This window comes from Hyla sarda (genome assembly GCF_029499605.1).
Source record: "Hyla sarda isolate aHylSar1 chromosome 1 unlocalized genomic scaffold, aHylSar1.hap1 SUPER_1_unloc_12, whole genome shotgun sequence".
In the NCBI taxonomy this organism is placed as follows: Eukaryota; Metazoa; Chordata; class Amphibia; order Anura; family Hylidae; genus Hyla; species Hyla sarda.
The window spans coordinates 271,266-343,354 of record NW_026607573.1 but is presented as its reverse complement, the minus strand read 5'-3'; the positions used below and the strand labels follow the sequence as shown (position 1 = coordinate 343,354).

Here is a 72,089-nt window from a genome sequence, read left to right as displayed (position 1 = left end):
GAGATATCTTTATATTATTATATACAATATATTATGTCCCCATCATACAGGAGATATCTTTATATTATTATATACAATATATTATGTCCCCATCATACAGGAGATATCTTTATATTATTATATACAATATATTATGTCACCATCATACAGGAGATATCTTTATATTATTATATACAATATATTATGTCCCCATCATACAGGAGATATCTTTATATTATTATATACAATATATTATGTCCCCATCATACAGGAGATATCTTTATATTATATACAATATATTATGTCACCATCATACAGGAGATATCTTTATATTATTATATACAATATATTATGTCACCATCATACAGGAGATATCTTTATATTATTATATACAATATATTATGTCCCCATCATACAGGAGACATCTTTATATTATTATATACAATATATTATGTCCCCATCATACAGGAGATATCTTTATATTATTATATACAATATATTATGTCACCATCATACAGGAGATATCTTTATATTATTATATACAATATATTATGTCACCATCATACAGGAGATATCTTTATATTATTATATACAATATATTATGTTTCCATCATAAAGTTGAGATGTTTTTACTTTTGGAGACATCAGAGGCTTCAAAGTTCAGCAGCAATTTTAAAAATTTTTACGAAATGTTCAAAATCTGAATTTTTCAGGGACCAGTTCAGTTTTGAAGTGGATTTGAGGGGCCTTCATATTAGAAATACCCCACAAATTACCCCATTATAAAAACTCCACCCCCCCAAAGTATTCAAAATGACATTCAGAAAGTTTGTTAACCCTTTAGGCGTTTCACACGAATAGCAGCAAAGTGAAGGAGAAAATTCAAAATCTCCACTTTTTTAAAATATTTTTATATGTTCTTATAGACGCAGTTTTTGAATTTTTACAAGGGGTAAAAGGAGAGAAAGCCCCCCAAAGTGTGTAACCCAATTTCTCTCGAGTAAGGAAATACCTCATATGTGTATGTAAAGTGCTCTGTGGGTGCAGTAGAGGGCTCAGAAGGGAAGGAGCGACAGTGGGATTTTGAAGAGTGAATTTTGCTGAAATGGTTTTTGGGGGCATTTCACATTTAGGAAGACGCTATGGTGCCAGAACAGAAAAAAAAAACCATATGGCATACTATTTTGGAAACTACATCCCATAACAAGGGGTCCAGTGAGCCTTAACACCCCACAGGTGTTAGATGACTTTTCGTTAGTCGGATGTGTAAATGATTAAAAAAAAAGTCACTAAAATGCTGGGTTTCCCCCCCCCCCCCAAAATTTGTAACCCCATTTCTTCTGAGTATGGAAATACCGTATATGTGGATGTAAAGTGCTCTGCAGGCGCACTACAATGCTCAGAAGAGAAGGAGCGCCATTGATCTTTTGGAGAGAGAATTTGTTTGGAATGGAAGTCGTGGGCCATGTGCGTTTACAAAGCCCCCCGTGGTGCCAGAACAGTGGACCCCCCCACATGTGACCCCATTTTAGAAACTACACCCCTCACAGAATTTATTAAGGGGTGCAGTGAGTATTTACACCCCACTGGCGTTTGACAGACTTTTGAGGCCTAAATTAGGGATTTGAATAGGGGTGTACCCGGATCCAAGAATTACACTTGCCTCCGTTAGCAAAATTACCCTACGGCAGTGTTTCCCAAACAGGGTGCCTCCAGCTGTTGCAGAACTCCCAGCCTGCCAGGACAGTTAGTGGCTGTCCGGCAATACTGGGATTTGTTTTGCAACAGCTGGATGCTCCGTTATGGAAACACTGCCATACAAGACGTTTTTATTGGGGTATATGTATATGTAGTGTATTACCATTTATTTTGTGTAGTGTAGTGTTTTTAGGGTACATTCACACGGGGTTTACAGCGAGTTTCCCGCTAGGAGTTTGAACTGCAGCGGAAAATTTGCAGCATCTCAAACTTGCAGCGAGAAACTCACTGTAAACCCCCGTGTGTATCTACCCTGTACATGGGGGGGGGGGGGGGGGGGGGAGGGAGTAGGGGAAAACCTCCAGCTGTTGCAAAACTACAAGTCCCAGCATGCTCTTTGGCTGTCCGTGCATGCTGGGGGTTGTAGTTATGCAACAGCTGGAGGCACACTGGTTGCAAAACACAGAGTTTGTTACTCAGTGTTTTGCAACCAGTGTGCCTCCAGCTGTTGCAAAACCACATCTCCCAGCATGCTGAGAGTTCTAGTTTGCAACAGCTGGAGGCACAGTAGTTGCGAAACACTGAGTTAGGTAATAAACTCTGTTTCACAACCAGTGTGCCTTCAGCTGTTGCAAAACTACAACTCTCAGCATGCTGTGAAAGCAGAAGGGCATGCTGGGACTTGTAGTTATGCAACAGCTGGAGATACTTTTTCGTAGAAAAAAAATGTGCCTCCAGCTGTGCCTTGTGCTGTTGCATAACAACTACTCCCACCCTGCCCTTTTGCGCATGCTGGGAGTTGTTGCTAAGCAACAGCAGGAGGACAGCCTTACCTGTCCAGCAGTGTCACCTTTCATCACCAGACCCCTCCATTACTGTATAATGTCCCAGCAGTGTCACCTCTCCAGTCATCACCAGACCCATCCATTACTGTATAATGTCCCAGCAGGGTCACCTCTCTAATCATCACCAGACCCCTCCATTACTGTATAATGTCCCAGCAGGGTCACCTCTCTAATCATCACCAGACCCCTCCATTACTGTATAATGTCCCAGCAGTGTCACCTCTCCAGTCATCACCAGACCCCTCCATTATTGTATAATGCCCCAGCAGTGTCACCTCTCCAGTCATCACCAGACCCCTCCATTATTGTATAATGCCCCAGCAGTGTCACCTCTCCAGTCATCACCAGACCCCTCCATTACTGTATATTGTCCAGCAGTGTCACCTCTCCAGTCATCACCAGACCCCTCCATTACTGTACAATGTCCCAGCAGGGTCACCTCTCTAATCATCACCAGACCCCTCCATTACTGTATAATGTCCCAACAGTGTCACCTCTCAAGTCATCACCAGACCCCTCCATTACTGTAAAATGTCCCAGCAGTGTCACCTCTCTAATCATCACCAGACCCCTCCATTACGGTATAATGTCCCAGCAGTGTCACCTCTCCAGTCATCACCAGACCCCTCCATTACTGTATAATGTCCCAACAGTGTCACCTCCCTAATCATCACCAGACCCCTCCATTACTGTATAATGTCCCAGCAGTGTCACCTCTCTAATCATCACCAGACCCCTCCATTACTGTATAATGTCCCAGCAGTGTCTCCTCTCCAGTCATCACCAGACCCCTCCATTATTGTATAATGTCCCAGCAGTGTCACCTCTCCAGTCATCACCAGACCCCTCCATTACTGTATAATGTCCAGCAGTGTCACCTCTCCAGTCATCACCAGACCCCTCCATTACTGTATAATGTCCAGCAGTGTCACCTCTCCAGTCATCACCAGACCCCTCCATTACTGTATAATGTCCCAGCAGGGTCACCTCTCTAATCATCACCAGACCCCTCCATTACTGTATAATGTCCCAGCAGTGTCACCTCTCCAGTCATCACCAGACCCCTCCATTATTGTATAATGCCCCAGCAGTGTCACCTCTCCAGTCATCACCAGACCCCTCCATTACTGTATATTGTCCAGCAGTGTCACCTCTCCAGTCATCACCAGACCCCTCCATTACTGTACAATGTCCCAGCAGGGTCACCTCTCTAATCATCACCAGACCCCTCCATTACTGTATAATGTCCCAACAGTGTCACCTCTCCAGTCATCACCAGACCCCTCCATTACTGTATAATGTCCCAGCAGTGTCACCTCTCTAATCATCACCAGACCCCTCCATTACGGTATAATGTCCCAGCAGTGTCACCTCTCTAATCATCACCAGACCCCTCTATTACTGTATAATGTCCCAGCAGTGTCACCTCTCCAGTCATCACCAGACCCCTCCATTAGTAATAATGTACCCGATATAATAAAAAGAGGGCATCAAAGAGTTTCTCCCACCCCTGCTGCCCTATAAAAAGGCTCTTAGAGGCTACTTCATGGTAGTGTACCTTTTGGTGAGAGACCGTTAACTGCTAGACATGCCTCTACAATGTATTCAAAGACGTTTTGCCCAGTTGACACTTTGAGAAGGGGTTCATTGTCCATGAATAGCCATCTGTAAACCGGGACGGCTATGGGCTACAACCTTATTATAATTCTTTTTAGGATCTGATGACCGTCTGGTTCAAGTATAGAGGTTGTGGAGCGACACACTGCCCTCTGCTGGTGTAATGTACTGGGGAGCTGTCGCATATGACACCCCTAGTGGTGATAGGAGAGACCCTAACAGCTCAGTGATATGTGCAGTACCCCTTAGGGCCCCATATGTTGCCTCACCAGTATTAGTCAGGCCCACACACACAGCATTAATGTCCCAGCAGTGTCACCTCTCTAATCATCACCAGACCCCTCCATTACTGTATAATGTCCCAGCAGTGTCACCTCTCCAGTCATCACCAGACCCCTCCATTACTGTATAATGTCCCAGCAGTGTCACCTCTCCAGTCATCACCAGACCCCTCCATTACTGTATAATGTCCCAGCAGTGTCACCTCTCCAGTCATCACCAGACCCCTCCATTACTGTATAATGTCCCAGCAGTGTCACCTCTCCAGTCATCACCAGACCCATCCATTACTGTATAATGTCCCAGCAGGGTCACCTCTCTAATCATCACCAGACCCCTCCATTACTGTATAATGTCCCAGCAGGGTCACCTCTCCAGTCATCACCAGACCCCTCCATTACTGTATAATGTCCCAGCAGGGTCACCTCTCTAATCATCACCAGACCCCTCCATTACTGTACAATGTCCCAGCAGGGTCACCTCTCTAATCATCACCAGACCCCCTCCATTACTGTATAATGTCCCAACAGTGTCACCTCTCCAGTCATCACCAGACCCCTCCATTACTGTATTATGTCCCAGCAGTGTCACCTCTCCAATCATCACCAGACCCCTCCATTACGGTATAATGTCCCAGCAGTGTCACCTCTCCAGTCATCACCAGACCACCCCCCCATTACTGTATAATGTCCCAGCAGTGTCACCTCTCCAGTCATCACCAGACCTCTCCATTACTGTATGTCCCTCCCAGCAGTGTCACCTCTCCAGTCAGCACCAGACCCCTCCATTACTATATAATGTCCCAGCAGTGTCACCTCTCCAATCATCACCAGACCCCTCCATTACTGTATAATGTCCCAGCAGTGTCACCTCTCCAGTCATCACCAGACCCCTCCATTACTGTATAATGTCCCAGCAGTGTCACCTCTCCCCCTTTGTCTACCTCACTATGGATCTTTTTCCATGAGACGGTCCCGTACGTGATCTTTCGCCATCAGACGGTCCCGTACATGATCTTTCGCCATCAGACGGTCCTGTACATGATCTTTCTCCATCAGACGGTCCCGTACATGATCTTTCTCCATCAGGCGGTCCTGTACATGATCTTTCTCCATCAGACGGTTCTGTACATGATCTTTCTCCATCAGACGGGCCTGTACATGAGCTTTCTCCATCAGACGGTCCCGTACATGATCTTTCTCCATCAGACGGTCCTGGTCCTGTACATGATCTTTCTCCATCAAACGGTCCTGTACATGATCGTTCTCCATCAGACGGTCCTGTACATGATCTTTCTCCATCAGACGGTCCTGTACATGATCTTTCTCCATCAGACGGTCCTGTACATGATCTTTTTCCATCAGACGGTCCTGTACATGATCTTTTTCCATCAGACGGTCCTGTACATGATCTTTCTCCATCAGACGGTCCTGTACATGATCTTTCTCCATCAGACGGTCCCGTACATGATCTTTCTCCATCAGACGGTCCCGTACATGATCTTTCTCCATCAGACGGTCCCGTACATGATCTTTCTCCATCAGACGGTCCTGTACATGATCTTTCCCCATCAGACGGGCCTGTACATGATCTTTCCCCATCAGACGGTCCTGTACATGATCTTTCCCCATCAGACGGTCCTGTACATGATCTTTTTCCATCAGACGGTCCTGTACATGATCTTTCTCCATCAGACGGTCCTGTACATGATCTTTCTCCATCAGACGGTCCTGTACATGATCTTTCTCCATCAGTCGGTCCTGTACATGATCTTTTTCCATCAGACGGTCCTGTACATGATCTTTCTCCATCAGACGGTCCTGTACATGATCTTTCTCCATCAGTCGGTCCTGTACATGATCTTTCCCCATCAGACGGTCCTGTACATGATCTTTCCCCATCAGACGGTCCTGTACATGATCTTTTTCCATCAGACGGTCCTGTACATGATCTTTCTCCATCAGACGGTCCTGTACATGATCTTTTTCCATCAGACGGTCCTGTACATGATCTTTTTCCATCAGACGGTCCTGTACATGATCTTTCTCCATCAGACGGTCCTGTACATGATCTTTCTCCATCAGTCGGTCCTGTACATGATCTTTCCCCATCAGACGGTCCTGTACATGATCTTTCCCCATCAGACGGTCCTGTACATGAGTTTTCTCCATCAGACGGTCCTGTACATGATCTTTCTCCATCAGTCGGTCCTGTACATGATCTTTTTCCATCAGTCGGTCCTGTACATGATCTTTCTCCATCGGACGGTCCCGCACATGATATTTCTCCATTAAGACGGTCCTATACATGATCTTTCTCCATCAGACGGTCCCGTACATGTGATTTCTTCCCAAGCTTCTTGTTGCTGATCTTGTAGCCCTTTCCGGCCTTGTGTAGGTCTACAATCTTGTCCCTGACATCCTTGGATGGCTCTTTAGTTTGGCCGTTATGTGGAATCTGATTGATGGCCTCTGTGGACAGTTGTCTGTTATATAGGTTACTCTCACTATAATAGAGTGCTCCTAATCTCAGCTTGTTATCTTTCACACACCTGGGAGCATGAATTCTTACTGATTGATAGGTTATAACCTATCTGAAATGTGTTGCTTCTAGATTTTTTTTTAAATCCGTTTTAGGATAATTTCGGCCTTTAATGTGGTGCATTTTTTTTTATTGACAAGCCTTTTGGTAGCTGTTACATACGGGTATTTTGTTACAATTTTGGTACCTCAAGCACAGAGATTGGTTAATTTGTTATTCTCTTAATGGGCCGATCTATATGGGCAGTAGATACTTCTTCCATCATGTGGTCAATCAGAACGGCAAATATATTTACCCCCAACTGATGATACCAGGGGCATTAATGAACATCGGGTAGGATCAGACCTCAGGCTGCATTCACATCTCGTTTTTACGTTACGTGTGCCGGATCCGGCTGGGGGAGGGGCAAACTGGGCTCTCACGTACCCCAGCCGGACCAGCGCTGAACTCCATTCACTTTAATGAGCCGACCGGAGTTAAACGGTGACTCCGGTCGGCTCATTTTTGACCCGTATCCAGTTTTGTGACCGGACCTAAAACCGTAGTATACAATTTGGCCCAAGAGATCCTGGGTCTCTTAACCTAAATTGGTACTTTTATTTAAAAATCTTAACCATTCCAGTACTTAGCTGCTGTATGCTCCACAGGAAGTTATGTAGTCTTTTCCAGTCTGACCACAGTGCTCTCTGCTGCCACATCTGTCCGTGTCAGGAACTGTCCAGAGTAGGAGCAAACTTCTCCTGCTCTGGACAGTTCCTGACATGGACAGGGGTGTCAGCAGAGAGCACTGTGGTCAGATTGGAAAGAAATTCACAACTTCCTGTGGAGTATACAGCATCTGATAAGTATTGGAAGGATTAGGATTTATATATAGAAGTAATTTACAAATCTGTTCAACTTTTTGGAACAAGTTGATTTAAAAAAAATGTGTTTTCCACCGGAGTACCCCTTTAAGAGACCTCTATATGCAGAATCTGGTCTTTTTTTTTTCCATATTCAAACCATATCTTTATTTATGGAAATGTCAAACAAGGCAACATTCAGACAATCTTGATCTTATATAATCAATCAATCAATCAAACAGTAGCAGAATGAGTCAATGTCAGGTGAAGTCGTTCGCTACTCTACATAACAATATACTGGTCAGCATCTATAACCTTTCGTATAGACTTCCTCACTGATTAGAGAAGCAGAAGTATTGTAGTTGCCTAGATATAGTCCAAAATAACAACTAAGATTAACTAACCAAAACATAGCGGAAGGGGGGGGGGGGGAGGTAAGGGTAAGGGATGAGTGGGCAGGGAGAAGAGAGGAGATGTGGACAGGTGTGGGTAAGGTTGTGGGGGTTCTTGGAGGGTGGGAGGGGGGGTTAGAGACCGGAATTAATAGGGAAAAGAAGTGGGTCGGGTCACAATTAACAGGGAGAAAAAATAGTGACCACCAACCTGGAGTTCTCTGGTTGTTGCTCCCACCGGGTCTGCCGCCTCTCGTCACCACAGGAAACGCAAGGAAACTTATGGCATAACTCAATTCTAACATGTGGCAGGGGCTATTGGGAATAGGAAAGCGCCTGGTGGGAAAGATGTGGCGTGGAAACTGGTGTCAACCCTCCCTGTACAGTGGTATGTCCAGGAATGCTGACCAAGGTCCCCAGATGACCCCGAATCTGTCGTAGTGTCCCTTGGAATTGGCCATCAATTCCTCCATTCTACAGAGAAAAAGAATCTCCGTATACCAGTCTGTCACAGTCGGGGGTTGTGAGTCTTTCCATCTCCTCGGGATCACAGTGCGAGCAGCTTGTAAAAGAAAATTCGCTAAGATCTTAGAGGGGGTCCGTCTGGTCGAGGGAAGAATGGATAGTAACAGGGCCTTGGGGTTATCTGGGTACTCAATCCCTGTGACAGTTTTAATCCTAGAAACCACCGTCTCCCAGAAACTGGCTAATCGTGGGCAGGACCACCAAATATGTACCATAGTAACTTTATCGGTTCCACACCTCCAGCATAAGTCAGAGGGGTCAGGGTACATCTTGTGTATAACTACAGGCACCCTATACCATCTAGAAAGGATTTTAAAGTTCGTCTCCTGCGACTTGCATGAGATCAACATCTTGTGGCAACTTGTGAATGCCGTCACCCAATCTGAGGGGGCAAAAGTAGTTTGTAGTTCCTCCTCCCAGACCCTGGTATAATTTGGTAAGTTCTGGGCCTTTTCCTCCAAGATAAGATTATAAATAGTTGAAACCGCTCTAGGTATCTGGGTAGAGGAATCACACAGTTTTTCAAAAGGGAGTAGAGGTCTGTTCAGGTGTAATTGACTAATCTCCGTTTCCACAAAATGTTTTAGTTGTAGGTACTGTAGGAGCATTGCAGGGTTGCGGGAACGTAACGGTACTACATCCTCGTAAGGGCGGATCAGGGAACCCTCTAGGAAACTCTTCAGTGGCAGGGAGGGCGGTTCCGAGACTCCCAAGAAGGAAGTGCCTCATTCCCGGGGGAAATCTAGGATTGCCTAGCACTGGTGTCAATGGGCCATCAGGAGTGAACAATTTAGTGCGTCGCAGGTAGCGTCTGAACACCTCTATCAATTCCCTGGTGACCATCGGGGTGTCCTGAGGTAGGGAAGTGCGGGGGGGGGGGGGGGGGGGGGGGGCAGCCAGGGAACAGAGACCATTTGTAAATGTGCCCCTGTGGTTTCAACTTCTACCCACCATTTCGAGGAACGACCGTGGAGGAAGTCCAGGTACCTTGCCAATGAGGCTGCTACATAGTAGGCCTCACAGTCCGGTACAGCCAGGCCACCCACCTGCTTCCTCCGTATGAGAATTTGTTTAGCAATCCTCAACGGTCGTCCCGCCCAAACGAAGGACCGTATGACTCGGGTAAGTCTTTTGAAAAAGGAAAAGGGCAGCGCAATAGGGACGGCCTGGAAAAGGTACAACAATCTCGGCAAAACATTCATTTTTAGTACATTTGCCCTCCCTAACCAGGAGAAGGAACCCTTCGTCCACTTTTCCAGGTCCCTCTCCAGAGTCGCTAGTATTGGTTGGAAGTTTAATGTATAAGTGTCATTTGGGTTAGCGGGGACCTGAACACCTAGGTATTTAATGGATTGAGAAGCCCAACGAAAGTGGTTTGTGGTGCGTGCTGCTGACACCTCATATGTCGATAGGGTAATGTTCATTGCCACACTTTTTGTCATATTGACTTGGTGGTTGCTGAAATAGGAGCACAAGTCTAGGGCGCGCGTGAGTGCAGGGAGGGAGGTGGCAGGTGAGGAAATGTAGAGCAACAGGACGTCCGCGAAGGCCAAGCAGAGGTGATCGCCTCCCCCCACCGGAAATCCGGTAATTTCTGGGTCTTGTCTCAGAGCATTGAGAAGGTGCTCCATGCATAAGACGTATAACAAGGGGGAGAGGGGGCACCCCTGTCTCGTGCCATTCCGGATGGATATTTGAGTGGAAAGGGATCCGTTAATCCATATCTGAGCATGGGGGTCCTTGTATAGGGCTCTAACGCATCCCCGCATCAGGGGGCCCAAACCTATCTGTCCCAAGGAGGCTTCCACGAACCTCCAGCTCACCCGATCAAATGCCTTCTCTGCATCAAGAGAGAGAAGTAGAGATGAGCGAACTTACAGTAAATTCGATTCGTCACGAACTTCTCGGCTCGGCAGTTGATGACTTATCCTGCATAAATTAGTTCAGCCTTCAGGTGCTCCGGTGGGCTGGAAAAGGTGGATACATTCCTAGGAAAGAGTCTCCTAGGACTGTATCCACCTTTTCCAGCACACCGGAGCACCTGAAAGCTGAACTAATTTATGCAGGAAAAGTCATCAACTGCCGAGCCGAGAAGTTCGTGACGAATCGAATTTACTGTAAATTCGCTCATCGAGAGAGAGAAGCATCAGCGGTTGACGCTGAGACAACGCTCTATGGACAATAGAGAATGCTCTCACCGTATTATCTCATGCCTCACGGGAGCGTATAAAACCTGTTTTAACGGGGTGAACCAGAGGCCCAAGGACTGCTGCTAGTCTATCTGCGAACATTTTGGTATCTGTATTAAGGAGCGAGATCGGCCTGTAGCTAGCACATAAATTTGGATCACGCCCTTCTTTGGGGATTACTGTAATATGTGCGTTAAGGGATTCAGTCGGGAAGCCACTATCTGGTGTAACGCTGTTAAAGGATCTGCATAAGATCGGGACCAGTTCTGTTTTAAGAGTCTTGTAAAATTTATTGGTGTACCCGTCCGGTCCAGGGCATGCTCCCTATAACCGCCGCTATTTCTTCCTCCGTAAAATGTGCTTCAAGAGCAGTGATGGTGTCATCTGACAGTCTGGGGAGGGCAGTCCTAGTAATATAGCCTGTAGTGTCATGTCTGAGCATGGGGGTGGGGGATGAGCATGAGGAGGAGGTATATTATAAAGATTAGAGTAATATTGTTCGAAGGCCTTTAGTATATCCTTCGTGAGAAAGCTTCGTCCCCCACCCTCAGTATTGATGGAGGGGATATATAGTGCAGCCCGTTTTTCTCTAAGGGCCCTCGCTAGTAATCTCCCTGGTTTATTGCCCGACTCGTAAAAGGACTTCGAGCATTGTTGTCGGTAACGTTTGTAGGAATCGTTAAGGATCCTACAAAATTCGTGTCGCGTCTTAGTCAACTCTCTGAGAGTGGATTCCTGTAACGTTTGTTTATGTAGAGTCTCAAGTCTGGATAGCGTCTCATATAAGCTTCTCAGTCTCCCCGCTTTCTCGCATTTAAGTCGTGATCCGTGTTTAATCAGCACCCCCCGCAACACGCACTTGAGTGTCTCCCATTGCACAGTCAGGGGAGCCTGGTCAGAACCGTGATGGCCTAAGAAATTCACTATAGTGGTTTTAAGGTCAGTCAAGCAAACCATGTTCAATAGCAGGGTCTCGTTAAGACGCCACCTATAATTGATGGTATTAAGGGAAGGGAGGTGAAGCATGCAAAAGACCGGTGCGTGGTCTGAGAGGTATAGGTTCCCGATCTGCGTGGAGGAAAGACGTGGCAGATAATAGTGTGGTAAGAACACATCGTCAAGTCTACTGTATGTCCCATGTGGACTCGAGTAGTATGTGTAGTCCCTAACATCTGGATGCTGGATGCACCACACGTCGCATAACTGCATCGAATGGAGAAGTTGTCTCAATTTGCTCAGCTGACGGTATGAAACAGTCGAACGACGCGTGGACACATCCAGCAGAGGTTGCAGGGGCAGGTTAAAGTCACCGCTAAGCAGCAACATACCTTGTGTAAATGAGGACAAGTCTTCCAAGACCCGTGTCAGGAATGTGACTTGTGTAGAATTTGGTGAGTAGACAGTCGCCACCATCACCACCTGGTCCAGGACCCTTCCCCGCACAAATAGGTATCTAGCCTCTGGGTCAGTTCTGATCTCAGTCACTGTAAAAGGTACCGAATGGTGGAAGCCGATCGATACCCCCTTCGTTCGAGCATCAGGGTTAGGGCTGTGGACCCAGGTGGGATAGTAACGGCTAAGCTCAGTCGGGAAATGGTGTGTTTTGAAATGAGTCTCCTGTAGACACAGAATTTGGACGTTCAGTTTATGCATGTGGTATAAAGTTTTAGCTCTTTTCTCGGGAATGTTAAAGCCCTGTACATTTAACGTGGCCACTTTGAGGGCTGCCATACTCACGATTTCGCTGACAGAGAACGGAGGAGGCGGTCAGTTGCGTCTGGGTAGCGTTAAACCAGAGAAGTCTCCAGCTAAAATAAAAACAGAAAAATAAGTAACAATAACAGGTGTTGTGTAAAGAAAAAAGCAACAAGTTGTGCAAGGGAAAACTATTTACAGGTAGATACCACTGCGTTCAAGGTGTACTCCGCGTACACCGCCCTAATAGGGGGTTGTGATGATGAGTAACGGGTAGGAAGAAAGAGTAAGACTGTGTAAGAAAAGTCAGTCGACTAAAGAATACTAAGACGGACACTAAGCGACCGCCAACGGCTATGCAGCAGTGAAGGACTAATCCACGTAGTGGATCAGATGTGGAAGTGATTACCGGGGAATGCGGATAAGGAAGTGAGGTCAGGGGTGTTAGTGAAATAGACCAGGTGAGTAAAGTAGAGTTAAAGAGGTAGGAAAGTACGGAGGTACATCATGAGTCCTACAGTGCAACATAGATATAGGGTCCTTAGTATCCTAAGTCAGGTCATCAGGGAAAGCCCTCAATCCTCTGGGGAGGGGCCGTCAGGTCTATGTCTCTTCTGTCGTTGTGGCAACGGCCAATCGGGATGCGGTCGTCTCGCGGCTGATCTCTGGGATGCCCCTTGTAGTGGTAGAGGAGCATAGGGATTTTGCAGGAACGCATTCCATTCCAGTAAGGACATAGATGGTAGACCCAGTGAGTCCAGGAATCGAGGTCTCCAGGCACTTTCAGACTCGCTGTGGTATCCCCGGAAGTCACATGGAGAGCAAAAGGGAAGCCCCAGCGGTACGGCAGTCGCCTCTCTTGTAGTATGCGGAGGAGGAGTCTCAGGAGAGCCCTCTGGCGTAGAGTACGTCCGGACAAATCCCGAAACAGTTGTATCGTGGTGCCGTCAAAGTCCACATCCCCTTTCTGGCGCACCTTCTGCATCAGCTGCTCCTTCAGGGTATATTTATGAATCCTGCAAATGACGTCTCGTGGGCGAATCGGGTCAGTGCTGGGAGCCCTGAGGGCACGGTGTACTCTGTCTATTTCAATGTGAGTTTCTGGCAGTCTGTTCAATATCATATTGAAAATCCCCACCACTGTGAATAAGAGGTCAGGGGTCCTGGTGGCTTCTGGTAAACCCCGCAGTCGCACGTTATTTCGGCGGTTCCGATTCTCGATGTCATCGAGGGGTTCAGAAAGTGCATGATGAGTGGCAGAGTGTTGGCGTATAGTCGACTGCATATCCTGGATGGAGGTTAAGACAGATGATTGAAAGTCCTCCAGGTCAGACACTCTTGTGCTGCGACCGTGGTCCTTCCCCCTGTAGGTGCCAGCGGTGTCAATTTGTGAGAGGGAGAGGAATCAAAGGGCGTCAGGTTCCCTAATGTCTCAGGCAGGGGCAGTACAGGTGCTGGTGTCACTGACTTAGCAGCAGTCCCTTCCATAGCTAGTTCCCCCTCAGAGGAGGAGCGGTGTAGGCCAGGGGATTCTGGGGAGCCCCTGAAGATGGAAGGTATACTTTGTGAGGGCGAGGGGGGTCCCCCAAGAGGTGGTAGCGGAGCTCTGTCATCCGGGGGTTCAAGTGGTTTGTGCCCCCCTGGTCCCTCCTCCCCTCTCCCGGAGTACCTGGCAGTCCAGTGGGCGCCCGCTCAATCCACCCCTCCATAGCAGTAGAGGGGGAGAGCAAGGGCTGTGAGCAGACAGTCAGATGGGGTCCTCTTTGCACTGCCGAGTCCCCTCGCACGTTTTCTCTGCTGCGCACGTGGTCCTCGCGCACGCCGCTCGGGGAGATGCCGGGGAAGCAGCCTCTTCACTTGCGGCAGGTAAGGACGGCCGCCCAGTCTCCTTCTGCACAGGGAGATTCAGCAGCGTCGGCAAATGGCGCTGCCTCGGTCCGGAGTCTGTGCCGGTCACGGTGAGTGCAGTCACCGGCGGCAGGGGGGCGGGCGCACTCTTCTCCTGAGGCGCCCGCGCCATTTTGGAAAGCCCGGCCATCCCGCTCGTTCTTCTTCCAGGGCTAGCAGTGGCGTGAAAAAGGTAGATATGGGGACCTCCGCTTGCTGTGAGGTTCCCAACTTCTTCTTCTGCCATCCTGACCTCCCAATTCGCATGTGAGCCTCTATAATCACCCGGTTTTGGTGCCGACGTAGCGGAGCTCCTCAGTCCTGCGTCCTCTCTCTTACATGGCTAGCCACGCCCCCTCGAATCTGGTCTTTTTTATGGGTTCAGAGTACTTGCTCAGTCGTCCAAGTACATATATGCAATAAGCATCTTAAAGGGGTACTCCGCTGCCCCAGCGTTCGGAACATTTTGCTCTGAACTGGGTGTGATTGCGGGGGTCGTGACGCAACGACCACCCCTCCTCGTGACGTCACGCCACGCTCACTTAATGCATGTCTATGGGAGGGGACGTGGCAGCTGCCACGCCCCCTCCCATAGACTTGCATTGAGGGGGCGTGATGTGACATCACAAGGGGGCGTGGCTGTGATGCCACGACTCCCGCAGCCTGCACTCAGCCTTCGGAAAAAAATGTTCTGGATGCTCGGGAAGTGGAGTACCCCTCTAAAAGGTCCACCAAATAGCACTGGTTGGTGTTTCTGCGGTTAGGGCCCCGGGATTGCAGGGAGGTGGGGAACCTGATAGGCTCCCATCCCACCCCTAGACCTCCTGGGTAAACTTCCTAAAAGGGCACAACACCCTGAAAGAACCTAAAAATACATCACAGACATCTGGCCCTACTATTTACAATTCTTTAACCCCTTCAGGACCACGGGTTTTCTCATTTTTTGCACTTTTGTTTTTCTTTAAATTTTCCACCTACAGACCCATATGAGGGCTTGTTTTTTTTGTTCCACCAATTTTACTTTGTAATTACATCAATCATTTCACCACAAAATCTACAGCGAATCCAGAAAAAAAAAATATTTAAGGGGCAAAATTTAATAAAAAAATTAAAAAAACAGCCATTTTGCAACTTTTGGGGGCTTCCGTTTCGGTAAAAAAAATGTTGGTAAAAATTACGCCTTATCTTTATTCTGCAGGTCCATACGGTCACAAGGATACCCCATTTCTGTAGGTTTTATTTTTATCTACCTAAAAAAAAAAAAAAAAATCATAACTACATGCACCTAAATTAGTACATTTATCTTCTGACCCCTATAACTTTATTTTTCCGAATACGGGGCGGTATGAGGGCTAATTTTTTGCGCCATGAAATGAAGTTTTTATCGGGATAATTTTTGTTTTGATGGGACCTTTTAATCGCTTTTTATAAATCTTTTTTTTAGGGTATGCAAAGTGACCAAAAAATACGCAATTTTGGAATTTTTTTTAACGTATACGACGTTGACCGTTCGGTTTAATTAACATTATATTTTTATTGTTCAGACATTTATGCACGCAACGATACCACATGTTTATTTTTGTTTACATTATTTTTTTATGGGAAAAGGGGGGGCGATTCAAACTTTTATTAGGGAAGGGGTTACCGTATATATTCGATTATAAGCCGAGGCCCCTAATTTTACCCTAAAAACCGAGGAAAAGTTATTGACTCGACTATAAGCCTAGGGTGGGAAATACATCATCCCCCATGTAATCATCCAGACGTCCCTGTGCGTCATCGTCAAGGCAACGTCACTACTCCGGGGCCGGGGCTGAAGCGTGGAGAAGAGGCCCCCCCGGTGAAGATGGACAGCCCGCAACGACTAACCATCCCCACCGGACGGTCCCTGCAGCATAGATGGCCCGGACCAGCTCACCCTAACTTCCCACCGAGCGGAGGTGAGTACAAAACTAAAGGGGGGGGGGGCGGATGATGACGAAGGCCGCAGTGGTCTTCAACCTGCGGACCTTCAGAGGTTTCAAAACTACAACACCCAGCATGCCTGTCCGGGAATGCTGGGAGTTGTAGTTTTGCAACCACTGGAGGTCCGCAGGTTGAAGACCACTGATGAAGGGATTGACAGGTGGAGAGTTCACTCGAGTATAAGCCGAGGGGGGCGTTTTCAGCACGAAAAATCGTGCTGAAAAACTCGGCTTATACTCGAGTATATACGGTAATTCACATTAACTTTTTTTTTTTTTTTACACTATTTTTTAGTCCCCATAGGAGACTATTACATATAATCTTCTGAGTGTATACACTGTTCTGTGCCATAGCATAGCATTGATCAGTGTTATCTGTGCTCGATTGCTCCCGCCTGCTGAGAATGCCTGGAGGACTGATCGGAGGCGAGGAGGCAGGTAAGGGCCCTCCCGCCGACCTCTCAACTGATTGGGACACTGCGGTTTTACCGCTGTGGTCCCTATCAACTCCGCTGAGCTGCCGGGATACAATTTTTTCTATTTTAGACGCCGCGATCAACTTTGATTGCGGCGTCTAGGTGGTTAATGCCGTACATCACCGCGATCAGTGATGTCCGGTATTAGCCACTGGTCCCGGCTGCTGATAGGCGCCAGGACCACCCCGCGAGGTCAGCCAACAATCCCGCGTCATAAGAAGGGGAGCGGGACGAGGACGTACAGGTACACCCTTGGCCCATAATGGGTTAAAGCCTAAAGCAAAGCGGATAAGATGTCTAGGGGCGGAGTACCCCTTTAATGATTTCTCGGCGGCACCTAGGAAGATAAGTAATTTTGATCAGCTTTATTCACACTAAAAGTTATACAGAAGCACTCCAACATGTTTCACTATGTATGATGTCATCAGGGGGTGCAGGGCTAGTGACAGACTATTGTGTCCTTGCTCTTTGTTTTATCACACTGAGGAAGACGAACCCTTGCACCTCGGGGGTAGGGAACGTCACGAGTGCACCACGAGCTTCATTTACATATATGGATTTTTAACGATTTCTGGGGAACGGCGGCACCTAGGAAAATAAAAGGTAACCACCATTTTGATCGCTGTCACCCGCACTAATGGGAAATACAAGCAGGTAAGTGCTGGCGATGCTGCTGACAGATTCATGCAATCACAAAGCCGAATATAGAAAAATCTGAGACCGCCCCCCCCAACAAGCTTCCAAATTACAAACACGAGTATTCATGCAAAGACCAAAAACAAATCTTTATTTTGTATCGCAAAGGAAAATTGTGAAAGTGACCCCGATGGCCAAACAAACCCACAACAGAAAAATCCACGGACATAAGAAAACATTTATAAATAAAAATAAAAAAAACGCAAAAAAAACCCTTTAGCTTCCCCTCTATAACCCTAAGTAGACATTAAAAGGGGTATTCCGGCCTTATCCTCCACACTAAAATTAAAAATTGTACAGAAGCACTCCAACATGTTTCCCTATGTATGGTGTCATCAGGGAGTGCAGGGCTAATGACAGACTATTGTGTGCTTGGTCTTGGTTTTATAACACTGAGGAAGACGAACCAGTGCATCCCCTATCCAAAGGATAAGAGATAAGATGTATGATCGCAGGGGTCCCACCGCTGGGCCACGGCCGTCACGCCCTCTCCCATAGACATGAATGGAGGGGGCGTGGCGTCACGTCTCAGAGGTAGTGTCAGGCACAGAATGCCGGGGACTGCACAGAGATCATGGGGGTCCCAGCAACAGGACCCCTGCGATCATACATTTTTATCTCTTATCCTTTGGATACGGGATGCACTGGTTCGTCTTCCTCAGTGTTATAAAACCAAGACCAAGCACACAGTAGTCTAATGTCATTAGCCCTGCACCCCCTGATAACACCATACGTAGTGAAACATGTTGGAGTAGATGTATAAGGCCGGAATACCCCTTTCATACTCGCTGCTGCCTAAATAACAACAATGCCCAGGCGCTGGTCATCAATCGTAATAAAGAAAGCAAACATATACATATGTGGATAGTACTACAGAATATACTGCGCATGCCACATCAAGAAAAGATGGAGTACACGATTATAACAAAGCACAATATGGCAGACAAGTAATATACAGAAACTCCTTATCATACTGAAAGCTTTTACAATTATTTTTATTATGGTTACTGTTTCCCATGGAGATGTACCCCTAAAGGGGGCAAATTTTTGGCAGTCTCAGAGACCACGACAGGATAAGCAGCACATATGGTTGTTCGTATAGGATATAACAAAAGTAAAAGTTTCATAGAATAGAGAAAAAGAACAAAACAATAAAAAGATTTAAAGAAAAAACTGATAAAAAATTGGAAAAATATTTAAATTAGTAAAAGAAAACTGTAGCGAGAATAAAAATTACTTTAAAAACTACACGAACACTATGAAACGAAGCTATAAAAGACATTTAGTGGACAATAATGGGAGAAAATCCCCAAAAAACAAAATTTCTGTAACCAGCTAAAACTATACCAAATTCCTAAATTATATTTTCAGAAGAAGGGTCGGGGTGTACAAGGTTCTCCCCTATGTGACTTTTCTCATGAGCAACAAGACGCGATTTAAGTGTAAAACATTTCCCACATTCTGAACACGCATACGGCTTCTCCCCTGTGTGAATTCTTTGATGTTTAACAAGAACTGATCTGTCTTTGAAACATTTACCGCATTCTGAACACGAATACGGCTTCTCTCCGGTGTGAATCATCTGATGTTTAATGAGAGTTGATGTTTGTTTAAAACATTTCCCACATTCAGAACATGAATACGGCCTCTCTCCTTTGTGGATTCTCTTATGTTTATTTAGGTTGTTTTTTTGGGAAAAACATTTCCCACATTCTGCACACATATACGGCTTCTCTCCTGTGTGAATTCTCTCATGATTCGTTAGGCTGCCTTTAGTAATAAAACATTTACCACACTCTGAACAGGAGTACGGCCTCTCCCCAGTGTGACGTCTCTCATGTATTGCAAGATCTGCTTTACTTGTAAAAGATTTCTCACACTTTGAACATGAATATGGTTTCTTTCCCGAGTCACTTTTTAAGCTTGCATATGTCTTCAGTCCTTTGTGAATTCTCTCATGTTTAAAAAGTTGAGATCTTTGCGTAAAACATTTGCCACATTCTGAACAGGTATAAGGCTTTTCTCCTGTGTGACATCTCTCATGTATTATAAGCAGACATTTCCTTGAAAAACATTTTCCACATTCTGAACATGAAAATGGTTTTTCTCCTGTGTGAATTCTCTGGTGATTCCTCAGGTTGCCATTAGTACTAAAACATTTCCCACATTCTGAACAGGAATATGGCTTCTCTCCTGTGTGACTTCTCTCATGGATAACAAGATCTGATTTACTTGTAAAATATTTACCGCATTCTAAACATGGATATGGCTTCTCTCCTGTGTGACTTCTCTCGTGTTTTACCATATCTGATTTGCTTCTAAAACACTTCCCACATCCTGAACATGAATACGGCTTCTCTCCTGTGTGACCTCTTTCGTGTTTTACCAGAACTGATTTATTTCTAAAACATTTCCCACATTCTGAACATGAATAAGGTTTCTCTCCTGTGTGACTTCTCCTGTGTGTCAGAAGACTTGATCTTCTTGTAAACCATTTCCCACATTCATCACATTGAAACCTTTTCCCCACTTCCTGACCTGGCCTTGTGATAATGTGTGGTCGGTGAGGAGAAGGTTCCCCATAATCAGGGGGATTATTATAGGATAGATCTGGAAGGACATTAGGGGTAAGGAGGTCTTCTCCTGAGGAGCGCTCCATGATCCCTCCATCTTCTCCTGAGGAGCGCTCCATGATCTCTCCATCTTCTCTTGAGGAGCGCTCCATGATCTCTCCATCTTCTCCTGAGGAGCGCTCCATGATCTCTCCATCTTCTCCTGAGGAGCGCTCCATGATCTCTCCATCTTCTCCTGAGGAGCGCTCCATGATCTCTCCATCATCTCCTGAGGAGCGCTCCATGATCCCTCCATCTTCTCCTGAGGAGCGCTCCATGATCTCTCCATCTTCTTTATAATTCAGGGATAACATGACGTTTTCCTCAGGGTTCTTGGGATTTTCTAAGAGAGTTAAAATAGATTATAATAATTTTTTATTATTATTATAATCTTAGTTAATTATTTATTTACACACAATGTAGACTTTTATATACTGGTATTTGGTTGGGGACACTTCGAGCTGCGCCCAACGAAATACAAATACATCTGTATGCCTGAAATGCACATTCCTACAAATATAAAATAAATTATACAACATATATAAAATATATTTAAGGTGAGTCAAGGAAGTAAATGTGCAAAGTACTGCACAACGACAATAATAAAAGCATACATACAGCTCACAATACGAAAAGAAGCAACTCAGTATCCCACCAAACCCGATGTGTTTCACTTGGATGCTTCATCAGGGATCACCCTAAAAACTGAACTTAAAGCCTTGACTTTATTTCTGGCAATCTAGTAATTCACTGTGTTCTAATATTTATTTATTTTTTGCATGCAAGTGAAATTTTGGTATTGACCACATTGAGTTACAGATGTATTTGTCTTCCTCTATGAGGATACTGCGGCTCCACAGATGACCTCGGAGAGGACCCACAGATGACCTCGGAGAGGACCCACAGATGACCTCGGAGAGGACCCACAGATGACCTCGGAGAGGACCCACAGATGACCCCGGAGAGGACCCACAGATGACCTCGGAGAGGACCCACAGATGAGAGGACCCACAGATGACCTCGGAGAGGACCCACAGATGACCCCGGAGAGGACCCACAGATGACCTCGGAGAGGACCCACAGATGACACCTTGGAGAGGACCCACAGATGAGAGGACCCACAGATGACCTCGGAGAGGACCCACAGATGACCTCGGAGAGGACCCACAGATGAGAGGACCCACAGATGACCTCGGAGAGGACCCACAGATGAGAGGACCCACAGATGAGAGGACCCACAGATGAGAGGACCCACAGATGAGAGGACCCACAGATGAGAGGACCCACAGATGAGAGGACCCACAGATGAGAGGACCCACAGATGAGAGGACCCACAGATGAGAGGACCCACAGATGAGAGGACCCACAGATGAGAGGACCCACAGATGAGAGGACCCACAGATGACCCCGGAGAGGACCCACAGATGACCTCGGAGAGGTCCCACAGATGACCTCGGAGAGGACCCACAGATGACCTCGGAGAGGACCCACAGATGAGAGGACCCACAGATGACATCGGAGAGGACCCACAGATGAGAGGACCCACAGATGACATCGGAGAGGACCCACAGAAGACCTCGGAGAGGACCCACAGACGACCTCGGAGAGGACCCACAGACGACCTCGGAGAGGACCCACAGACGACCTCGGAGAGGACCCACAGACGACCTCGGAGAGGACCCACAGACGACCTCGGAGAGGACCCACAGACGACCTCGGAGAGGACCCACAGACGACCTCGGAGAGGACCCACAGACGACCTCGGAAAGAGGACCCACAGACGACCTCGGAAAGAGGACCCACAGACGACCCCGGACAGGACCCACAGACGACCCCGGACAGGACCCACAGACGACCCCGGACAGGACCCACAGACGACCCCGGGGAAGACCCACAGACGACCCCGGGGAAGACCCACAGACGACCCCGGGGAAGACCCACAGACGACCCCGGGGAAGACCCACAGACGACCCCGGGGAAGACCCACAGACGACCCCGGGGAAGACCCACAGACGACCCCGGGGAAGACCCACAGACGACCCGGTGAGGACCCACAGACGACCCCGGAGAGGACCCACAGACGACCTCGGAGAGGACCCACAGACGACCTCGGAGAGGACCCACAGACGACCTCGGAGAGGACCCACAGACGACCCCGGAGAGGACCCACAGACGACCCCGGAGAGGACCCACAGACGACCCCGGAGAGGACCCACAGACGACCCCGGAGAGGACCCACAGACGACCCCGGAGAGGACCCACAGACGACCCCGGAGAGGAACCACAGACGACCCCGGAGAGGACCCACAGACGACCCCGGAGAGGACCCACAGACGACCCCGGAGAGGACCCACAGACGACCCCGGAGAGGAACCACAGACGACCCCGGAGAGGAACCACAGATGACCCCGGAGAGGAACCACAGATGACCCCGGAGAGGACCCACAGATGACCTCGGAGAGGACCCACAGATGACCTCGGAGAGGACCCACAGATGACCCCGGAGAGGACCCACAGATGACCCCGGAGAGGACCCACAGATGACCCCGGAGAGGACCCACAGATGACCCCGGAGAGGACCCACAGATGACCCCGGAGAGGACCCACAGATGACCCGGAGAGGACCCATAGATGACCTTGGAGAGGATCTCTATGTGCAGTCTCCTCCCTTAGGTCCTGACTATACATAACACAGGATCAGGATCACTGGGGCCTGAAGGGTTAATGTAATGTAGATCTAAGGTGGAGCCTCCCCTGAAGAAACCTCTGAATTCCCTCTGTAATCTATTATTAGATACCTGGGGTAACACCTCCTGGAAATATTACATCCTTGGGGCAACACCTCCTGGAATTATGACATACCTGGGGTAACACCTCCTGGCATTATTACCTACCTGGGGGTAACACCTCCTGGAATTATTCCATACCTGGGGTAACACCTCCTGGCATTATTACATACCTGGGACAACACCTCCTGGCATTATTACATACCTGGGGTAACACCTCCCAGAATTTCCTCCTTCACTTCCCTCATACACTCTTCTTCTTCTTCATCCTCTACTTTAACAATATTCAGATCTTCCCCCTGATGTGACATACAGAACAAATCATTCCTAAAATCTACCCCCACATCTATGACTGCAGGACCCCCCTATAGAGATATAGGATCAGCCTCATCTACCTGATGCTTCTCTGGGACATTTCCCTCTGGACAGTGCTGGGAATACAGAGGGCGGGGACACCTCTCGGGTGGATTTCTATTCATGACTCCATCTGTAGGGAACACACAGGGACAGATTAGTTAATTTCCATGTGATGATCAGATAATGGATCTAGGAGACCCTAGTGTCCTTACGCTGAGGATTGGCCCTGAAATACGTTTCCTCTTCTTCATCATCATGATCTATCATCTCGAACTTGACATCCATCAGATCTTCACCCTAAATAAACAATAGAAATACAAAGGCAAATTAACTCGGCTTCAAATACCTTATGGTCTTATTTTCGGGGACACTTTAGCGCCATCTACCTGATGCTTCTCTGGGACATTTCCCTCTGGACAGTACTGGGAATACAGAGGGCGGGGACACCTCTCGGGTGGATTTTTATCAATGACTCCATCTGTAGGGAACACACAGGGAATGAATACATCAGTGCTGTTTATGAAGGTATGTGTGCCCTGTGCTTGTATTCATATCCAATCAATATTCATATTTTTTGTTTTATATATTATCAACATTAACCCCTTAAGGACAATGGACGTACTCCTACGCCCCCGTTTCCGAGTCCTTAAGGACCGAGGACGTAGGAGTACGTCCTGTCCATTCCCAGCCCCCCACCGCTAGCCGGAGGGGAGCCGGTGCCCGATGCCTGCTGAAATCGTTCAGCAGGCATCGCGGCATAACGCCGAGGGGGGTCATTATGCCCCCCCATGTCGGCGATCGCAGCGCATCGCTCGTCAATTCAGACGAGCGATGCGCTGCGATTCCGTTCCCCGCCGCTCGCCGGGCGGGGATCGGAGCCGGATGTCTGCTGATTTCTATCAGCAGACATCCCGGCAGTGTGCAGGAGGAGGTCCGGAGGACCTTCTATACCTGCGATCGCTGCAGGACGCCGGTAACTACTTACCGGCGTTCTGCAGCGGTTCCGGGTCATCAGGGTCACGTGTGACCCTGTGACCCGGATACAGATGGTGACTGGTGGTGTAGTATACACCACCAATCACCATCCATGCTGTACTGGGGGCTGGCATTGTGGCCACCCCCTCAGTACAGTTGTGATTGGGTGGCCAAAGTGGCCACACCAATCACATAGTAATGGGAGGGGATGGTGGGGGCTAGGAGCACGTTGCTCCGTTCTGCCCACCATTCCACAGAGATCTGGTGTGCAGGACGGAGCCCCGTGCTGCCCACCATCCCCTGAGTCCAAAAAAAGTGCCCCTTGCCCCCTTTCTGTGGCCCCTTGGCACAGAAATCGCCAGGGATAGCTTTAGATTAGGTAGGGACAGGTTAGGGTTAAAAAAAAAAAAGTTTTTTTTTGTCTTTTTTTCAGCGTACCTCAGTGGGTGTCCGTGGGTCCGTAGCACCTTTAGCTGCGTGACCCCGGCCCTGCTGGGTCGCTGCGGTCTGCCGCCAGCCTTTTTTTTTTGGTGCAGATCTTTTTTTTTTTTTTTTTTCACTAAGCGTGTGTGCGGACCCTCTTAGTTATAAAAGAGCGGTCCGCCACCGTTTGTTAAAGCCCACCCGCCGCTGATCAGTCCCGTAGTACTGATCAGCGTTTTTTTTTGTGGTGCCGGCGCTTTTTTTCGGGTTTTCTAGCGTGTTTTTGCACCCATAGGCGGTCCGTGCCATCAGTAGCAGGCGTGTACTGTGTGGCCGGACCTTACCTGTGTGTGTGCGGCGTGCCTCACCGCTGTCGGTGATTTATCACTGATCAGCGTTTTTTTTTGTGGTACAGGCACTTTTTTCGGTTAACGCGGTTTATTTTTTGCACCCATAGGCGGTCCGTGCCACCAGTAGCAGGCGTGTACTGTGCGGACGGACCGTACCTGTGTGTGCAGCCAGTCCCGCCGCTGTCTGTGATTTATCACTGATCAGCGTTTTTTTGGGGGTTCAGGTGGGTGCATTTTTTTCGGGGTAAAGCGTTTTTTTTTTTTTTTCCCAGTTTTTTTTTGTGTGGGGGTCAGTGGCCAGACCCCCCACTGACTTCTGCGCCCCCTGCCGCCACAAGCGCTAATCAGTGCGCACACCACTGATTAGATAAACGCTTTTTTTGGCGCAGGGCTTTTTTGCGCTAGAAGTCCCCCCTTTTTTTTTTAAAAAGGCTCCTTTTTATTTTATATTTTTTTCTGTTAGGGCGGGTTAGTTTAGTTAGGTTAGGTTAGGGAGGGTTAGGGCGGGTTAGGGAGGTAATATCGCACCACACCACACGCAGCACACACACCAATAAAGTTTTCCCCCCCACACACACACACACACACACCCCCCGTATCCACATTAGAGTAGGGAAATGGCCCGCAGAGTGTTTTCGGCGGAGGAGGCATATGACCTAATTGCCTCCGACACCGAGAGCGGCTCAGAGGACGATGAAGACCCCACCTTCCTTATTTCATCGTCCTCCTCATCATCTAGTTCTGATGATGAGCCACCAAGGCGGCGGAGACGCCGCCGTGCGGTGCCGCAAACCTCCTCTGCCCTTGACCCTGTGCCCCATGCTAGTATGAGTCCCCCTGGCGCTCATACTAGTGAAGCCCCCCTGCCAAGATCACTGGTACATCGTACCGGAGAACTTGACTGGGCTGAGCCAGCGGACCACGAGCCCGTGATTCCTGAGTTTGTTGGCGACTCAGGAATCAAAATTAACATCGCCGGGTTCACTGAAAAGGACTTTTTCGGTCATTTTTTCAGTGACGACTTTGTTAATTTGATGGTTACACAGACGAATCTGTACGCCCAACAGTTCGTCGCCGCTAACCCGGGCTCACTTTTAGCTAGACCCGGCGGCTGGACTCCAGTCGATGCAGCCGAAATGAGGACCTTTTGGGGCCTTGCGCTGCATATGGGTATAGTTAAAAAACCCTGTGTCAGGCAATATTGGAGTGGGGACGTCTTTTACCAGACACCCCTCTACAGTATGGCCATGGCAAGTTCCCGGTTCGAGGCCATTCGGAGATGTTTGCATTATGCTGATAATGCGGCATGTCCCCCCCCGAACTGATCCCGCGTATGACCGCCTGTATAAAATCAGGCCGGTCATCAATCACTTCGGGGCCAGATTTTGGGAGGCCTATGTCCCGGGGCGGGAGGTCTCTATTGATGAGTCTCTCATCAGCTTCAAAGGGAGACTCAGCTTCCGGCAATACATCCCGACCAAGCGGGCGCGGTATGGCGTGAAGATGTATAAACTTTGCGAGAGTACCTCCGGGTACACTTGCAAGTTTATAGTGTATGAGGGACGAGATTCCCGTTTTGAACCCCCAGAATGTCCCCCCACTCTGGGTGTTAGCGGGAAAATCGTTTGGGGCCTTTTGCACCCATTGCTAGATAAAGGTTACCACCTTTACGTGGATAACTTTTATACTAGTATCCCTCTCTTCACGTCCCTCGCCGCCAGATCCACGGTCGCTTGTGGGACAGTCCGGAAGAATCAAAGAGGCCTTCCGCCCCATCCCCTACATGCTCCTATCCCCCGGGGTGAGTCCCGTGCCTTTTCTCATGAGAACCTGTTGTTGGTCCGGTATAAGGACAAGAGGGATGTCCTTATGCTCACCACAATTCATGGGAATGGCAGCACCCCTGTCCCTGTGCGAGGTACCGTGGGACCGGTCCTCAAGCCCGATTGTATTCTGGACTACAATCGGTATATGGGGGGAGTTGATCTTTCTGATCAAGTCCTCAAGCCATATAATGCCATGCGGAAAACACGCGTATGGTATAAAAAGGTTGCGGTCTACATGGTACAGGTTGCCATGTACAACTCTTTTATACTGTACCAGAACGCTGGCAACACAGGGACATACCTGGAGTTCCAAGAGGTAGTTCTAAAGGCCCTCATCTATGGTGACCGCCAAAGAGCGGGTCAGAGCACCTCTGGAACTTTAGGTCCCCGGATCGTCCCCGGCCAACACTTTCCAGGTGTGATCCCCAACACTGGAAGGACGGGACGAACCCAGAAGAAATGCAGAGTGTGTCACAAGAAGGGGAGACGGAGGGACACCACCACTCAATGTGACAGTTGCCCCGATCATCCGGGCCTCTGCATAGGCTGCTTCAGGGAGTATCACACTTCCATGGAGTACTAAATTTTCCATCCTTTGCCCTAATTTTCATTCCCCAGAATTCGGCTCCAATGTACCAGTCCAGGGTACATTGACTTCCAAATTTTAAACCAAAACACACCCCCAAAAAACAAAACCTTTTTCCCAATAGCCCAATATTTTTTTTTTCTTCCCCCTAAAAAATGGGTCATGGGACACAGAGTCAACAGCATTGGAGGTTTGCAGTTGCCTCAAATGCGCAACGCTCTCTCTCCCCACCTGAGCGGGTTGCGCATTTGAGGTAACAGAATAGGGACGGCCCCACACATCCCCTTCCCAGAATGATGATTCAGAGTATAGGGTTTGGGGCGGGCATCATTTTTACTTTTGGCTGTACTCTGGGTCATCATTCTGGGAAAATAATTGGCATATCAGTACTAAAATTGCAATTTTCTTCCCCCCATAGTACACTTCATCCATTCCTGGAAAATAAATGAAGGGAACACCCGTCTGTTCCAAATCTCCACTTCACCCTATACACCTTCCCTAGGGGGTGTACTGTTTGTAGTATTCTCACATGTGGGTGTTCCTTTCTTGTATTTTCCTCTGAATGTATGTAACTGTTAGGTCCGTAACAAACATCCGCCTCAAATGCGAAGAGTTCTCGCTGAGCTCTGTCGTATTTTCAGGCGACAATTCGGAGTCACATGTTAGTTGTTCCCAGAAAGATGAAGCAGAACATAGGTTGAAAATTGCAATTTTCAAAAGCTACCCTTCATCCATTCCTGGAAAATAAATTTAGGAAACACCTGTGCATTAAAAATTACCCCTATACCCATTCCCCAGGGTGGGTACTTTCTGTAATGGTGTCACATGTGGGTGTTTCATTTTTGTATTTTCCTCGGAATGTATGTAACCGTCAGCTACTGATATGCCAAAGGCCACAAATACAAAGTGACCTCTATGACTTCTGAGCCTTGTTGTGCGCCCGCCCAGCATGTTACCCCATATGTGGATGTATTTTTATAGTCAGGGGGAAAAGCCCTCCAAAATTTGTAACCCAATTTCTCATATTATGTTAATAATTGGGTAACCCCAGCATTTTACTGTAAAAAAATCAAATTTTTCAATTTATCGCCCACTTTTCAAAAAAAACCTGTGAGGTGTTATTTCCCGCTGTACCCCTTGTTACGTTCATTGAGGGGTGAAGTTTCTAAAATGGTGTCACATGTGTTTTTTTTTTCCTGTTGGGGGCTTTATAAATGCACATGACCCCCGACTTCAATTACAACAAAATTTTCACTCCTTCTATTCTGAGCATTGTAGTGCGTCCACAGAGCAATTTACATCCACATATGGGGTATTTTTTTTCTCAGACAAAATTGTTCTACAAATTTTGGGGGCCTTTTGCCCTATTACCCAATGTGAAATTGAAACATTTGGGGTAACACTGTCAATATAGTGCAAAAAAATCAATTTTTTCACTTTTACGGCCCACTGTTCAAAAAACCTGTGAGGTGTAACACTGTTACGCTCCCCAAGGGGTCTAGTTTCCAAAATGGTATGCCATGTGTTTTTTTTTTACTGTCCTGGCCCCATAGGGGCTTCCTAAATGTGGCATGCCCCCAGAGCAAAATTTGTAACTCCTTCTCTTCTGAGACCAGTAGTGCACCAGCAGAGCGCTTTTCACCCCCATATGGGGTGTTTTCTGAATCGGGAGAAATTGGGCTTCAAATTTTGGGGGGTATTTTCTGCTTTAACCCTTTGTAAAAATGTAAAATTTTTGGGAAACCAAGCATTTTAGGTAAAATGTATTATTTTTTTTTTTACATATGCCAAAGTCGTGAAACCCCTGTGGGGTATTAAGGTTCACTTTACCCCTTGTTACATTCCCCGAGGGGTCTAGTTTCCAAAATGGTATGCCATGTGTTTTTTTTTAGCTGTCCTGGCACCATAGGGGCTTCCTAAATGCAGCATGCCCCCAGAGCAAAATTTGCTTCAAAAAAGCCAAATGTGACTCCTTCTCTTCTGAGACCTGTAGTGCGCCAGCAGAGCACTTTTCACCCCCATATGGGGTGTTTTCTGAATCGGGAGAAATTGGGCTTCAAATTTTGGGGGGTATTTTCTGCTTTAACCCTTTGTAAAAATGTAAAATTTTTGGGAAACCAAGCATTTTAGGTAAAATTTAATATTTTTTTTTACATATGCCAAAGTCGTGAAACCCCTGTGGGGTATTAAGGTTCACTTTACCCCCTGTTACGTTCCCCGAGGGGTCTAGTTTCCAAAATGGTATGCCATGTGGTTTTTTTTAGCTGTCCTGGCACCATAGGGGCTTCCTAAATGCAGCATGCCCCCAGAGCAAAATTTGCTTCAAAAAAGCCAAATGTGACTCCTTCTCTTCTGAGACCTGTAGTGCGCCAGCAGAGCACTTTTCACCCCCATATGGGGTGTTTTCTGAATCGGGAGAAATTGGGCTTCAAATTTTGGGGGGTATTTTCTGCTTTAACCCTTTGTAAAAATGTAAAATTTTTGGGAAACCAAGCATTTTAGGTAAAATTTAATTTTTTTTTTTACATATGCCAAAGTCGTGAAACCCCTGTGGGGTATTAAGGTTCACTTTACCCCCTGTTACGTTCCCCGAGGGGTCTAGTTTCCAAAATGGTATGCCATGTGTTTTTTTTTAGCTGTCCTGGCACCATAGGGGCTTCCTAAATGCAGCATGCCCCCAGAGCAAAATTTGCTTCAAAAAAGCCAAATGTGACTCCTTCTCTTCTGAGACCTGTAGTGCGCCAGCAGAGCACTTTTCACCCCCATATGGGGTGTTTTCTGAATCGGGAGAAATTGGGCTTCAAATTTTGGGGGGTATTTTCTGCTTTAACCCTTTGTAAAAATGTAAAATTTTTGGGAAACCAAGCATTTTAGGTAAAATGTATTATTTTTTTTTTTTACATATGCCAAAGTCGTGAAACCCCTGTGGGGTATTAAGGTTCACTTTACCCCTTGTTACATTCCCCGAGGGGTCTAGTTTCCAAAATGGTATGCCATGTGGGGTTTTTTAGCTGTCCTGGCACCATAGGGGCTTCCTAAATGCGGCATGCCCCCAGAGCAAAATTTGCTTCAAAAAAGCCAAATGTGTCTCCTTCTCTTCTGAGACCTGTAGTGCGCCAGCAGAGCACTTTTCACCCCCATATGGGGTGTTTTCTGAATCGGGAGAAATTGGGCTTCAAATTTTGGGGGGTATTTTCTGCTTTAACCCTTTGTAAAAATGTAAAATTTTTGGGAAACCAAGCATTTTAGGTAAAATTTAATTTTTTTTTTTACATATGCCAAAGTCGTGAAACCCCTGTGGGGTATTAAGGTTCACTTTACCCCCTGTTACGTTCCCCGAGGGGTCTAGTTTCCAAAATGGTATGCCATGTGTTTTTTTTTAGCTGTCCTGGCACCATAGGGGCTTCCTAAATGCAGCATGCCCCCAGAGCAAAATTTGCTTCAAAAAAGCCAAATGTGACTCCTTCTCTTCTGAGACCTGTAGTGCGCCAGCAGAGCACTTTTCACCCCCATATGGGGTGTTTTCTGAATCGGGAGAAATTGGGCTTCAAATTTTGGGGGGTATTTTCTGCTTTAACCCTTTGTAAAAATGTAAAATTTTTGGGAAACCAAGCATTTTAGGTAAAATTTAATATTTTTTTTTACATATGCCTAAGTCGTGAAACCCCTGTGGGGTATTAAGGTTCACTTTACCCCCTGTTACGTTCCCCGAGGGGTCTAGTTTCCAAAATGGTATGCCATGTGTTTTTTTTTAGCTGTCCTGGCACCATAGGGGCTTCCTAAATGCAGCATGCCCCCAGAGCAAAATTTGCTTCAAAAAAGCCAAATGTGACTCCTTCTCTTCTGAGACCTGTAGTGCGCCAGCAGAGCACTTTTCACCCCCATATGGGGTGTTTTCTGAATCGGGAGAAATTGGGCTTCAAATTTTGGGGGGTATTTTCTGCTTTAACCCTTTGTAAAAATGTAAAATTTTTGGGAAACCAAGCATTTTAGGTAAAATTTAATATTTTTTTTTTACATATGCCAAAGTCGTGAAACCCCTGTGGGGTATTAAGGTTCACTTTACCCCTTGTTACGTTCCCCGAGGGGTCTAGTTTCCAAAATGGTATGCCATGTGGGTTTTTTTAGCTGTCCTGGCACCATAGGGGCTTCCTAAATGCAGCATGCCCCCAGAGCAAAATTTGCTTCAAAAAAGCCAAATGTGACTCCTTCTCTTCTGAGACCCGTAGTGCGCCAGCAGAGCACTTTTCACCCCCATATGGGGTGTTTTCTGAATCGGGAGAAATTGGGCTTCAAATTTTGGGGGGTATTTTCTGCTTTAACCCTTTGTAAAAATGTAAAATATTTGGGAAACCAAGCATTTTAGGTAAAAATTTTTTTTTTTTTTACATATGCCAAAGTCGTGAAACCCCTGTGGGGTATTAAGGTTCACTTTACCCCTTGTTACGTTCCCCGAGGGGTCTAGTTTCCAAAATGGTATGCCATGTGTTTTTTTTTAGCTGTCCTGGCACCATAGGGGCTTCCTAAATGCAGCATGCCCCCAGAGCAAAATTTGCTTCAAAAAAGCCAAATGTGACTCCTTCTCTTCTGAGACCCGTAGTGCGCCAGCAGAGCACTTTTCACCCCCATATGGGGTGTTTTCTGAATCGGGAGAAATTGGGCTTCAAATTTTGGGGGGTATTTTCTGCTTTAACCCTTTGTAAAAATGTAAAATTTTTGGGAAACCAAGCACTTTAGATAATTTTTTTTTTTTTTTTTTACATTTGCAAAAGTCGTGAAACCCCTGTGAGGTATTGAGGCTCACTTAATTCCTTGTTACGTTCCTCAAGGGGTCTAGTTTCCAAAATGGTATGGCATGTGGGGGGTTTTAGCTGTTCTGGCACCATAGGGGCTTCCTAAATGCAACATGCCCCCCAAAAACCATTTCAGAAAAACGTACTCTCTAAAATCCCCTTGTCGCTCCTTCGCTTCTGAGCCCTCTACTGCGCCTGCCGAACACTTTACATAGACATATGAGGTATGTGCTTACTCGAGAGGAATTGGGCTACAAACACAAGTAAAATTTTTCTCCTTTTACCCCTTGCAAACATTCAAAAATTGGGTCTACAAGAACATGCAAGTGAAAAAAATGAAGATTTTGATTTTTCTCCTTCACTTTGCTGCTATTCCTGTGAAACATCTAAAGGGTTAAAACGCTTACTGAATGTAATTTTGAATACTTTGGGGGGTGTAGTTTTTATAATGGGGTCATTTATGGGGTATTTCTAATATGAAGACTCTTCAAATCCACTCCAAACCTGAACTGGTCCCTGAAAAATATTGAGTTTGAAAATTTTGTGAAAATTTGGAAAATTGCTGCTGAACTTTGAAGCCCTCTGGTGTCTTCCAAAAGTAAAAACACGTAAATTTTATGATGCAATCATAAAGTAGACTTATTGTATATGTGAATCAAATTTTTTTTTATTTTGAATATCAATTTTCCTTACAAGCAGAGAGCTTCAAAGTTAGAAAAATGCAAAATTTTCAATTTTTTCGTCAAATTTTGGGATTTTTCACCAAGAAAGGATGCAAGTTACCATAAAATTTTACCACTATGTTAAAGTAGAATATGTCACGAAAAAACAATCTCGGAATCAGAATAATAACTAAAAGCGTTCCAGAGTTATTAATGTTTAAAGTGACAGTGGTCAGAATTGCTGGCAAGATTCAACTGCAACGATAGGGACCTGATCCTCCGGTCGGCTCGGCGGCTGCCTGAAATTATAGTGCACAACGCCAAAGTATCAGTCTTCCCGGACTTCTCCTCTGGCCTGCAGCGCAAAAGAGCCTCCTTCACTTCTATCAAGGCAAGGCTGAGGGAGAGAGGAGTGCCCTATTCCATGGCCTACCCTGCCCGCCTTCGAATAGTGGATGGTAACCGGGCCGTGTTCTTTTCTACACCACAAGATGCTGATGAATGGCTTCGCCGGCAGCGCTGATCCGGGGATCTCCTGAGCTGTTTCACGGTTCGTGCTCCATGCTGCCGATACCTGCCGTGATGTCCTCTGCTGTGAGCCTCACCTTCCATCTCCCTTTCCCTCTTTTTGTTCCCCCCCCTCCCCCCATGTCGCTGGATACAAGGTACTGTACATTTTCCCTATGGCCCCTTTCCACACATGCCCTGTGCTTGGCCCTGTGACTCTTTACCCCATATTCCCTTTTCTCTTCCCCTGCCCCGTCTCCCATGCCTTTCCCCCTGCATTCCCTGGATGTGTGCCCCTCGTGGACCACCGCCCTGGGCTATGACTGACACTTCATCTGGATTTTCCCACTGAATCTTAGCTGGACTCTTCATGGCCATTCCCCTCCACCCCTCCTATTGCTCCAGGTGCTTATCCTGAGACTTGCAAGAATGGACTCAGGTGGTTGGCTCTTCTCGTTTGCCGTTCCGGGGTTCCCTAGCCCCCCTTCTTTTCTCCAGGCTAATCTTCCTGGGGGTTCTCCTGTACTGGTGTGGGAGACGTTGAAGGTGTACCTGCAGGGCTGTTTACGTTCTACGATTTCTGTCATTAAAAAGTCAACTTCTAGGAGGGAGGAGTTGGCCAGCCAGTGTGCGGATTTGGAGGCGCGATATGCTGCGGACCTGTCTGAGGCTAATAAAGTATCTTGGCTACGTGAGGGTCGACATTATATGTTGCACCTTCATGAGAAGGCCAATAGGAAATTATTTTTTCTAAGCAATATTATTTCGAACATGGGAATCGATCTAGTAAACTGTTAGCTCATATCGTTAGGCAGAATTCCTCTGTCCCGCCAATTCTTAAACTTTTGGCCTCAGATGGGTCCGAGCTGTTAGGCGTTGTGGAAATGGTGCAATGTTTCTCCTCCTTTTATTCTAACCTTAATTCTTCACAGGTACAGTATGACGATGCTGAGCTGACCACCTACCTGGACGGCATTGACTTCCCAGTTTTATCTGATGGTGACAGAACAATGTTAGATGCCCCCCTCACCTTGTTGGAAATACAGGATGCCATGGCGGACATGACCAAAGGTAAATCTCCGGGCCCAGATGGCCTTCCTCTGGAGGTTTACTTTGGGTATTCAAACACGCTCCATACGCCTCTGCTCGCCATGTTTGAGAGGGCGTTTGACAATGGCGTCTTGCCTGAATCCATGTATGAGGCGACCATAGTTGTTCTCCTAAAACCTGACAAGGATCCTCTAGAGTGTGGCTCTTACAAGCCAATTTCCTTGTTGAACTTGGATTACAAAATTCTTACTAAAGTTTTGGCTAACCGTTTGAATCATGTAATTCTGTCCATAATTAACCCTGATCAGTCCGGCTTTATGTCGGGAAATCCACGTCGGATAACATCCGTTGAGTCCAAACCACCGTCCAGGTGGGGAGTGCTCTAGGAGGGGATTGGGCCTTAGCGTCACTAGATGCCGCCAAGGCCTTTGACTCGGTGGAGTGGGGTTATCTATTGGCAGTCCTCACCAAGTTTGATTTTGGCCCCAACTTTCGGAAGTTGGTCTCCCTTCTCTATAGATGTCCGCGGGCTCGGATCCTGGTGAATGGTGTATGCTCTCCCCAGTTTGCCCTTGGCAGGGGTACGCGTCAGGGATGCCCTCTGTCTCCGCTCCTGTTTGCGGTGGCAGTGGAGCCCCTTGCTCTGCGTATTTGGCTGGATCCTGGCTTCCGCGGCATGTCTGTGGGGGGCAGGGAGGAGCGTATCGGCTTATAAGCCGATGACATGGTGTTGTTTCTTTCGGACCCAGTATTTATGCTCCCATATGCTATGGCCCTGATGGATTGTTTTGGGTTTTTCTCAGGTTTATATATCAATTGGACCAAATCTGCGGTGATGCCGCTTTTGTCTAAAGATTGTCCCCCAGTCATGAATGGTCTGCCAGTTTGCAGCTGGGGAGGCCCGTGATCATGCACGCGGCACCCCGTTTGTAATCAGTCCCCGGAGCGTGTTCGCTCCGGGTCTGATTACGGTCGACCGCAGGGCCGGCGGCGTGTGACGCCATGCCCCCGTGTGACGCCACGCCCCCGTGTGACATCACGCTCCGCCCCTCAATGCAAGCCTACGGGAGGGGGCGTGATAGCTATCAAGCCCCCCCCGTAGGCTTGCATTGAGGGGCGGAGCGTGACGTCACACGGGGGCGGAGGCGTGACGTCAAACGCCGCCGGCCCTGCGGTCGACCGTAATCAGACCCGGAGCGAACACGCTCCGGGGACTGATTACAAACGGGTTGCCAGGTGCAAGATCACGGGCGTCCCCAGCTGCGGGACTCCCGCGATCAGGCATCTTACCCCTTATCCTTTGGATAGGGGATAAGATGTGTAAGCACCGGAGTACCCCTTTAAATCCAAATTTCGCATATGGGCCACACTGCCATTGTCAGTCACCGGCCGCATAAACCTTATCAAACTTATTATCTTACCTAAATGTTTATACGTCCTGGAACATGCGTCCGTTCCTGTTCCTAAGTCTTTTTTTGACTCTATTCGCTCCCTCCTCTCTCCATTTATCTGGGGCCCCAATAGGCCTAAAATTCTCCTAACTACATTACAACAGCCCAAGTTGGAAGCGGGTATGTAGCTTCCAGACTTCTATCTTTATTATTTAGCGGGTCAGATTCGATATATTAGGCATTGGATTAGAGATGATGTCGGGCCTGATTCGGTGCAATCTCTTGCTCGGTTCATCCCGTCCTTGACCCTGCGGATGTTGCTAGAGAGCCCCACCCACGGTGGCCGGGCATATCTACCTCTCCATAAATTAGCTATAAAGGTTTGGCGGGCCTCTATGGTTATACTGACGTGCCCGAGGATACCCCATTGTGGTATAACCCTCACCTCACCCCATCTTGATACTGCTCTGGACCCAGTTTTTGGGCAGAATGTACGGTCCTCACTTTAGAACATGAATACCGTGACAACGTGCTATGTTCATTTGACCAGTTGCAATCTAGATACGATTTACCAAGAAACTGTTTTATTAAATACCTACAGCTGCGCCATGCATTGAATGCCCAGTTCCCTACGGGGGAGCTCACCGATCTCGGCTTTCCCTCTCATTGGAGTCCTGAAATCGCAAGGATCTAGGGGGCTGGAGTCCATCCTCTACACACACCTCATTCAGGCCAAGAACTCCCGCTCCCCATTGCCAGCGGTCCGGCATTGGGACTCTCATATTCCTAATTTGACTAAAGATGATTGGGAGGCCATTTTCTCTTCCCAAATACAAGTGTCCCTGGCAGCTAATAATAAATTGATCCAATTGAAAATTATTCATTATAGTTATATTACCCCCCTTAGATTGCATAGAATGGGTCGTTCTGACTCTGATGCTCGTCATTGTTGTGGAGCTGCTAGGGCCGACTTCTGGCACCTGATATGGGCTTGCCCCTCCATTATGTCCTTTTGGCATGAAGTCCTCCGCCTTCTCGCTACTCTGGCTCACCCTGTCTCCTGATCCCTTGATTTGTCTATTTGGATGAGGAGATATGGACGCATCACGTACGCACACTTTTGCGGGAAACCTTGTTCATGGCCAGGAAAGCTATTGCTCTCAAATGGATGGACCCCGGCCCTCCTACTATATCTCAATGGAAGGCGCTTGTTAATGCAACACTCCCTTTCTCTCATATCGTATACAAGAATAGGAAACACCCGGGTAACTTTCTCTATGTGTGGGGTGTTTGGTGCTCCTCTCCATTAACTCAATGTTCCTATTCTAGGTCTTCTCCTCGGACCCCGTAACAGCTCCCATTCGATCTTGACTGTTGTCTTCTGTCCGAACTCCTCTGAGTCTCTGGCTGGCTGTTCTCTGTCGTATATGTGGATGCATGGGTCTGTTAGGTCGAATTATTTATCCACCTCTTTTGAAACACGGTGGTATCTACAATTCTCGTTGTATAGTTCAAAGTTACTGTTTTAGGCGTCTGTTCGCTATATGTTTATTTTATATACCTCAGTTTGGTGTTGTTTATTTTATTTTCTCTGACTGATTTGTATTGCTCGACATAGGATGGGTTATTCTGTGGTTTACATTCAGTTCACATGTACTAGACTTCGAGTGCCTTATTGTGAGGACTTGGATTGTGACCTTTTTGCACTTTATTGGGCCTGACGCCTGATTTGTTAACTTTTCAATAAAACTAATTAAAAAATATATATTTTGCTTTTCAAAAATAAACACTGTATATATATAATTTCATTTTTATATTGTCAACATTAATGTAATCATTACTGTTTATTACCTGTAAACAATAAATTTGCATTATGTTTTATTAATTCTTTTAAGTTAGTATTTTGCTTTTCAAAAATAATAAACAAACAGAATAACCTAAAAGAACGCACTCCAGAGGCCCCAGGTAACGCCCCGTTATAATAAACATGTGACATCACAATAAGAAGGATCAGCAACAATAAATCTGCACATTTTATTCCTATGTGTTATTTTATTATATTGCAAAGCTACCTCCATAACGTCACAAAGAACTTAATATCTGGAAACAGTCAGCTCAAATGTATCGGACGCCAGATCGTAATTTTGATAATTTTTTATGTTTCTGATTTTTTTAACCATATTTTACATTTCATAAATGAGTTATGATATTACCGACACCATGTAGTGAGAGTGATATCTATATATATGTCTCCTCTTACCTTGTGATGTGAGGGGCCGGTGATCCTCCATCATGACTATGTCCTGGTACAGATCCTTGTGTCCTTCTACATACTCCCACTCCTCCATGGAGAAATAAACCGCCACATCCTGACACCTTATAGGAACCTGACACACAATGATACCGTCATCACCAGACCCCTCCATTACTGTATAATGTCCCAGCAGTGTCACCTCTCTAATCATCACCAGACCCCTCCATTACTGTATAATGTCCCAGCAGTGTCACCTCTCTAATCATCACCAGAGCCCTCCATTACTGTATAATGTCCCAGCAGTGTCCTCTCTAATCATCACCAGACCCCTCCATTACTGTATAATGTCCCAGCAGTGTCACCTCTCCAGTCATCACCAGACCCCTCCATTACTGTAAAATGTCCCAGCAGTGTCACCTCTCTAATCATCACCAGACCCCTCCATTACTGTATAATGTCCCAGCAGTGTCACCTCTCTAATCATCACCAGACCCATCCATTACTGTATAATGTCCCAGCAGTGTCACCTCTCCAGTCATCACCAGACCCCTCCATTACTGTATAATGTCCCAGCAGTGTCACCTCTCTAATCATCACCATACCCCTCCATTACTGTATAATGTACCAGCAGTGTCACCTCTCTAATCATCACCAGACCCCTCCATTACTGTATAATGTCCCAGCAGTGTCACCTCTCTAATCATCACCAGACCCCTCCATTACTGTATAATGTCCCAGCAGTGTCACCTCTCTAATCATCACCAGACCCCTCCATTACTGTATAATGTCCCAGCAGTGTCACCTCTCCAGTCATCACCAGACCCCTCCATTACTGTATAATGTCCCAGCAGTGTCACCTCTCTAATCATCACCAGACCCCTCCATTACTGTATAATGTCCCAGCAGTGTCACCTCTCCAGTCATCGCCAGACCCCTCCATTACTGTATAATGTCCCAGCAGTGTCACCTCTCTAATCATCACCAGACCCCTCCATTACTGTATAATGTCCCAGCAGTGTCACCTCTCTAATCATCACCAGACCCCTCCATTACTGTATAATGTCCCAGCAGTGTCACCTCTCTAATCATCACCAGACCCCTCCATTACTGTATAATGTCCCAGCAGTGTCACCTGTCATCACCAGACCCCTCTATTACTATATAATGTCCCAGCAGTGTCACCTCTCTAATCATCACCAGACCCCTTCATTACTATATAATGTCCCAGCAGTGTCACCTCTCCAGTCATCACCAGACCCCTCCATTACTGTATAATGTCCCAGCACTGTCACCTCTCCAGTCATCACCAGATCCCTCAATTCCTGTATAATGTCCCATCAGGGTCACCTCTCCAGTCATCACCAGACCCCTCCATTACTGGATAATGTCCCAGCAGTGTCACCTCTCCAGTCATCACCAGACCCCTCCATTACTGTATAATGTCCCAGCAGTGTCACCTCTCTAATCATCACCAGACCCCTCCATTACTGTATAATGTCCCAGCAGTGTCACTTCTCTAATCATCACCAGACCCCTCCATTACTGTATAATGTCCCAGCAGTGTCACCTCTCCAGTCATCACCAGACCCCTCCATTACTGTATAATGTCACAGCAGTGTCAACTCTCCAGTCATCACGAGACCCTTCCATTACTGTATAATGTCCCAGCAGTGTCACCTCTCCAGTCATCACGAGACTCCTCCATTACTGTATAATGTCCTAGCAGTGTCACCTCTGCAGTCATCACCAGACCTCTCCATTACTGTATAATGTCCCAGCAGGGTCACCTCTCTAATCATCACCAGACCCCTCTTTTACTGTATAATGTCCTAGCAGTGTCACCTCTCCAGTCATCACCAGACCCCTCCATTACTGTATAATGTCCCAGCAGTCACCTCTCTAATCATCACCAGACCCCTCCATTACTGTATAATGTCCCAGCAGTGTCACCTCTATAATCATCACCAGACCCCTCCATTACTGTATAATGTCCCAGCAGTGTCACCTCTATAATCATCACCAGACCCCTCCATTACTGTATAATGTCCCAGCAGTGTCACCTCTTCAATCATCACCAGACCCCTCCATTACTGTATAATGTCCCAGCAGGGTCACCTCTCCAGTCATCACCAGATACCTCCATTACTGTATAATGTCCCAGCAGTGTCACCTCTCCAGTCATCACCAGACCCCCTCCATTACTGTATAATGTCCCAGCAGTGTCACCTCTCTAGTCAAAACCAGACCCCTCCATTACTGTATAATGTCCCAGCAGTGTCACCTCTCCAGTCATCACCAGACCCCTCCATTACTGTATAATGCCCCAGCAGTGTCACCTCTCTAATCATCACCAGACCCCTCCATTACTGTATAATGTCCCAGCAGTGTCACCTCTCCAATCATCATCACCAGACCCCTCCATTACTGTATAATGTCCCAGCAGTGTCACCTCTCCAGTCATCACCAGACCTCTCCATTACTATATAATGTCCCAGCAGTGTCACCTCTCCAGTCATCACAAGACCCCTCCATTACTGTATAATTTACCAGCAGGGTCACCTCTCCAGTAATCACCAGACCCCTCCATTACTGTATAATGTCCCAGCAGTGTCACCTCTCCAGTCATCACCAGACCCCTCCATTACAGTATAATGTCCCAGCAGGGTCACCTCTCCAAGCATCACCAGACCCCTCCATTACTGTATAATGTCCCAGCAGTGTCAGCTCTCTAATCATCACCAGATCCCTCCATTACTGTATAATGTCCCAGCAGTGTCACCTCTCTAATCATCACCAGATCCCTCCATTACTGTATAATGTCCCAGCAGGGTCACCTCTCTAATCATCACCAGACCCCTCCATTACTGTATAATGTCCCAGCAGTGTCACCTCTCCAGTCATCACTAGACCCCTCCATTACTGTATAATGTCCCAGCAGTGTCACCTCTCCAGTCATCACTAGACCCCTCCATTACTGTATAATGTCCCAGCAGAGTCACCTCTCCAGTCATCACCAGACCCCTCCATTACTGTATAATGTCCCAGCAGTGTCACCTCTCCAGTCATCACCAGACCCCTCCATTACAGTATAATGTCCCAGCAGGGTCACCTCTCCAAGCATCACCAGACCCCTCCATTACTGTATAATGTCCCAGCAGTGTCAGCTCTCTAATCATCACCAGATCCCTCCATTACTGTATAATGTCCCAGCAGGGTCACCTCTCTAATCATCACCAGACCCCTCCATTACTGTATAATGTCCCAGCAGTGTCACCTCTCCAGTCATCACTAGACCCCTCCATTACTGTATAATGTCCCAGCAGTGTCACCTCTCCAGTCATCACTAGACCCCTCCATTACTGTATAATGTCCCAGCAGAGTCACCTCTCCAGTCATCACCAGACCCCTCCATTACTGTATAATGTCCCAAAAGTGTCACCTCTCTAATCATCACCAGACCCCTCCATTACTGTATAATGTCCCAGCAGTGTCACCTCTCCAGTCATCACCGGACCCCTCCATTACTGTAGAATGTCCCAGCAGTGTCACCTCTCTAATCATCACCAGACCCCTCCATTACTGTATAATGTTCCAGCAGTGTCACCTCTCTAATCATCACCAGACCCCTCCATTACTGTATAATGTCCCAGCAGTGTCACCTCTCTAATCATCACCAGACCCCTCCATTACTGTATAATATCCCAGCAGTGTCACCTCTCTAATCATCACCAGACCCCTCCATTACTGTATAATGTCCAGCAGTGTTACCTCTCCAGTCATCACCAGACCCCTCCATTACTGTATAATGTCCAGCAGGGTCACCTCTCCAGTCATCACCAGACCCCTCCATTACTGTATAATGTACCAGCAGGGTCAACTCTCCAGTCATCACCAGACCCCTCCATTACTGTATAATGTCCCAGCAGGGTCACCTCTCCAAGCATCACCAGACCCCTCCATTACTGTATAATGTCCCAGCAGTGTCAGCTCTCTAATCATCACCAGATCCCTCCATTACTGTATAATGTCCCAGCAGGGTCACCTCTCTAATCATCACCAGACCCCTCCATTACTGTATAATGTCCCAGCAGTGTCACCTCTCCAGTCATCACCAGACCCCCCCATTACTGTATAATGTCCAGCAGGGTCACCTCTCCAGTCAGCAGCTCAGTGATCCTGTGGATGAGTTCTAGGATCTTCTCCTCATGTATCAGTGAGTGAGGTGGGGGCTCCATGATGGGGCCCCGGGCCCTGCTCCATCCTCCTGACTCATGGAGATGGCTGCTGGGGGCCACACACTCCCCCCATGTCTTCTTCACTATGGTGTAATCCTGTGTATGGAGAGAGACAATGAGGGGACTGACCCCAGTATTCCTCCCCCACTACAAAGAGGAGATTGTGCCCCCTGTATAGAGCTCTAGTGAGCACATCTGGAATACTGGGGTCAGTTCTGGAGACTTCACCTACAAAGAGACATCCAGAACATAGAGCGGGGCCAAAGATGGGGGACAACAATGGTGGAAATGTAGATGTGGGGACAACAATGGTGGAAATGTAGATGGGGGGACAACAATGGTGGAAATGTAGATGGGGGGGGACAACAATGGTGGAAATGTAGATGGGGACAACAATGGTGGAAATGTAGATGGGGGACAACAATGGTGGAAATGTAGATGGGGACAACAATGGTGGAAATGTAGTTGGGGGACAACAATGGTGGAAATGTAGATGGAGGACAACAATGGTGGAAATGTAGATGGGGGACAACAATGGAGGAAATGTAGATGGGGGGGGGGCAACAATGGTGGAAATGTAGATGGGGGGACAACAATGGTGGAAATGTAGATGGGGGACAACAATGGTGGAAATGTAGATGGGGGACAACAATGGTGGAAATGTAGATGGGGGACAACAATGGTGGAGATGTAGATGGGGGGACAACAATGGTGGAAATGTAGATGGGGACAACAATGGTGGAAATGTAGATGAGGGACAACAATGGTGGAAATGTAGATGGGGGAACAACAATGGTGGAAATGTAGATGGGGGGACAACAATGGTGGAAATGTAGATGGGGGACAACAATGGTGGAAATGTAGATGGGGGACAACAATGGTGGAAATGTAGATGGGGACAACAATGGTGGAAATGTAGATGGGGACAACAATGGTGGAAATGTAGATGGGGACAACAATGGTGGAAATGAAGATGGGGACAACAATGGTGGAAATGTAGATGGGGACAACAATGGTGGAAATGTAGATGGGGGGGACAACAATGGTGGAAATGTAGATGGGGGGGACAACAATGGTGGAAATGAAGATGGGGGGACAACAATGGTGGAAATGTAGATGGAGACAACAATGGTGGAAATGTAGATGGGGACAACAATGGTGGAAATGTAGATGGGGGACAACAATGGTGGAAATGTAGATGGGGGACAACAATGGTGGAAATGTAGATGGGGACAACAATGGTGGAAATGTAGATGAGGGACAACAATGGTGGAAATGTAGATGGAGACAACAATGGTGGAAATGTAGATGGGGACAACAATGGTGGAAATGTAAATGGGGACAACAATGGTGGAAATGTAGATGGGGACAACAATGGTGGAAATGTAAATGGGGACAACAATGGTGGAAATGTAGATGGGGACAACAATGGTGGAAATGTAGATGGGGGGACAACAATGGTGGAAATGTAGATGGAGACAACAATGGTGGAAATGTAGATGGGGAAAACAATGGTGGAAATGTAGATGGGGACAACAATGTTGGAAATGTAGATGGGGACAACAATGGTGGAAATGTAGATGGGGGGACAACAATGGTGGAAATGTAGATGGAGACAACAATGGTGGAAATGTAGATGGGGACAACAATGGTGGAAATGTAGATGGGGACAACAATGTTGGAAATGTAGATGGGGACAACAATGGTGGAAATGTAGATGGGGGGACAACAATGGTGGAAATGTAGATGGGACAACAATGGTGGAAATGTAGATGGTGGGGACAACAATGGTGGAAATGTAGATGGGTCACCTCACCTCTCCGGTCAGCAGGTGGAGGATCTCCAGAGTGAAGTGTAATATTCTCTTAGTCGTCTCATTTCGGTCCTTGTCCATCCTCGAGGGTCATTCAGGAGAAGAGGAGACAACTGGATCAGCTGGAGGAGAATGGGGTGACACACTGTAACAAACCTCCTCCTCATGTAATCTCCTTACTACTGAGGTGACACACTGTAACAAACCTCCTCCTCCTCATGTAATCTCCTTACTACTGGGGTGACACACTGTAACAAACCTCCTCCACATGTAATCTCATTACTACTGGGGTGACACACTGTAACAAACCTCCTCCTCATGTAATCTCCTTAATACTGAGGTGACACACTGTAACCAACCTCCTCCTCATGTAATCTCCTCACTACTGGGGTGACACACTGTAACAAACCTCCTCATATAATCTCCTTACTACTGGGGTGACACACTGTAACAAACCTCCTCCTCATGTAATCTCCTTACTACTGGGGTGACACACTGTAACCAACCTCCTCCTCATGTAATCTCCTTACTACTGGGGTGACACACTGTAACAAACCCCCTCCTCATGTAATCTCCTTACTACTGGGGTGACACACTGTAACAAACCTCCTCATATAATCTCCTTACTACTGGGGTGACACACTGTAACAAACCTCCTCCTCCTCATGTAATCTCCTTACTACTGGGGTGACACACTGTAACAAACCTCCTCCACATGTAATCTCATTACTACTGGGGTGACACACTGTAACAAACCTCCTCCTCATGTAATCTCCTTACTACTGGGGTGACACACTGTAACCAACCTCCTCCTCATGTAATCTCCTTACTACTGGGGTGACACACTGTAACAAACCTTCTCCTCATGTAATCTCCTTACTACTGGGGTGACACACTGTAACCAACCTCCTCCTCCTCCTCATGTAATCTCCTTACTACTGGGGTGACACACTGTAACAAACCTCCTCATCATGTAATCTCCTTACTACTGAGGTGACACACTGTAACAAACCTCCTCCTCCTCATGTAATCTCCTTACTACTGGGGTGACACACTGTAACAAACCTCCTCCACATGTAATCTCATTACTACTGGGGTGACACACTGTAACAAACCTCCTCCTCATGTAATCTCCTTACTACTGGGGTGACACACTGTAACCAACCTCCTCCTCATGTAATCTCCTTACTACTGGGGTGACACACTGTAACAAACCTTCTTCTCATGTAATCTCCTTACTACTGGGGTGACACACTGTAACAAACCTCCTCCTCATGTAATCTCCTTACTACTGGGGTGACACACTGTAACCAACCTCCTCCTCATGTAATCTCCTTACTACTGGGGTGACACACTGTAACAAACCTCCTCCTCATGTAATCTCCTTACTACTGGGGTGACACACTGTAACAAACCTCCTCATATAATCTCCTTACTACTGGGGTGACACACTGTAACCAACCTCCTCCTCCTCCTCATGTAATCTCCTTACTACTGGGGTGACACACTGTAACAAACCTCCTCATCATGTAATCTCCTTACTACTGAGGTGACACACTGTAACAAACCTCCTCCTCCTCATGTAATCTCCTTACTACTGGGGTGACACACTGTAACAAACCTCCTCCACATGTAATCTCATTACTACTGGGGTGACACACTGTAACAAACCTCCTCCTCATGTAATCTCCTTACTACTGGGGTGACACACTGTAACCAACCTCCTCCTCATGTAATCTCCTTACTACTGGGGTGACACACTGTAACAAACCTTCTTCTCATGTAATCTCCTTACTACTGGGGTGACACACTGTAACAAACCTCCTCCTCATGTAATCTCCTTACTACTGGGGTGACACACTGTAACCAACCTCCTCCTCATGTAATCTCCTTACTACTGGGGTGACACACTGTAACAAACCTCCTCCTCATGTAATCTCCTTACTACTGGGGTGACACACTGTAACAAACCTCCTCATATAATCTCCTTACTACTGGGGTGACACACTGTAACAAACCTCCTCCTCATGTAATCTCCTTACTACTGGGGTGACACACTGTAACAACCCCCCTCCTCATGTAATCTCCTTACTACTGGGGTGACACACTGTAACAAACCTCCTCATCATGAATCTCCTCACTACTGGGGTGACACACTGTAACAAACCTTCTCCTCATGTAATCTTCTTACTACTGGGGTGACACACTGTAACAAACCTCCTTCTCATGTAATCTCCTTACTACTGGGGTGACACACTGTAACAAACCTCCTCATCATGTAATCTCCTTACTACTGGGGTGACACACTGTAACAATCCTCCTCCTCCTCATGTAATATCCTTACTACTGGGGTGACACACTGTAACCAACCTCCTCCCCATGTAATCTCCTTACTACTGGGGTGACACACTGTAACAAACCCCCTCCTCATGTAATCTCCTTACTACTGGGGTGACACACTGTAACAAACCTCCTCCCCATGTAATCTCCTTACTACTGGGGTGACACACTGTAACAAACCTCCTCCTCATGTAATCTCCTTACTACTGGGGTGACACACTGTAACAAACCTCCTCCTCATGTAATCTCCTTACTACTGGGGTGACACACTGTAACAAACCTCCTCCCCATGTAATCTCCTTACTACTGGGGTGACACACTGTAACAAACCTCCTCCTCATGTAATATCCTTACTACTGGGGTGACAAACTGTAACAATCCTCCTCCTCATGTAATCTCCTTACTACTGGGGTGACACACTGTAACAAACCTCCTCCTCATGTAATATCCTTACTACTGGGGTGACACACTGTAACAATCCTCCTCCTCCTCATGTAATCTCCTTATTACTGGGGTGACACACTGTAACAAACCTCCTCCTCATGTAATCTCCTTACTACTGGGGTGACACACTGTAACAAACCTCCTCCTCATGTAATCTCCTTACTACTGGGGTGACACACTGTAACAAACCTCCTCCTCATGTAATCTCCTTACTACTGGGGTGACACACTGTAACAAACCTCCTCCTCATGTAATCTCCTTACTACTGGGGTGACACACTGTAACAAACCTCCTCCTCATGTAATCTCCTTACTACTGGGGTGACACACTGTAACAAACCTCCTCCCCATGTAATCTCCTTACTACTGGGGTGACACACTGTAACAAACCTCCTCCTCATGTAATCTCCTTACTACTGGGGTGACACACTGTAACAAACCTCCTCCTCATGTAATCTCCTGACTACTGGGGTGACACTGTAACAATCCTCCTCCTCATGTAATCTCCTTACTACTGGGGTGACACACTGTAACAAACCTCCTCCTCATGTAATCTCCTTACTACTGGGGTGACACACTGTAACAAACCTCCTCCCCATGTAATCTCCTTACTACTGGGGTGACACACTGTAACAAACCTCCTCCTCATGTAATCTCCTTACTACTGGGGTGACACACTGTAACAAACCTCCTCCTCATGTAATCTCCTTACTACTGGGGTGACACACTGTAACAAACCTCCTCCTCATGTAATCTCCTTACTACAGGGGTGACACACTGTAACAAACCTCCTCCTCATGTAATCTCCTTACTACAGGGGTGACACACTGTAACAAACCTCCTCCTATCGCAGTTTCCATACCGCCCGACATGTATTTGGTAGATTCAGGAAGTGAAGGACCTTTGATGATGATGTCACTGTCACGTGACCAATATATTAGTCACATGTTTCCTGCCTAGAACGGAATTCCCTCCTGGTATCTTGTCTGTTGTCTTTTAAGTCTATTTGTTTACAGTAAAATTTATATATTTTTTTTTTATTTATTTTTTACAAATAAAGCGGTTTACAGTGAAGTCAGATATTTCCTGTCTAGAGCGGAGATCAAGTTTAAGTAATACCAAATATTTGAGATTCTTCCCAGATGGTCACGTGACAGGAATAGGCGGAGCTTCTCTGCATAGAACGGAATCAGTGACTAAGGTAAGATTATGTGAGGAGAGGGATTGTTACAGTGTGTCACCCCAGTAGTGAGGAAATTACATGAGGAGGAGGTTTGTTACAGTGTGTCACCCCAGTAGTAAGGAGATTACATGAGGAGGAGGTTTGTTACAGTGTGTCACCCCAGTAATAAGGAGATTACATGAGGAGGAGGATTGTTACAGTGTGTCACCCCAGTAGTAAGGAGATTACATGAGGAGGAGGTTTGTTACAGTGTGTCACCCCAGTAGTGAGGAGATTACATGAGGAGGAGGTTTGTTACAGTGTGTCACCCCAATAGTAAGGAGATTACATGAGGAGGAGGTTTGTTACAGTGTGTCACCCCAGTAGTAAGGAGATTACATGAGGAGGAGGTTTGTTACAGTGTGTCACCCCAGTAGTAAGGAGATTACATGAGGAGGAGGTTTGTTACAGTGTGTCATCCCAGTAGTAAGGAGATTACATGGGGAGGAGGATTGTTACAGTGTGTCACCCCAGTAGTAAGGAGATTACATGAGGAGGAGGTTTGTTACAATGTGTCACCCCAGTAGTAAGGAGATTACATGAGGAGGAGGTTTGTTACAGTGTGTCACCTCAGTAGTAAGGAGATTACATGAGGAGGAGGTTTGTTACAGTGTGTCACCCCAGTAGTAAGGAGATTACATGAGGAGGGGGTTTGTTACAGTGTGTCACCCCAGTAGTAAGGAGATTACATGAGGAGGAGGTTTGTTACAGTGTGTCACCCCAGTAGTAAGGAGATTACATGAGGAGGAGGTTTGTTACAGTGTGTCACCCCAGTAGTAAGGAGATTACATGAGGAGGAGGTTTGTTACAGTGTGTCAACCCAGTAGTAAGGAGATTACATGAGGAGGGGGTTTGTTACAGTGTGTCACCCCAGTAGTAAGGAGATTACATGAGGAGGAGGTTTGTTACAGTGTGTCACCCCAGTAATAAGGAGATTACATGAGGAGGAGGATTGTTACAGTGTGTCACCCCAGTAGTAAGGAGATTACATGAGGAGGAGGTTTGTTACAGTGTGTCACCCCAGTAGTGAGGAGATTACATGAGGAGGAGGTTTGTTACAGTGTGTCACCCCAATAGTAAGGAGATTACATGAGGAGGAGGTTTGTTACAGTGTGTCACCCCAGTAGTAAGGAGATTACATGAGGAGGAGGTTTGTTACAGTGTGTCACCCCAGTAGTAAGGAGATTACATGAGGAGGAGGTTTGTTACAGTGTGTCATCCCAGTAGTAAGGAGATTACATGGGGAGGAGGATTGTTACAGTGTGTCACCCCAGTAGTAAGGAGATTACATGAGGAGGAGGTTTGTTACAATGTGTCACCCCAGTAGTAAGGAGATTACATGAGGAGGAGGTTTGTTACAGTGTGTCACCCCAGTAGTAAGGAGATTACATGAGGAGGGGGTTTGTTACAGTGTGTCACCCCAGTAGTAAGGAGATTACATGAGGAGGAGGTTTGTTACAGTGTGTCACCCCAGTAGTAAGGAGATTACATGAGGAGGAGGTTTGTTACAGTGTGTCACCCCAGTAGTAAGGAGATTACATGAGGAGGAGGTTTTTTACAGTGTGTCAACCCAGTAGTAAGGAGATTACATGAGGAGGGGGTTTGTTACAGTGTGTCACCCCAGTAGTAAGGAGATTACATGAGGAGGAGGTTTGTTACAGTGTGTCACCCCAGTAGTAAGGAGATTACATGAGGAGGAGGTTTGTTACAGTGTGTCACCCCAATAGTAGGGAGATTACATGAGGAGGAGGTTTGTTACAGTGTGTCATCCCAGTAGTAAGGAGATTACATGAGGAGGAGGTTTGTTACAGTGTGTCACCCCAGTAGTAAGGAGATTACATGAGGAGGAGGTTTGTTACAGTGTGTCACCCCAGTAGTAAGGAGATTACATGAGGAGGAGGGTTGTTACAGTGTGTCACCCCAGTAGTAAGGAGAGTACATGAGGAGGAGGTTTGTTATAGTGTGTCACCCCAGTAGTAAGGAGATTACATGAGGAGGAGGTTTGTTACAGTGTGTCACCCCAATAGTAAGGAGATTACATGAGGAGGGGGTTTGTTACAGTGTGTCACCCCAGTAGTAAGGAGATTACATGAGGAGGAGGTTTGTTACAGTGTGTCACCCCAATAGTAGGGAGATTACATGAGGAGGAGGTTTGTTACAGTGTGTCATCCCAGTAGTAAGGAGATTACATGAGGAGGAGGTTTGTTACAGTGTGTCACCCCAGTAGTAAGGAGATTACATGAGGAGGAGGTTTGTTACAGTGTGTCACCCCAGTAGTAAGGAGATTACATGAGGAGGGGGTTTGTTACAGTGTGTCACCCCAGTAGTAAGGAGATTACATGAGGAGGAGGTTTGTTACAGTGTGTCACCCCAGTAGTAAGGAGATTACATGAGGAGGAGGTTTGTTACAGTGTGTCACCCCAATAGTAGGGAGATTACATGAGGAGGAGGTTTGTTACAGTGTGTCATCCCAGTAGTAAGGAGATTACATGAGGAGGAGGTTTGTTACAGTGTGTCACCCCAGTAGTAAGGAGATTACATGAGGAGGAGGTTTGTTACAGTGTGTCATCCCAGTAGTAAGGAGATTACATGAGGAGGAGGTTTGTTACAGTGTGTCACCCCAGTAGTAAGGAGATTACATGAGGAGGAGGGTTGTTACAGTGTGTCACCCCAGTAGTAAGGAGAGTACATGAGGAGGAGGTTTGTTATAGTGTGTCACCCCAGTAGTAAGGAGATTACATGAGGAGGAGGTTTGTTACAGTGTTTCACCCCAGTAGTAAGGAGATTACATGAGGAGGAGGTTTGTTATAGTGTGTCACCCCAGTAGTAAGGAGAGTACATGAGGAGGAGGTTTGTTACAGTGTGTCACCCCAGTAGTAAGGAGATTACATGAGGAGGAGGTCTGTTACAGTGTGTCACCCCAGTAGTAAGGAGATTACATGAGGAGGAGGTTTGTTACAGTGTGTCACCCCAGTAGTAAGGAGAGTACATGAGGAGGAGGTTTGTTATAGTGTGTCACCCCAGTAGTAAGGAGATTACATGAGGAGGAGGTTTGTTACAGTGTGTCACCCCAGTAGTAAGGAGATTACATGAGGAGGAGGTTTGTTACAGTGTGTCACCCCAATAGTAGGGAGATTACATGAGGAGGAGGTTTGTTACAGTGTGTCATCCCAGTAGTAAGGAGATTACATGGGGAGGAGGTCTGTTACAGTGTGTCACCCCAGTAGTAAGGAGATTACATGAGGAGGAGGTTTGTTACAGTGTGTCACCCCAGTAGTAAGGAGATTATGTGAGGAGGAGGTTTGTTACAGTGTGTCACCCCAGTAGTAAGGAGATTATGTGAGGAGAGGGATTGTTACAGTGTGTCACCCCAGTAGTAAGGAGATTATGTGAGGAGAGGGATTGTTACAGTGTGTCACCCCAGTAGTAAGGAGATTATGTGAGGAGAGGGATTGTTACAGTGTGTCACCCCAGTAGTAAGGAGATTATGTGAGGAGAGGGATTGTTACAGTGTGTCACCCCAGTAGTAAGGAGATTATGTGAGAAGGAGGTTTGTTACAGTGTGTCACCCCAGGAGTAAGGAGATTACATGAGGAGGGGGTTTGTTACAGTGTGTCACCCCAGTAGTAAGGAGATTACATGAGGAGGAGGTTTGTTACAGTGTGTCACCCCAGTAGTAAGGAGATTATGTGAGGAGGAGGTTTGTTACAGTGTGTCACCCCAGTAGTAAGGAGATTATGTGAGGAGAGGGATTGTTACAGTGTGTCACCCCAGTAGTAAGGAGATTATGTGAGGAGAGGGATTGTTACAGTGTGTCACCCCAGTAGTAAGGAGATTATGTGAGGAGAGGGATTGTTACAGTGTGTCACCCCAGTAGTAAGGAGATTATGTGAGGAGAGGGATTGTTACAGTGTGTCACCCCAGTAGTAAGGAGATTATGTGAGGAGAGGGATTGTTACAGTGTGTCACCCCAGTAGTAAGGAGATTATGTGAGAAGGAGGTTTGTTACAGTGTGTCACCCCAGGAGTAAGGAGATTACATGAGGAGGGGGTTTGTTACAGTGTGTCACCCCAGTAGTAAGGAGATTACATGAGGAGGAGGTTTGTTACAGTGTGTCACCCCAGTAGTAAGGATATTATGTGAGGAGGAGGTTTGTTACAGTGTGTCACCCCAGTAGTAAGGAGATTACATGAGGAGGAGGTTTGTTACAGTGTGTCACCCCAGTAGTAAGGAGATTACATGAGGAGAGGGATTGTTACAGTGTGTCACCCCAGTAGTAAGGAGATTTTGTGAGGAGAGGGATTGTTACAGTGTGTCACCCCAGTAGTAAGGAGATTACATGGGGAGGAGGTTTGTTACAGTGTGTCACCCCAGTAGTAAGGAGATTACATGAGGAGGAGGTTTGTTACAGTGTGTCACCCCAGTAGTAAGGAGATTATATGAGGAGGGGGTTTGTTACAGTGTGTCACCCCAGTAGTAAGGAGATTACATGAGGAGGAGGTTTGTTACAGTGTGTCACCCCACTAGTAAGGAGATTACATTAGGAGGAGGTTTGTTACAGTGTGTCACCCCAGTAGTAAGGAGATTACATGAGGAGGAGGTTTGTTACAGTGTGTCACCCCAGTAGTAAGGAGATTAGATGAGGAGGAGGTTTGTTACAGTGTGTCACCCCAGTTGTAAGGAGATTACATGAGGAGGGGGTTTGTTACAGTGTGTCACCCCAGTAGTAAGGAGATTACATGAAGAGGAGGTTTGTTACAGTGTGTCACTCCAGTAGTAAGGAGATTACATGAGGAGGAGGTTTGTTACAGTGTGTCACCCCAGTAGTAAGGAGATTACATGAGGAGGAGGTTTGTTACAGTGTGTCACCCCAGTAGTAAGGAGATTACATGAGGAGGAGGTTTGTTACAGTGTGTCACCCCAGTAGTAAGGAGATTACATGAGGAGGAGGTTTGTTACAGTGTGTTACCTCAGTAGTAAGGAGATTACATGAGGAGGAGGTTTGTTACAGTGTGTCACCCCAGTAGTAAGGAGATTACATGAGGAGGAGGTTTGTTACAGTGTGTCACTGGTCCTGCGATTCAGGCTCCTCCTCCTTTTTAGGACTATCTCTTCCAGGTGATCCAGTTGTCTCCTCTTCTCCTGAATGACCCCAAGGATGGACAAGAACAGGAATGAGACGAATCGGAGAATATTACACTTCACCTTGGAGATCCTCCACCTGCTGACCGGAGAGGTGAGGTGACCCATCTACATTTCCACCATTGTTGTCCCCCATCTACATTCCCACCATTGTTGTCCCCCATCTACATTTCCACCATTGTTGTCCCCATCTACATTTCCACCATTGTTGTCCCCATCTACATTTCCAACATTGTTGTCCCCCATCTACATTTCCACCATTGTTGTCCCCATCTACATTTCCACCATTGTTGTCCCCCATCTACATTTCCACCATTGTTGTCCTCATCTACATTTCCACCATTGTTGTCCCCCCATCTACATTTCCACCATTGTTGTCCCCTCATCTACATTTCCACCATTGTTGTCCCCATCTACATTTCCACCATTGTTTTCCCCATCTACATTTCCACCATTGTTGTCCCCATCTACATTTCCACCATTGTTGTCCCCCATCTACATTTCCATCATTGTTGTCCCCATCTACATTTCCACCATAGTTGTCCCCCATCTACATTTCCACCATTGTTGTCCCCATCTACATTTCCACCATTGTTGTCCCTCATCTACATTTCCACCATTGTTGTCCCCCATCTACATTTCCACCATTGTTGTCCCTCATCTACATTTCCACCATTGTTGTCCCCCATCTACATTTCCACCATTGTTTTCCCCATCTACATTTCCACCATTGTTGTCCCCTCATCTACATTTCCACCATTGTTGTCCCCATCTACATTTCCACCATTGTTTTCCCCATCTACATTTCCACCATTGTTGTCCCCATCTACATTTCCATCATTGTTGTCCCCATCTACATTTCCACCATAGTTGTCCCCCATCTACATTTCCACCATTGTTGTCCCCATCTACATTTCCACCATTGTTGTCCCTCATCTACATTTCCACCATTGTTGTCCCCCATCTACATTTCCACCATTGTTGTCCCTCATCTACATTTCCACCATTGTTGTCCCCCATCTACATTTCCACCATTGTTGTCCCCCATCTACATTTCCACCATTGTTGTCCCCCATCTACATTTCCACCATTGTTGTCCCTCATCTACATTTCCACCATTGTTGTCCCCCATCTACATTTCCACCATTGTTGTCCCTCATCTACATTTCCACCATTGTTGTCCTCCATCTACATTTCCACCATTGTTGTCCCCCATCTACATTTCCACCGTTGTTGTCCCCATCTACATTTCCACCATTGTTGTCCCCATCTACATTTCCACCATTGTTGTCCCCAACTACATTTCTACCATTGTTGTCCCCAACTACATTTCCACCATTGTTGTCCCCCCATCTACATTTCCACCATTGTTGTCCCCCATCTACATTTCCACTATTTTTGTCCCCCATCTACATTTCCACCATTGTTGCCCCCGTTCTACATTTCCACCATTGTTGTCCCCGTTCTACATTTCCACCATTGTTGTCCCCGTTCTACATTTCCACTATTGTTGCCCCCGTTCTACATTTCCACCATTGTTGTCCCCGTTCTACATTTCCACTATTGTTGGGTCCCCATCTACATTTCCACCATTGTTGTCCTCTTATCTACATTTCCACCATTGTTGTCCCCCCCCCCATCTACATTTCCACCATTGTTGTCCCCATCTACATTTCCACCATTGTTGTCCCCCATCTACATTTCCACCATTGTTGTCCCCCATCTACATTTCCACCATTGTTGTCCCCATCTACATTTCCACCATTGTTGTCCCCATCTACATTTCCACCATTGTTCTCCCCATCTACATTTCCACCATTGTTGCCCCCGTTCTACATTTCCACCATTGTTGCCCCCGTTCTACATTTCCACCATTGTTGCCCCCGTTCTACATTTCCACCATTGTTGTCCCCGTTCTACATTTCCACCATTGTTGACCCATCTACATTTCCACCATTGTTGTCCCCCATCTACATTTCCACCATTGTTGTCCCCATCTACATTTCCACCATTGTTGTCCCCATCTACATTTCCACCATTGTTGTCCCCATCTTCATTTCCACCATTGTTGTCCCCATCTACATTTCCACCATTGTGGTCCCCATCTACATTTCCACCATTGTTGGCCCCATCTACATTTCCACCATTGTTGGCCCCATCTACATTTCCACCATTGTTGGCCCCATCTACATTTCCACCATTGTTGGCCCCATCTACATTTCCACCATTGTTGGCCCCATCTACATTTCCACCATTGTTGGCCCCATCTACATTTCCACCATTGTTGGCCCCATCTACATTTCCACCATTGTTGGCCCCATCTACATTTCCACCATTGTTGTCCCCATCTACATTTCCACCATTGTTGGCCCCCCATCTACATGTCCACCATTGTTGGGTCCCCATCTACATTTCCACTATTGTTGGGTCCCCATCTACATTTCCACTATTGTTGTCCCCCATCTACATTTCCACCATTGTTGTCCCCATCTACATTTCCACCATTGTTGTCCCCATCTACATTTCCACCATTGTTGTCCCCATCTACATTTCCACCATTGTTGTCCCCATCTACATTTCCACCTTTGTTGTCCCCATCTACATTTCCACTATTGTTGTCCCCATCTACATTTCCACTATTGTTGTGTCCCCCCATCTACATTTCCACCATTGTTGTCCCCATCTACATTTCCACCATTGTTGTCCCCATCTACATTTCCACCATTGTTGTCCCATCTACATTTCCACCATTGTTGTCCCCATCTACATTTCCACCATTGTTGTCCCCATCTACATTTCCACCATTGTTGTCCCCATCTACATTTCTACCATTGTTGTCCCCATCTACATTTCCACCATTGTTGTCCCCATCTACATTTCCACCATTGTTGTCCCATCTACATTTCCACCATTGTTGTCTCCATCTACATTTCCACCATTGTTGTCCCCATCTACATTTCCACCATTGTTGTCCACATCTACATTTCCTCCATTGTTGTCCCCCCATCTTTGGAGCCGCTCTATGTTCTGGATGTCTCTTTGTAGGGGAGGTCTCCAGAACTGACCCCAGTATTCCAGATGTGCTCACTAGAGCTCTATACAGGGGGCACAATCTCCTCTTTGTAGTGGGGGAGGAATACTGGGGTCAGTCCCCTCATTGTCTCTCTCCATACACAGGATTACATCATAGTGAAGAATACATGGGGGGAGTATGTGGCCCCCAGCAGCCATCTCCATGAGTCAGGAGGACGGAGCAGGGCCTGGGGCCCCATCACAGAGCCACGACCTCTCTCACCGATTAATGAGGAGAAGATCCTAGAACTCACCCACAGAATCACTGAGCTGCTGACTGGAGAGGTGACCCTGCTGGGACATTATATAGTAATGGAGGGGTCTGGTGATGATTAGAGAGGTGACCCTGCTGGGACATTATACAGTAATTGAGGGATCTGGTGATGGCTGGAGAAGTGACACTGCTGGGACATTATACAGTAATGGAGGGGTCTGGTGATGACTGGAGAGGTGACACTGCTGGGACATTATACAGTAATGGAGGGGTCTGGTGATGATTAGAGAGGTGCCCCTGCTGGGACATTATACAGTAATGGAGGGGTCTGGTGATGACTGGAGAGGTGACACTGCTGGGATATTATACAGTAATGGAGGGGTCTGGTGATGACTGGAGAGGTGACGCTGCTGGGACATTATACAGTAATGGAGGGGTCTGGTGATGACTGGAGAGGTGACACTGCTGGGACATTATACAGTAATGAAGGGGTCTGGTGATGATTAGAGAGGTGACACTGCTGGGACATTATACAGTAATGGAGGGGTCTGGTTATGACTGGAGAGGGGACACTGCTGGGACATTATACAGTAATGGAGGGGTCTGGTGATGAGAGGTGACCCTGCTGGGACATTATACAGTAATGGAAGGGTCTGGTGGTGACTGGAGAGGTGACACTGCTGGGACATTATACAGTAATGGAGGGGTCTGGTGATGACTGGAGAGGTGACACTGCTGGGACATTATACAGTAATGGAAGGGTCTGGTGATGACTGGAGAGGTGACACTGCTGGGATATCATACAGTAATGGAGGGGTCTGGTGGTGACTGGAGAGGTGACACTGCTGGGACATTATACAGTAATGGAGGGGTCTGGTGATGACTGGAGAGGTGACACTGCTGGACATTATACAGTAATGGAGGGGTCTGGTGATGATTAGAGAGGTGACACTGCTGGGACATTATACAGTAATGGAGGGGTCTGGTGATGATTAGAGAGGTGACACTGCTGGACATTATACAGTAATGGAGGGGTCTGGTGATGACTGGAGAGGTGACACTGCTGGGACATTATACAGTAATGGAGGGGTCTGGTGATGACTGGAGAGGTGACACTGCTGGGACATTATACAGTAATGGAGGGGTCTGGTGATGATTAGAGAGGTTACACTGCTGGGACATTATACAGTAATGGAGGGGTCTGGTTATGACTGGAGATGTGACACTGCTGGGACATCATACAGTAATGGAGGGGTCTGGTGGTGACTGGAGAGGTGACACTGCTGGGACATTATACAGTAATGGAGGGGTCTGGTGATGACTGGAGAGGTGACACTGCTGGGACATTATACAGTAATGGAAGGGTCTGGTGATGACTGGAGAGGTGACACTGCTGGGACATTATACAGTAATGGAGGGGTCTGGTGATGACTGGAGAGGTGACACTGCTGGGACATTATACAGTAATGGAGGGGTCTGGTGATGACTGGAGAGGTGACACTGCTGGGACATTATACAGTAATGGAGGGGTCTGGTGATGTCTGGAGAGGTGACACTGCTGGGACATTATACAGTAATGGAAGGGTCTGGTGATGACTGGAGAGGTGACACTGCTGAGATATTATACAGTAATGGAGGGGTCTGGTGATGACTGGAGAGGTGACACTGCTGGGACATAATACAGTAATGCAGGGGTCTGGTGATGATTAGAGAGGTGACACTGCTGGGACATTATACAGTAATGGAGGGGTCTGGTGATGATTAGAGAGGTGACACTGCTGGGACATTATACAGAAATGGAGGGGTCTGGTGATGACTGGAGAGGTGACACTGCCTGGACATTATACAGTAATGGAGGGGTCTGGTGATGATTAGAGAGGTGACACTGCTGGGACATTATACAGTAATGGAGGGGTCTGGTGATGATTAGAGAGGTGACACTGCTGGGACATTATACAGAAATGGAGGGGTCTGGTGATGACTGGAGAGGTGACACTGCCTGGACATTATACAGTAATGGAGGGGTCTGGTGATGATTAGAGAGGTGACACTGCTGAGATATTATACAGTAATGGAGGGGTCTGGTGATGACTGGAGAGGTGACACTGCTGGGACATTATACAGTAATGGAGGGTTCTGGTCATGACTGGAGAGGTGACACTGCTGGGACATTATACAGTAATGGAGGGATCTGGTGATGACTTGAGAGGTGTCATTGCTGGGACATTATACAGTAATGGAGGGTTCTGGTGATGACTGGAGAGGTGACACTGCTGGGACATTATACAGTAATGGAGGGGTCTGGTGATGACTGGAGAGGTGACACTGCTGGGACATTATACAGTAATGGAGGGGTCTGGTCATAACTGGAGAGGTGACACTGCTGGGACATTATACAGTAATGGAGGGGTCTGGTCATGACTGGAGAGGTGACACTGCTGGGACATAATACAGTAATGGAGGGGTCTGGTGGTGACTGGAGAGATGACACTGCTGGAATATTATACAGTAATGGAGGGGTCTGGTGATGACTAGAGAGGTGACACTGCTGGGACATTATACAGTAATGGAGGGGTCTGGTGATGACTGGAGAGGTGACACTGCTGGGACATTATACAGTAATGGAGGGGTCTGGTGATGATTAGAGAGGTGACCCTGCTGGGACATTATACAGTAATGGAGGGGTCTGGTGATGATTAGAGAGGGGACCCTGCTGGGACACTATACAGTAATGGAGGGGTCTGGTGATGACTGGAGAGGTGACACTGCTGGGACATTATACAGTAATGGAGGGGTCTGGTGATGACTGGAGAGGTGACACTGCTGGACATTATACAGTAATGGAGGGGTCTGGTGATGATTAGAGAGGGGACCCTGCTGGGACATTATATAGTTATGGATGGGTCTGGTGATGACTGGAGAGGTGACACTTCTGGGACATTATACAGTGATGGAGGGGTCTGGTGATGATTAGAGAGGTGACACTTCTGGGACATTATACAGTAATGGAGGGGTCTGGAGATGACTGGAGAGGTGACACTGCTGGGACATTATACAGTAATGGAGGGGTCTGGGGATGATTAGAGAGGTGACACTGCTGGGACATTATACAGTAATGGAGGGGTCTGGGGATGATTAGAGAGGTGACACTGCTGGGACATTATACAGTAATGGAGGGGTCTGGTGATGACTGTAGAGGTGACACTTCTGGGACATTATACAGTAATGGAGGGGTCTGGTGATGACTGGAGAGGTGACACTGCTGGGACATTATACAGTAATGGAGGGGTCTGGTGATGACTGTAGATGTGACTTCTGGGACATTTTACAGTAATGGAGGGGTCTGGTGATGATTAGAGAGGTGACATTGCTGGTACATTATACAGTAATGGAGGGGTCTGGTGATGATTAGAGAGGTGACACTGCTGGGACATTATACAGTAATGGAGTGGTCTGGTGATGACTGGAGAGGTGACACTGCTGGGACATTATACAGTAATGGAGGGGTCTGGTGATGATTAGAGAGGTGACACTGCTGGGACATTATACAGTAATGGAGGGGTCTGGTGATGACTGGAGAGGTGACAGTGCTGGGAGATTATACAATAATGGAGGTTTCTGGTGATGACTGGAGAGGTGACACTGCTGGGACATTATACAGTAATGGAGGGGTCTGGTGAAGATTAGAGAGGTGACACTGCTGGGACATTATACAGTAATGGAGAGGTCTGGTGATGACTGTAGAGGTGACACTTCTGGGACATTATACAGTAATGGAGGGGTCTGGTGATGACTGGAGAGGTGACACTGCTGGGACATTATACAGTAATGGAGGGGTCTGGTGATGACTGTAGATGTGACTTCTGGGACATTTTACAGTAATGGAGGGGTCTGGTGATGATTAGAGAGGTGACACTGCTGGTACATTATACAGTAATGGAGGGGTCTGGTGATGATTAGAGAGGTGACACTGCTGGGACATTATACAGTAATGGAGTGGTCTGGTGATGACTGGAGAGGTGACACTGCTGGGACATTATACAGTAATGGAGTGGTCTGGTGATGACTGGAGAGGTGACAGTGCTGGGAGATTATACAATAATGGAGGTTTCTGGTGATGACTGGAGAGGTGACACTGCTGGGACATTATACAGTAATGGAGGGGTCTGGTGAAGATTAGAGAGGTGACACTGCTGGGACATTATACAGTAATGGAGAGGTCTGGTGATGACTGGAGAGGTGACCCTGCTGGGACATTATGCAGTAATTGAGGAGTCTGGTGATGATTAGAGAGGTGACACTGCTGGGACATTATACAGTAATGGATGGGTCTGGTTGAAGATTAGAGAGGTGACACTGCTGGGATATTATACAGTAATGGAGGGGTCTGGTGATGACTGAATAGGTGACAGTGCTGGGACATTATACAGTAATGGAGGGGTCTGGTGATGACTGGAGAGGTGACACTGCTGGGACATTATACAGTAATGGAGGGGTCTGGTGATGATTAGAGAGGTGACACTGCTGGGACATTATACAGTAATGGAGGGGTCTGGTGATGACTGAAGAGGTGACAGTGCTGGGAGATTATACAATAATGGAGGTTTCTGGTGATGACTGGAGACACTGCTGGGACATTATACAGTAATGGAGGGGTCTGGTGAAGATTAGAGAGGTGACACTTCTGGGATATTATGCAGTAATTGAGGAGTCTGGTGATGATTAGAGAGGTGACCCTGCTGGGACATTATACAGTAATGTAGGGGTCTGGTGATGACTTGACAGATGACAGTGCTGGGACATTATACAGTAATGGAGGGGTCTGGTGAAGATTAGAGAGGTGACACTGCTTGGACATTATACAGTAATCGAGGGGTCTGGTGATGATTAGAGAGGTGACACTGCTGGGACATTATACAGTAATGGAGTGGTCTGGTGATGATTACAGAGGTGACACTGCTGGGACATTATATAGTAATGGAGGGGTCTGGTGATGACTAGAGAGGTGACACTGCTGGGACATTGTACAGTAATGGAGGGGTCTGGTGATGACTGGAGAGGTGACTTCTGGGACATTATACAGTAATGGAGGGGTCTAGTGATGATTAGAGAGGTGACACTGCTGGGACATTATACAGTAATGGAGGGGTCTGGTGATGACTGGAGAGGTGACACTGCTGGGACATTATCCAGTAATGGAGGGGTCTGGTGATGACTGGAGAGGTGACCCTGATGGGACATTATACAGGAATTGAGGGATCTGGTGATGACTGGAGAGGTGACCCTGCTGGGACATTATACAGTAATGGAGGGGTCTGGTGATGACTGGAGAGGTGACACTGCTGGGATATTATACAGTAATGGAGGCGTCTGGGGATGACTGGAGAGGTGACACTGCTGGGACATTATACAGTAATGGAGGGGTCTGGTGATGACTGGAGAGGTGACACTGCTGGGACATTATACAGTAATGGAGGGGTCTGGTGAAGATTAGAGAGGTGACACTTCTGGGACATTATATAGTAATGAAGGGGTCTGGTGATGATTAGAGAGGTGACACTGTTGGGACATTATACAGTAATGGAGGGGTCTGGTGATGACTGGAGAGGTGACAGCGCTGGGAGATTATACAGTAATGGAGGGGTGTGGTGATGACTGGAGAGGTGACACTGCTGGGACATTATACAGTAATGGAGGGGTCTGGTGATGACTGGAGAGGTGACACTGCTGGGACATTATATAGTAATGTAGGGGTCTGGTGAAGATTAGAGAGGTGACACTTCTGGGACATTATACAGTAATGGAGAGGTCTGGTGATGACTGGAGAGGTGACCCTGCTGGGACATTATGCAGTAAATGAGGGGTCTGGTGATGATTAGAGAGGTGACACTGCTGGGACATTATACAGTAATGGAGGGGTCTGGTGATGACTGAATAGGTGACAGTGCTGGGACATTATACAGTAATGGAGGGGTCTGGTGATGACTGGAGAGGTGACACTGCTGGGACATTATACAGTAATGGAGGGGTCTGGTGATGACTGGAGAGGTGACACTGCTGGGACATTATACAGTAATGGAGGGGTCTGGTGATGACTGGAGAGGTGACACTGCTGGGACATTATACAGTAATGGAGGGGTCTGGTGATGACTGGAGAGGTGACACTGCTGGGACATTATACAGTAATGGAGGGGTCTTGTGATGACTGGAGAGGTGACACTGCTGGGACATTATACAGTAATGGAGGGGTCTTGTGATGACTGGAGAGGTGACACTGCTGGGATATTATACAGTAATGGAGGGGTCTGGTGATGACTGGAGAGGTGACACTGCTGGGACATTATACAGTAATGGAGGGGTCTGGTGATGACTGGAGAGGGGACACTGCTGGAACATTATACAGTAATGGAGGGGTCTGGTGAAGATTAGAGAGGTGACACTTCTGGGACATGATATAGTAATGGAGGGGTCTGGTGATGATTAGAGAGATGACACTGCTGGGACATTATACAGTAATGGAGGGGTCTGGTGATGATTAGAGAGATGACACTGCTGGGACATTATACAGTAATGGAGGGGTCTGGTGATGACTGGAGAGGTGACACTGCTGGGACATTATACAGTAATGGAGGGGTCTGGTGATGATTAGAGAGGTGACACTGCTGGGACATTATATAATAACGGAGGGGTCTGGTGATGATTAGAGAGGTGACACTGCTGGGACATTATACAGTAATGGAGGGGTCTGGTGATGACTGGAAAGGTGACCCTGATGGGACATTATACAGTAATGGAGGGGTCTGGTGATGACTGGAGAGGTGACACTGCTGGTACATTATACTGTAATGGAGGGGTCTGGTGATAACTAGAGAGGTGACACTGCTGGGACATTATACAGTAATGGAGGGGTCTGGTGATGGCTGGAGAGGTGACACTGCTGGGACATTATACAGTAATGGAGAGGTCTGGTGATGATTAGAGAGGTGACACTGCTGGGACATTATATAATAACGGAGGGGTCTGGTGATGATTAGAGAGGTGACACTGCTGGGACATTATACAGTAATGGAGGGGTCTGGTGATGACTGGAAAGGTGACCCTGATGGGACATTATACAGTAATGGAGGGGTCTGGTGATGACTGGAGAGGTGACACTGCTGGTACATTATACTGTAATGGAGGGGTCTGGTGATGACTGAATAGGTGACAGTGCTGGGATATTATACAGTAATGGAGGGGTCTGGTGATGACTGGAGAGGTGACACTGCTGGGACATTTTACAGTAATGGAGGGGTCTGGTGATGACTGGAGAGAGGTGACACTGCTGGGACATTATACAGTAATGGAGGGGTCTGGTGATGATTAGAGAGGTGACACTGCTGGGACATTATACAGTAATGGAGGGGTCTGGTGATGACTGGAGAGGTGACACTGCTGGGACATTATATAGTAATGGAGGGGTCTGGTGATGACTGGAGAGGTGACACTGCTGGACATTATACAGTAATGGAGGGGTCTGGTGATGACTGGAGAGGTGACACTGCTAGGACATTATATAGTAATGGAGGGGTCTGGTGATAATTTAAGAGGTGACACTGCTGGGAAATTATACAGTAATGGAGGGGTCTAATCATGATTAGAGAGGTGATACTGCTGAGATATTATTCAGTAATGGAGGGGTCTGGGGATGACTGGAAAGGTGACACTGCTGGGACATTATACAGTAATGGAGGGGTCTGGTGGTGATTAGAGAGGTGACACTGCTGGGACATTATACGGTAATGAAGGGGTCTGGTGATGAGAGGTGACACTGCTGGGACATTATACAGTAATGGAGGGGTCTGGTGATGATTAGAGAGGTGACACTGCTGGGACATTATACAGTAATGGAGGGGTCTGGTGATGATTAGAGAGGTGACACTGCTGGAACATTATATAGTAATGGAGGGGTCTGGTGATGATTAGAGAGGTGACACTGCTGGGACATTATACAGTAATAGAGGGGTCTGGTGATGACTGGAGAGGTGACACTGCTGGGACATTATACAGTAATGGAGGGGTCTGGTGATGATTAGAGAGGTGACACTGCTGGGACATTATACAGTAATGGAGGGGTCTGGTGATTAGAGAGGTGACACTGCTGGGACATTATACAGTAATGGAGGGGTCTGGTGATTAGAGAGGTGACACTGCTGGGACATTATACAGTAATGGAGGGGTCTGGTGATGATTAGAGAGGTGACACTGCTGGGACATTATACAGTAATGGAGGGGTCTGGTGATGATTAGAGAGGTGACACTGCTGGGACATTATACAGTAATGGAGGGGTCTGGTGATGACTGGAGAGGTGACACTGCTGGGACATTATACAGTAATGGAGGGGTCTGGTGATGACTGGAGAGGTGACACTGCTGGGACATTATACAGTAATGGAGGGGTCTGGTGATGATTAGAGAGGACACTGCTGGGACATTATACAGTAATGGAGGGGTCTGGTGATGATTAGAGAGGTGACACTGCTGGGACATTATACAGTAATGGAGGGGTCTGGTGATGATTAGAGAGGTGACACTGCTGGGACATTATACAGTAATGGAGGGGTCTGGTGATGATTAGAGAGGTGACACTGCTGGGACATTATACAGTAATGGAGGGGTCTGGTGATGAATAGAGAGGTGACACTGCTGGGACATTATACAGTAATGGAGGGGTCTGGTGATGATTAGAGAGGTGACACTGCTGGGACATTATACAGTAATGGAGGGGTCTGGTGATGACGGTATCATTGTGTGTCAGGTTCCTATAAGGTGTCAGGATGTGGCGGTCTATTTCTCCATGGAGGAGTGGGAGTATGTAGAAGGACACAAGGATCTGTACCAGGACATGATGGAGGATCACCGGCCCCTCACATCACAAGGTAAGAGGAGACATATATATATATCACATGTCCGGTACATTCACCTTATTGTAGGAGCTTTCTCTTTCCTCTTATATCTATCTCATATCCTCGGGCTCCATCCTTCCATACGTTGTAGATGTGGCCTCCATTGGGTGGGGGAGATTATTGTGTTATTATTTCTGTCCAGAACACAGTTCACACTTCATGTTTTGTTGTAACACGGAAGGTTATGGACAACATGTTACAGCTAAGACTTATATGTCACTGTAGAGCAGTATACGTTGGAGCCTACTCTCTGAGATCCTCCCATAAATTCCCCTGATGAAGCCTCAGACCTGTAGTGAACACCTCCTTACGTTTTATCCATCATATGACTTTTCCGTAGTCCTCCATGTCTTGGACTCATTGGAGGTGATTGGACAGTGTGGATTCTGGATTTCTATATTGGTGATATGTAGATTTGTCTCTTACGCGCCGATTTGTTGTGTCAGTAATTTATGGAATAGGTGAAGACGAGCAGCCGGGAAACCTCTGCTCCAGTTTTAAAGGGGTACTCTGCCCCTAGACATTTTGTCCGCTATTCAAAGGATTTCTCTGTTGTACCCGGCATTCGTTTAGAGTGTCACGTTCAGCACTGGTGGCTCGTGACGTAACGGCCGCACCCGCTCGTGACGTCACACCCCATCACATAGACTTTTATTGAGGGGACGTGGCCGTGATGTCACAAGAATCCGCCCGCATTGCCAGTCTCTCGGCAGGGAGCAAAGTACGCTCCGTGCAGTGGATGTCTGGGGGCCGCAGCCGAGATTGCGGCGGTCTCCAGCAGCTACCACCTACATAAACATTGTACAGACGAGGTCCCCTCCTTCATGGCAGCTGCACCTTGTAATGGCAGTGACACCTATCAGCAGAATAATGCCCCTTGCCACACTGCAGTCATTTCTCAGGAATGAGGAACCTGGCAAAGAGATCGAGGAGCTGGCTCTACCTCGGAGTCCCCAGATTTCAGTCTGATCGGTCATCTGTGGGATCAGCTGGAGAAACCTGTCCCCTCCATGGAGCTCCAGGACACGGCCAATAAAGAAAACAGCTTAAAGGGGGTTTCAACCTGTCAGACAGTAATGGATATGCTTAGGAAGGATCTGTGCTGGTCTAGGGGCTAAATGGCTATGCTGTGAGTCCACCATAACGCTAAGGCTATCTGTTTTTTGAAATGGCTATTTCCTGTGGCGTTCCCTCCCTTCAACTACAAGTACCATAATTCCTTATTTGTAATTGTGAGGGCACTTTTCTCCCTCCCATCACCCCACCCATTGAAGTGAACCTGGGACAATTCCCTGCATCTGTGTAGAGAATAATCTCCCTCCCACCCAGCGGTCGCTTCACCCACTGAAGCACAGACAGGCTCCCTTTAAACACCTGACTAGTGATGTAATGTCTCGGGCCGCACTGCAACTTGGGAAGGGCCTGAGACAACACTCACCTTGTATGCTGTTATAAATAATTATAGGGGCAAAAATCACAGAAAAATTGCGAGACCACCATCAAACACAGGCACAGACACTATATAATGATCTACACTAACTTTACAGCCTCTGTAGCATAGTCAAATAAAAAAAAATCCCAGAAAACCCCTATAATATTCCTTATTATTACATTTAGGAGGCAGCACTGTGTACAGACAGTAGTAGGAGACAAGTAGTCTCACACAGGACAACTTCTTAAAACTTTATGGGTGATCAGACAAAGGAGGAAAGCCTTGATTTGCCTTTTAGGCGCAGCATGAACCATCTGGAGGAGGCAGCCAGGCATGCAGATTGTAGGCAAACAGCTCAGGCGCTTCATGTACATTTGTAACATTATAAATTTCTCTACTCAGTGGTTAGAGCTTAATTTCTTATATACATTTTTATTCAAACAGAAAATTCCTGTAAAAATTCTGAAGAAAACTTAATGTTATCGGTAAAATGTGAAGTAGAAGATGAAGATATTATAGAGCACTCTTCAGGAAAAGACCATCTTACCCCTAATATTTTTCCAGAACTATCATATAGTAATCCCCCTGATCAGTGGAAACCTCCTCACCGACCACAGCTGGTTACCAGGTGGACAGTTCAGAAAGCGGTGAAAAGTTTTTATTGTGATGAATGTGGGAAAGGGTTTACAAGAAGATCATCTCTTATTACACACAAAAGAATTCACACAAGAGAGAAGACTTTTTCATATTCAGAATTTGGAAAAATTTTCAAAAAGGAACCAAAGCCTGTTACATACAAAAGAACTTACAACGGAGAGAAGCCATATCCGTGTTCAGAATGCGGGAAATGTTTTACAAGTAACACAAATCTCATCATCCATGAGAGAATTCACACAGGAGAGAAGCCGTATTCGTGTTCACAATGTGGGAGGCGTTTCGTACAGAAGCCGCACCTCGCTAGACATGAGAGAAGCCACACGGGGGAGAAGCCGTATTGGTGTGCGGAATGCGGGAGATGTTTTACAGATCAATCAAATCTTGTCAAACACGAGAGGACCCACACGGGAGAGAAGCCGTATTCCTGTTCGAAATGCGGGAAGAGTTTTACGGAAAAATCCTATCTTACTAGACACGAGAGAAGTCACACGGGAGAAAAGCCGTATCTGTGTTCAGAATGTGGGAAATGTTTTTCAGACAAATCGACTCTCGGCAGACATCGGAGAAGTCATCATAGTCATGCTCAGAATGTGGGAAATGTTTTACAAGTAAATCACATCTTCTGATATATGACCTATGTCACACGGGAGAGAAGCCATTTTCCTGTTCGAAATTTGGAAAATGTTTTCGGAAATTTTTTCAAGTATTTTACAAAAAAAAAAGGAGATTATGCGAATAACAAGAAACATTTAAACGGGGGGTGGGGGGAATAATCGAATTCTGTACACTAATCTTCTGTTTGACTGACTTTAAAGGGGTACTCCGCTGCCAGACATCTTATCTCCTATCCAAAGGGGGTCCCGCTGCTGGGGTCCGCGCAGCTTCCATTCTAAACAAACGCCGGGTTCCTGAAGCAGTGGTCGTGGCGTCATGACCACGCCCCTCATGATGTCATGGCCACGCCCCCTCCATTCACGTCTATGGGAGGGGGCATGTCGGCCGACACCCCCCCCCTCCCATAGACATGAATGGAGGGGGCGTGGCCGTGACATCACGATCGTAGCATCGGAGTACCCTTTTAACCCCTTGAGGATGCAGAAATTATTATTTTTCCCTTTAGTCCCATTTGAGGTTTGTTGTTGTTTTTTGCACCACCAATTGAACTTTGTAATGACGGCGCTCATTTTACGGGGAATAAAAAAAAAAAAAATTATATATATATATAATTTTTTTTTTTTTTTTGGGTGAGGGGGCGAAATTATTAAAAAACAAAAAAAAAAATCACACAATTGTTCTAATTTTGGGGACTGCTGTTTCTACGCAGCGCACTTTTCAGATCCTCTTTATTCTGTGGGTCCGCACGATTTACAACGATCCCCAATTATTTTGGTTTTATTTTATTTTACAACTTTTTTCTAACATTAACTTTTTGTAAAACAAAACAAAACAATATTATGCTTAAAATCCTCCTCTGACCTCTAAATCTTATATTTTTCCGTATACGCGGCTGTTTAAAGATCGTTTCTTTGCGTCGTGATCTGTAGTTCTTATCGGTCTTGTTTTTAGTTTAGATAGAATTTTTTTTTAGCACTTTTTATAAATATAAAAAAAATAAAAATTTGAAATATAAAGTGACTAACAAACAGCAATTCTGGCGTTTACCCGTGAGATTATAATATTATTATTATTATTATTAAACTTTATTTCGATACCAAATATTTTTATGTTATATTTTTGGTTACGTTAGTTTATTTGCAAAAAATATTTTTTGCACACAAAAAAAAAAAATGGGAGTGATTTTAATATTACATTTTTATTAGAGGAGGGGCTTATTAACATTTTATTACATTATTTTATTAACCATGATTTTTAGTCCCCATAGGATCTACTTGTATAGCTCGGCTAAATAAGCAGAAAGACAACAGTTTTTGTATTTTTTTGTATTTTTTTGGGGGGGGGTTTGGTTTTATTAAGCATGTTTTTACATATTCCCAGTATATTTATTAAGGGTTTGTTGTTGGGTTTTTCCTGATTTTGCATGGAGACCAATAAAGCAGCTCAGAATCCCTAAAAATAAAATAAATAAAATTATAAAAAAAAGGGGACATCCCGAGATCTTTACTAAAGGTTTTTCTAGAGTTTTTGGTTCAAATGGCACAAAAAAAATACACTTTAACATACACGTCAAAAAAACAATCAAATACACTAAACGGCAGACTGCAACTGTGATGGAACATGAAAGCAAAACTGTGATGCATAGGAATCTTAAATAAAATCCGACAATTTTAGTGAATCTGGGCCATTATATAACTTTTTTTGTATACATTTGGGAACAACCATAATCTTTATGTAATAAAGTTTATGAAAATGAACAAAAAGCAATAACAAACTGAATTAGCAAAAAATTTGTGAAAAGAAATTCAGGAGTTGTTTGATATACAGTTGTAAAAAATAAGTGAACCCTTTGGAATTTTATGGATGCCTGAATTTATTACTAATAAAATGGGATCTGGTTGTTTGTGAAGTCATGAGTCCTGTGATCTCTGCCACGACTACTATCATCACCATCCACACGCTGACTACTATCACCATCCACACTCTGACTACTATCACCATCCACACACTGACTACTATCATCACCATCCACACTCTGACTACTATCACCATCCACACTCTGACTACTATCACCATCCACACACTGACTACTATCATCACCATCCACACTCTGACTATTATCATCACCATCCATACTCTGACTACTATCACCATCCACATGCTGACTACTATCATCACCATCCACACTCTGACTACTATCATCACCATCCACACTCTGACTACTATCACCATCCACATGCTGACTACTATCATCACCATCCACACTCTGACTACTATCATCACCATCCACACTCTGACTACTATCACCATCCACACGCTGACTACTATCGTCAACATCCACACTCTACTATCGTCACCATCCACACTCTGACTACTATCCTCACCATCCACACGCTGACTACTATCATCACCATCCACACACTGACTACTATCATCACCATCCACACGCTGACTACTATCATCACCATCCACACTCTGACTACTATCTCCATCCACACGCTGACTACTATCATCACCATCCACACGCTGTCTACTATCATCACCATCCACACTCTGACTATCATCACCATCCACACGCTGACTACTATCATCACCATCCACACGCTGACTACTATCATCACCATCCACACGCTGACTACTATCATCACCATCCACACGCTGACTACTATCACCATCCACACGCTGACTACTATCATCACCATCCACACGCTGACTACTATCATCACCATCCACACGCTGACTACTATCATCACCATCCACACTCTGACTATCATCACCATCCACACGCTGTCTACTATCATCACCATCCACACTCTGACTACTATCACCATCCACACGCTGACTACTATCATCACCATCCACACGCTGACTACTATCATCACCATCCACACTCTGACTACTATCATCACCATCCACACGCTGACTACTATCATCACCAGGGAGGGAAGTGTGTACAAGGCTGAGGGAGGTGTGAGGAGAGAAGTGTGTACGGGGCTTAGGGAGGTGTGAGGAGGAAAGTGTGTACGGGGATGAGGGAGGTGTAAGGAGGGAAGTGTGTATGGGGATGATGGAGGTGTGAGGAGGGAAGTGTGTACGGGATGAGGGAGGTGTGAGGAGGGAAGTGTGTACGGACCTGAGGGAGTTGAGGAGGGAAGTGTGTACGTGGATGAGGGAGGTGTGAGGAGGGAAGTGTGTACGGGGATGAGGGAGGTGTGAGGAGGGAAGTGTATATGGGATGAGGGAGGTGTGAGGAGGGAAGTGTGTACGGGGATGAGGGAGGTGTGAGGAGGGAAGTGTGTACGGGGATGAAGGGAGGTGTGAGGAGGGAAGTGTGTACGGGGATGAGGGAGGTGTGAGGAGGGAAGTGTGTACGGGGATGAAGGGAGGTGTGAGGAGGGAAGTGTGTACGGGGATGAGGGAGGTGTGAGGAGGGAAGTGTGTACGGGGATGAGGGAGGTGTGAGGAGGGAAGTGTGTACGGGATGAGGGAGGTGTGAGGAGGGAAGTGTGTACGCGGATGAGGGAGGTGTGAGGAGGGAAGTGTGTACGGAGCTGAGGGAGGTGTGAGGAGGGAAGTGTATATGGGATGAGGGAGGTGTGAGGAGGGAAGTGTATATGGGATGAGGGAGGTGTGAGGAGGGAAGTGTATATGGGATGAGGGAGGTGTGAGGAGGGAAGTGTGTACGGGGATGAGGGAGGTGTAAGGAGGGAAGTGTGTACGGGGATGAGGGAGGTGTGAGGAGGGAAGTGTGTACGGACCTGA

The 72,089-nt window shown here is 46.7% G+C and overlaps 3 protein-coding genes across 7 annotated transcripts in view; 2 read left to right on the top strand and 1 right to left on the bottom strand.

Annotated features, from left to right (window-relative positions):
- The window catches only part of LOC130297963 (uncharacterized protein DDB_G0290685-like), a 79,292-nt gene extending 75,026 nt beyond the window's left edge, over positions 1-4,266 (top strand). Inside the window, exon 9 of the mRNA XM_056550835.1 lies at positions 4,238-4,266. Coding sequence (XP_056406810.1) covers positions 4,238-4,266 — 29 coding nt within the window. The remainder of the gene's footprint in view (positions 1-4,237) is intronic.
- Positions 4,267-18,300: 14,034 nt separating this feature from the next.
- LOC130297957 (oocyte zinc finger protein XlCOF22-like) lies at positions 18,301-47,907 on the bottom strand. 3 transcript variants are annotated; one of them, XM_056550824.1, is made up of 9 exons: positions 47,867-47,907; positions 44,249-44,367; positions 42,349-42,528; positions 38,204-38,330; positions 23,767-23,858; positions 23,593-23,677; positions 23,419-23,510; positions 23,229-23,322; positions 18,301-20,580 (listed from the first exon to the last, which is right to left on the bottom strand). In XM_056550824.1, exons 2-9 carry the CDS (start codon positions 44,324-44,326, stop codon positions 18,980-18,982), a joined length of 2,349 nt encoding a protein of 782 aa, XP_056406799.1. In that variant the 5' UTR covers positions 44,327-44,367; positions 47,867-47,907; the 3' UTR covers positions 18,301-18,979. The 3 variants fall into 3 exon arrangements, with proteins under 3 accessions (XP_056406799.1, XP_056406800.1, XP_056406801.1); XM_056550825.1 differs by having other exon boundaries at positions 47,817-47,898; XM_056550826.1 differs by lacking the exons at positions 38,204-38,330; positions 42,349-42,528 and having other exon boundaries at positions 47,867-47,883.
- An 83-nt stretch (positions 47,908-47,990) lies between these two features.
- Positions 47,991-70,236, top strand: LOC130297962 (zinc finger protein 383-like). 3 transcript variants are annotated; one of them, XM_056550833.1, is made up of 5 exons: positions 47,991-48,229; positions 53,369-53,486; positions 56,570-56,749; positions 65,476-65,596; positions 67,500-70,236. In XM_056550833.1, exons 2-5 carry the CDS (start codon positions 53,397-53,399, stop codon positions 68,336-68,338), a joined length of 1,230 nt encoding a protein of 409 aa, XP_056406808.1. In that variant the 5' UTR covers positions 47,991-48,229; positions 53,369-53,396; the 3' UTR covers positions 68,339-70,236. The 3 variants fall into 3 exon arrangements, with proteins under 3 accessions (XP_056406808.1, XP_056406807.1, XP_056406809.1); XM_056550832.1 differs by having other exon boundaries at positions 53,354-53,486; XM_056550834.1 differs by having other exon boundaries at positions 53,336-53,486.
- The last annotated feature ends 1,853 nt before the right edge of the window (positions 70,237-72,089 follow it).

Excerpts from the sequence above, each read along its gene's own strand:
- LOC130297957 (XM_056550824.1), bottom strand. The coding sequence starts at position 44,326 with ATGGACAAGGACCGAAATGAGACGACTAAGAGAATATTACACTTCACT. Across the intron at positions 23,511-23,592 it reads TTTCAGGGCCAATCCTCAGC|ATGGAGTCATGAATAGAAAT; the intron begins GTAAGGACACTA and ends TGTTCCCTACAG. Across the intron at positions 23,323-23,418 it reads ATGTCCCAGAGAAGCATCAG|GGGGAAGATCTGAATATTGT; the intron begins GTAGATGAGGCT and ends ATGTCACATCAG.
- LOC130297962 (XM_056550833.1), top strand. The coding sequence starts at position 53,397 with ATGACCCCAAGGATGGACAAGAACAGGAATGAGACGAATCGGAGAATA. Across the intron at positions 56,750-65,475 it reads CTGAGCTGCTGACTGGAGAG|GTTCCTATAAGGTGTCAGGA; the intron begins GTGACCCTGCTG and ends ATTGTGTGTCAG. Across the intron at positions 65,597-67,499 it reads CCGGCCCCTCACATCACAAG|AAAATTCCTGTAAAAATTCT; the intron begins GTAAGAGGAGAC and ends TTATTCAAACAG.